At 35.1% G+C, this 72,089-nt stretch overlaps 1 long non-coding RNA gene across 1 annotated transcript; it reads left to right on the top strand.

Annotated features, from left to right (window-relative positions):
- The first annotated feature begins 21,360 nt into the window (after positions 1 to 21,360).
- LOC111569284 (uncharacterized) lies at positions 21,361 to 48,840 on the top strand. The gene is made up of 4 exons (XR_002746207.2): positions 21,361 to 21,461; positions 25,091 to 25,162; positions 46,555 to 46,651; positions 47,278 to 48,840. It is a non-coding gene; the product is annotated as an uncharacterized LOC111569284 (long non-coding RNA).
- The last annotated feature ends 23,249 nt before the right edge of the window (positions 48,841 to 72,089 follow it).

Raw genomic sequence — 72,089 nt, forward strand, 5'->3', positions numbered from 1 at the left:
ATTTAAATCAGCAGCACAAAGCTCTGGAAGACTATAGTACTAAATGCTAACGGCTAATGCTAATGGACGAGCCAAACCAAACTGTCAAACTAAACTGTTTAACTTGCACAAAAAAGCAGGAAAAAGGACAAACTGAGAAACTATGAGTAGATGCATAGATCTCTTTAAGGTAGAGAAGCTGCACAAATGCTAATGACAAAACTTGACATGCAACAAAAAGCAAACTTGCATGGTTCTAATCATTTAACTTGATTTAAGAGAGTTTGTTGACATGCAGGCTTCACATGTTCAAAGAAAAAATGAGCAAGAAACCAAAGAGAAACACTTAAAATGAAGGATTTGGTTGCATCAGTTTGAAAATATTTCCTCTGCTGACCTGTGGGTCACAGGTGTTTCTTCATTTCATTTAAAGGCCTCTAACCTGAAGACTATTAGAGCCAAATGCTAATGGCTAATGCTAATGGATGAGCCAAACCAAACTGTGTAACCTGCACATAATAGAAGAAAAAGAACAAACTGAGAAAGTATGAATAGATGCATCATTGTCTTTAGCAAGAAACTGGAGAGAAACACTCAAAAAGGAGGATTAGTTGCATCACTTTGGAGATATTTCTGCTTCAGAAAGGATCAGTTTGACCAAAATCTGGTTCTCTGTTTGTAGAGACATGAGGAAATACGACTAATTTAACTTAAATCAGCAGCTCTGGACGACGAGTGTAAAGTCAGATCTGGATGAAATCTGCAGCTAAACCAAACACTCCTCATCCTCGCTGCCTCTCCTGAATGCATTTATTGTGAAGGGCAGGTTGATAGAAATGATTTCCACGCTGTAGCAGGGTTAACACAACTCCTGATTTCTTCTTCTTTGCACTGGAGCACCGAGCTGAGGGAAAAATGTTGAGAACACTTCAGCATGACATCGCCTTTTTTCTTTTATCATCAAATTATCCTCGTACGATACCCTTCCCACTGCTTTTCTTCATTGTTGTGAGGCGACGTCACCTTGACACGAAGGTGGGAAACGTCTCGGGTTCCTGCCGTCGCTTCCATCCGCCGGCTGACCTGTGGGTCGCTGGAGATTCTCTGCAGGGACGGAGCATCTACCTTCATCTAATTATGTGACAGCTTCAAGGGAGGGAGAGCTGCAGCCTGCCGAGCCCCTCATGGTGCCTCATATCCCATTCCTTTTCATATCGAATCTTTTTGTTCAACGCAGCCCTTTAATGCTCGCTGCTCTCTCATCACCCAGTCAGAGGGGCAAGAGGCAGAAGAACCAACAGTTAGCTTCTCCAGTCGCACCTATCCGAGGATGTGTGGGAGAAATTGCGTCACTCAGTGTTTAGGTCCTTCCTGGAGCTTTTTATTCCTGCGTGAGGCCCTCTTAGATGCAACATGTGGACGTCTTTGATCTAAACGCCCAAATAGATTCACATCGAAACATGTGAATTTGCTTCATGCATGTTGTTACAGTCAATGCTACAGGTTGAAGAGCTTTTTGTTTTCCCTCTTTTGTGGATTCAGCTACCAGGAGTCGTGTTTACTTCACTGCATGTTAGAAAATCTATCAGGACTTTAGTTGTTCCAGTAATCTCCTGATAATTTTTTGTTCATATTGCAGAAAAAAAAAAGCTAGACATACACTCAGAGAGTGCAGTCCTCCTCCAAGGCCGCTCATTCCCCCATATGGCATTGTGTCAGAAATGCAGCAATTTTTATTAGTGATTGATGATCAGAAATCACAGCAACTTAGAATGTGTCCATTTAATATAGATGTACCCACAAACACAATGACGTTGCACTGAGCACAGATGTGTGTTCTGCATGTGTACATTATGTACAGATACCGAATCACGTGACCTAAATATGTAGCAGGCGGCAGGAATTGATGGGACTCAGAAACACCCCCACAATTTAATCAGTTGTTCCTTGGATCATTTCTGATGGATAAGTCCTGATAAGTCCTCAGTGGTGGATTTGTAGTAGGATCACAATCATGTGATCGTCAGCAGGTGTTTTTGTCTTATTTTTGTCATTTTGTGTTTTGCTTTATTCGATGTTTTATATCGTTTTGTATTGTTTTTGTCTCACTTGTGTTGTTAGTCTACTTTATGGTTGTTCTGTTTTTCGCCTTGTCATTTTTGGTCTTGTTTGTGTTATTTGCGTAATTTTTTTGTTGTTTGTCCATTTTTTGTCACTTTGTAATTTTTTTGTCTAATTTTTTTGTCTCTTTTTTGTTTGGTGTCATTTGTCTCGTTTTTTTGTCATTTTGTGTCTCTTTTTTGTCATTTTGTGTCTGATTTTTGTAATATTTTGTCTTTTTTGTTGTGTTTTTTGTCTGACTTTTGTCATTTTCATAAAATCATAAAGTAAAATCCTACATCATTCAGTTCCAGACAGCTGTGACTAAATGTTGTGTTCCTTTGTAGAAACACTGTGATCTGGGAGTTGTAATGTGATAAACTGAGGCTGAATGTTGCTGAAATTGAACTTATTTTTCTAAAGAAATTTCAGGTTGTTCATGATGTGTTGTAAAAAGATAATTCATTCAATGTGAATATTTTCAGAATGTACCTTTTGGCACTAAAACAAAGGAACCATTAGGAGTTGTGGTCATTTATAGGTTATTATGCTGTGATTTTACTGGTCACTGGAGATGAAACTGGGCTGAATGTGGAACCTGAACTAGAATGAGTTTGACACCTCTGATCTAGACACTTAAATAAAAATGAAATGTACCAAAATGAAAAGCTATTGTGTCAGACAGCAACGCGACGTTCACAGCTCCTGGATCTGTGTTTATAATCCTCTTCTAGAGCATTATATAAGGCAGCTCTACTTTACTCCACTGTTTTCACACACAAAATCCCACTATGCAGCTGAATAGAAGCTGGACACGCTGCACATATCTGCAGTCTGACCTGTAAACGTCGATCACAACAAGCGCTTAACCACATAATAGCTGGCTGGATCCTGCAGCTAGAGAGCCGGTGTAAAGCCGTGGATCGGTAAAGAACGTTCAGCCGCTGCGTGACTTTAAACACACCGACCGAAGCTCCACGGCGTCCTGCTTCCTCGGATACAACAGATGGAGTCGCCGTCAATCACAGGCCGAGGACGGAAGCCTGCAGGCCGAGCTCAGCGGAGGCCGCCGCAACTTTAACCCGACACCGGCGGTCTGTGAAACTCACGCTGTTTGACTTCAAAACAAACACCAATCTAAAAACAGAGCAACAAAAAGCAGACGCTAGTATCCAGATGGGTTCAGTTCAGCCACAAACACCCACAGCCACAAGCAGAAGCTTTCACAAAACATGACCTCCAGGATATTTACAGCATCAACATTTGTCTCCTTCAGTAAATACAACAACACAAGATGAAGGTTTTTAACTAACAAAGCATCCAAGGAGGGAACATTTCCACTTTTTCCTTCAGTACTGTGGTCAGTTTTAATGTGAAAACCATCAGTTAACAGGAATTACTGTAAAAACAGACTAATTCTAACAGTAGCGTACTTTTCTATTGCTACAATAAAACACAAAGAGACACAAAAATACCACAAATATATGAACCGAGAATGAAAGAATGCAAGACCACCACAAAGAGACACAAAATAGCCACAAAGTGACACAAAACAACCACAAAATGACTCAAAATAACCAGAAACACAAAACCACCAAAAACAGACACAAAACAACAACAAAGAGACACAAAATAGCCACAAAGTGAGACCAACAGCCGCAAAATGACACAAAATAACCACAGACACAAAATAACCAATGAGACACAAAATAACCACAGAGAGACACAAAACAGCCACAAAGTGGGACCAACAACAGGAAAATGACACAAAATAACCAGAGACACAAAATAACTACAAAGAGACACAAAATAACCACAAAATTACACAAAACAAAAAAAGAGACACAAAATAACCACAAAGAGACACAAAAACAATTCATGTTAATGAAAACTGCAGTTAATGTTGATTAAAGCTGTAAAACCACAGAAATCCAGATTATTATTGAAATGTCTGGTCACAGTATTAAACAGGAAACCTCATATTCTACTGTTTGAGTAAATTAATATTCTAACTCTGTATAATAGTGACCACAGCTGCCTGTATTTTGTTATTTTATTGTGTTTTTACAGGTAAATGTGTTGCGCTGTGCTGCTTCCTGCTGGTTTTAATCATGTGAAGTGAAATCAGCTGCAGAGGAACATAAATCTGGTTTATTATCAACACTTTTCCCGCACATAAATCCATCAAACCACGACTGGATGCAGCTTTTATGCACAAACGGAACCCTGCAAGTCTCATAATTAAACTTTACACTGAGTCCTACCTGCACCAGGTGCTTCCTCGGTGTGCGCAGACGCAGTAAACTCCACTAATCCACGTTTTCGTGCAAAAAAAAAATCAAAAAACAAGCAGTGAAAAAGTTCATTCTGCAGCATTTCTCCTCCGTGTTGCGTCTCCACTGCTCAGGCTTCACTTTCCCGCTGATTAACTTCCGTTATTGTCTTAATTACTCGACTTTATCACCTGTTTCCACCGTCTGACACGTAAAATTACATGCTGCGTTCATGGACACACTGTAATTACGAGCACTCTGACACTGAAGTGATTACCGTCGCTCTGCTGGGAGTAAATCTGGAGCTTATTAGATGTATTTTTACTGCTGGTTTTAATTGAATAATTACCGTCAACATGCAGCACAGACTGGGGTTGTGTTTTATTTACCTCACGGTTGAACGTGTGACTGATTCCCAGTAGGCATGAATGCATGTCTTTATGCTAATTAGTAGCAGCTGGTGATTGGTGGAGCAGCTTCTGGCTTGCACGTGATTGGCTGATGGCGAAATTCAAACTTGGAAGTCACTTTTTCATGCTTTTTTTAAGTAACTGGCCAAACGTTTTACTCTCTTTCAACCTCAGTTTTGCGTTTTCAGTCTGTAGTTTTATCAGAAGGTTGGATCTGTCGACCTGCAGGAGCTTTTAGGAGTGAAAAGCAGCTTCTTCTGACCTCTTCATGTCACACAGGTGGGTAAAATGTTGTCTTTTTTAGAGGGTTTAGCTTGTTTTTGTTCTCTTTTAATGGATCTGTTTGGTTGTTTGGTGTTGAAGATGAATGCAGCTCCTTAAAAATGCAGATATATTGTTCAATAAATACATTTAATATCAAATCTAAATAAAGTTTAAGGTCAAAGTTACTGGATGAAGAGGAGTTTAAAGCGCCATGTGCCCTGGTTTTAGTGTTTCCTCAAAAGCCTAAAGATTCCCAGACTTTACTGATGTCAAGTCTGTGAAAGTTTGAAATGGTGCTTTATTTAAAAAAAAAAAAGAGGAACTGGAGACACCTAAAAGTGACACAAACGGACAAAAGCAACACAGAGACTCAAAACAACCACACAGTGAAACAAAAACAACATTAAAGAGACACAAAACAACTACATTTACACATTACAACTAATAGTTCAGAGTCTGTACAGAGGAACAGAACATTTAGTCACAGGTATCTGGAACTGAACAATGCAGTATTTTACTTTAAAAAAGACAAAAACAACACAAACAAGACAAAATATGACAAAAATGAGACACAAAACAACAAAGATGAGAAACAAAATGACAAAAAAAATGATTAGACCAACGACACAAAACAAAACAAAAAAGAGACTAAAAATGGGACAAAAAAGTTACAAAGGGCCAAAAAAATGGACAGATAATGACAAAAGCAAGATGAAGAGGAAACACAAAACGACAAAAACAAGAAAAAAACAACTAAAACATGAGACAAACAACAATAATCAGACAAACAACAACAAAAAGCAACAAAAACAAGACAAAATATTACAAAAATGAGACACAAAAGAACAATGAATAATCTAATATTTTACCTTATGATCAAAACAACTTGTCATGGTCTAGAAATTATTTTAAATTTATAGTTTTACTAATTTACAATCTGCAGTTAATGTCTTCGCTGTAATTTTTACACTTTGAGGACCGGTTTTGACCCACAAGCCTCATGTTGGACACCCCAGCTTTAGAAGGTAACCTTGCTGTATCTTCCATGAGTTGCCAAAAAACTGCATAAAGCTGCCACCAGGAGGCGCTGTAATGAACTAAAAACCCATTTTTCCCTTATTTCTCGTCACTTTTAACCGAGTTTTCCAGCAGAGCCTCCTGCTTTTCTATTCATAAACCTACAGAGCAGAATATAATTCATATTTCCTCCCTCCGTCCGACATTCATGATGTGTAAATCAGCTTCACTCTGCTGAATCTTTCAGACCCTCAGTCGTACCTCATGCTTATGTATGCCTCCCTTTGTGGTTGCCATGGAGACCGGGTTTGTACCGTGAGCCGACGCGTGTCGACGTACACGTATGACCTGCAGAGGAAACGGCTTTTAGACGTGTGATTTTGTGTTTATGTGCTGATTTATTTTGAAAAATCTTGCACAGGATTTATCAAAATAAACTCTACTAGCAGTTCAGTGTTTTAACATTTACTGGCGGTACTCTCTTATCACTAAATTTTACTCAATAGGGCTTTTAAAACAACTTTTCTTTACTATTATTAGTGAAATCTTGAAGTCATCTTTACTTAACATTTCATCTACTTTAAATTCCTTCCTCTCTGGTTCACATTATGTTTTATGATCAACTTTCTCTTTCATAAAACCTCTAAATAAAATGAAACCAATAATAAAACAGCAAGTTTTCTGTGTTTTCTGCAACAAAATTTACTGAGAAATTTAATTTAGCTTCATAATACTCTGATTTTATGCGCCATGTTTGTGTTTTATGCAATTTCTAGTTGTTTTTATTGTAAATCTGCATCATTTTCTAGATTTTTTTTGTGTTTTGTTGTTTTTCCTGTATATTTCTGTATATAAGTCAAGAATTTAGAATTTTGAAAATACTTTGACTATCTTTGAATCTTCTAGGGTAGTTTTTCTTTTTTTTACTTTACGTACCATGTTTGTGTTTTATGCTACTTATCGTTGACTTTATTGCATGTTTATGTCATCAACTGGGTTTATTCCATGGTTTTATGTTTTGTTTTTTCTATATATTTAATCAGGATATTTAAAAGTAAATTCTACTTGAAGTCAAGAATTTAGAATTAGAATTCCTTTTTTAAAATTGTCTTTGCAAATTTGTGCTGAAATTAATAAAATGTAAATATAAATTATATATTTGAAATAATTTCTTCACACATTTTGCTCCATAATTCGACTTTTTATGGCTTTTTTAGTAGTTTTTCTCATTTATTTTCACTTTTACTAGAGAAGTATTTAAGTAATGTTTATCCAACATTTAATTTACTTTAAATACCAACACCCTTCTTTAAAATAAGCTTAATTTTATTAATTATACGTCTAAATAAAACTACTATAAAACATGAAACAGATGCTTTAAAACAGCAACTTTATTGTGTTTTCTGCGTAATTGTGCGCATTTTGTTGCATCAACAGACACAAATCTGAACCTAAATTAATACTACTAAATATTCTGCAACAAAATTTATTGAGAAACTTCATTTAGCTTCATAATATTTTGATTTTATTGCACCATGTTTGTGTCAAAATGCAATTTACAGTTGTTTTTATTAAAAGTCTGCATCATTTTCTGGACTTATTCTAGGTTTTGTTGCTTGTTTTTGGTATATTTGGACAAACGTGCTGCATTTAATGTCTTATTTTCTCTCCGGACACACTTCATCTTTTGGATTTTGCCATTCTCAGGCTGATATTTTCAGTTTTGGAGTATATTTTACGCAGGATATTTCCAAGTAGCGACTTGACGCTGTAGAATCGTCTGACGGAGGCTGCAGGGAGTCGTGACAGTCGCTTCTTTAGTGCGGAAAAAGCCACGATCTGTCAAGGACTCAGAAGCTGCAGCATGTTTTTAATGATCGGGAGGACCGAGCGCATGACTCAGGGGAGTTTCTGGTGCTTTTCTAAGTAGGACAGCTTGAGGATGAAATAAAAAAGGACTCATGTTGTGTTCCTCCAGTTTTTCTGCTAAACTTGCAGCTCGGCCGGATGAGCTCAGGTCAGTGCAGTCTGAGGAGAGCACAATCCTCCAGTGTTCCTCGCCTCCTTCGATGCTATTTTTAGCTCCTCCAGACGGATGGCAACAGGAATGAGGCCATCTGAATGCAGGGAACGAACCTGAGCCGACTGTCAGGACGCCCGGCCCTCCTCCGCTGCAGATCCGTCGTCCAAAACGCAACATCTGGGACGTTTCTGGAGGGATCTGCTCATCCCTCCGTCCACCGTGAACAGCCGTTTGAAAAGGCCAAGTGACAGATTAGGAGGATGGCCGTCAGGGTGCAATACGTGACAGAGGTTTGGCTGGACTTTGGAAGCTTGGATGGAGGAAGTTTGGATGGAGGAAGTTTGGATGGAGGAAGTTTGGATGGAGGAAGCTTGGATGGAGGAAGCTTGGATGGAGGAAGTTTGGATGGAGGAAGCTTGGATGGAGGAAGTTTGGATGGAGGAAGCTTGGATGGAGGAAGCTTGGATGGAGGACGCTTGGATGGAGGACGCTTGGATGGAGGAAGCTTGGATGGAGGAAGCTTGGATGGAGGAAGCAGGCCTGCAGCGCTGCTCGGTCCAGAGGGAACTGGACACCAGTTCGTCCTCTGCTTCCTGAGCTGCTGCTCTTCTGGATAAATCTGCAGCTCAGATCAGGTTCTCTGGTCAAACACGATGATTTACTATAAAAATAAACCCTATAACAGTGTTTGAGGAAAGAACAAGAACATCAAGAACAGTAACGACATTAATAACAAGTAAAACCAAGAATAACAACAACAAGAATGAGAATAATAATGAATAAAAACAAGAGGAACTAGAAAAATAAGAACCAGAAAAATAACAAGAACAAGAATGAGAACAAAGTTAACAAGAACGACAAGACAACAAGAATAACAAGAATACCAACAAAGACAACAATAATACCAACAAAGACAACATAAATACCTACAGACACCAAGAATAACAACAAAGAGAACAAGAATATCAACTAAAACAACAAGAATGCCAAGACAACAATAATACCAACCAAGACAACAAAAAAGACCAACAAAGACGAGAAGAACAAGAATAACACGAACAAAAAAGAAGAATTAAAACAATGAAGAACAAGAATAATAACATGAAGAACATGAATAATAATAAGAATAACAACAAGGAAACCAACAAGTCACCCGTTGATGTGCAGCTTCGTATTCATAATAATCCTTGTCATTTATTGTGAAAGTTTTCCAGGAAGAACTGTATCTACAGTTTAAAAAAAAGACATTTTTTGTCATTTCATGGTAAATCTATAATTTTCAAAAATTTTGTAAAAATATGTAGTAAAAAAAACAGGATTTGTGTGTGTGTGTGTGTGTGCGTGTGTGTGTGTGTGTGCGTTTTCTTTTTTTTAACCAGTAAATCTAAAATGTAAAAAAAAGCATATAAAAACTTTAAAAATACATATTCACTGTTATTTAATTGCGTGTCTACAGTAAAAAAACAATAAAATAAAAAGAACATTTTCTGTAATTTAATGCAAATTCTATATATTTTTTAAAAATGCAAATATACTCTCACTTATGTATCTATAGTATAAAAGATTTTTTTAAAAACCAGCCCATTTTCAGTTTCTCTACCAGTAAATCTAAAATGTTGAAAAAGAAAAATGCATATTTCTGTTATTTAAAAGTAAGTGTATATTTAAAAAAAAAAAAAAAAAAAAAAAAAAAAAAAAAAAAAAATATATATATATATATATATATATATATATATATATATATATATATATATATATATATATATATATATATATATATATATATATATATATATATATATATATATACATATATATATATATTTGGTATTATTTCATTGTGTATCTACTGTAAAAATAAAGCCCAGGACATTTAAGAATAAATTTAAAATAAAAACATTTTCCATTATTAAAGGTGTGTCTACAGTCAGAAACAGGATGTTTTTCTAATATTTAACAGTAAATTTTAAATGAAAACAAATGCATATTTCCTATTATTTAGTGGCGTATCTATAATAAAAAAAACAGATTCTGTTATTTGAAATCTAAAAATATGCATTCAATATTGGAATATTTATGGGGGAAAAAACTGGACATTTTCTGTTATTTAAAGGGAAATATGTAATAAAAAAAGGAAACTTACTCTTGTTAAATAGTGTATTTACAGTCAAAGAAAAACAGGACATTTTCTGTTTTTACCAGTAAATCTATCAATCTAAAAATGCATATTTACTATTATTTAATTGCATATCTACTGTGAAAAGAAAAAAATAACAAATAAACAGGACATTTGACAATAAATTTGATGGTCAAACACTGTTAAAGACCAAATTACCATTCGTAACCATACATAAATTTTAATGTTGATGCTTTTAAAAATAAATGTATTATTTATATATATTTAAATAAGTAAACAGGACCATTTCCATTATTTAACAGTTGATTTTAAATTAAAATCTGTCATTTGCTATTATTTAATTGTGCATCTATCTGGGAAAGACAGAACAATTTTTGTTATTTAATGGTAAACATATCATTTAAAAAATGCATGTTTTCTATGATTTAAAGGTATATTTATTATTAAAAACTACATGTAGTTCTCAGCATGGCTGAATGTGAGGAGAACAGACCGACACATTTTTATTCTTTTTTTTCACACACATGTTCCATAAAATATAAAGAGCTGTGATTATATATAATATATGAGCGATTATACATAATTACACACATTATTCTGTCCTGATAATGACATGCTTTCTATTCTCCAGCTGTGTTTCATCTCTTTATGTCCCGCAGATTTCTGGATTCTCAGTCCTGGGGATGCATTTAAGGACTTTTTTATTCTGTAGTTCTCATGCAAATGAAGTGCAAAGGGCTTCAGAAATGAAATAATACAACCCAAATATGCTATAAATGAAGAACTCTAAAAACACAGGATTGAGGAATCACCAGATGAGATAAAATGCAATAAAATAAGTTCAAGAAATAAATAAAATATGTAGATTAAATCAAACAGAAATGGGGGTCAAAAATTACAAAAAACAATAATAAAATGCTCAAAATGAAATAAAAATGAAGTGATAAACTGCACACAAGAGGATAAGAGGTTGAAATTAATCAAATAAATGAGTCTTATGCGTCTGAAAACTTTATTTTCTTTTTATTTTAAATAAATAATTAAATAATAATAATAATAATTAAATAATTTTCAATTTTTTTTAAAAGGAAACTTATTCTTATTAAATGATCTATAAAAGAAAAACAGCACATTTTTTTTACCAGTAAATCTAAAATGTTAAAAAAAAAGCATATTTCTATTATTTAATTGTCTATCTACAGAAAAAATAATTAATTAAATTTAAAAAACTGGTATTGTCTGTTATTTAATAGGAATAAAGCTAGAATTTATTTATTTTTTTAAATCCATTATTTAAAAGTGTATCTATAATGATAAACACATTTTCTTTAAAAACTATTTTTGGCATATCTATTATTAAAAATAATTGTAAAGTTTTCTAAAAATGTCAATAATGAGTTCCTCTGCCTGAATAAAGTCACTAATTGAAACATTTATCTTGTTTTTGTCTCCAAATAAACATCAGATTTTGCATTATTTAACTGTATTTTGGTGGAATAGCTTACTGTGTGACTGTATTTTACAGTATTCTGCTTTAGGCTTAGGTTCAGCAGCTCTAGATTTAGTGTTCTGAGTGACGGATGATGAAAGCAGCAGCAGAGTTCACTGAGAATCCACGGCGATCCTTCTGCGGAGGCTTTCAAACGTGTCCTGAAGGAACTTCCACGGAGCTTCTTATTTCATGAGGAACCCCTCGTTCTGTTTGTTCTGCTCTACACCTGCTCAGGTGATGCAGCTAAAGAAGTCACGAAGCTCCGCCAGGGATCGCAGAATAAAGAGGAAACGCATGCAGGTATAAATAATGACGTCTGCTGTGGAGACGTTTAGGGAGGAAGTTTGAAGGACGCCACAAAGTCGCTTTGTTTCTGTGGAAACTCCACCTTTAAACTGATTTCAACTAGAAAAACACACAGAAAATGGAGGTTTGTCGCCACTCCAGGCTGGAAATTAGTCAATATTCATGTGCAGAGTCAAGTTTTGCACATAAAAAGCAAAGAAATTAAAGGAAATCTTATGGAAAACACATCATTAAGCAGCTGCAGTTTGAGTTTTGTCCACTAGAGGTAGTCAAGGAACTCAGAATTACCACAAAAAGATGTAAAATTATCAAAAAAAAAATACACGAAATCAACACAAAAGAGGTAAAATTACCACAAAAAGAGCAAAACTACCACAAAAAGATACTAAATTACAACAAAAAATGCATAAAATGAACGCAAGAGTTAATTTCATTGTTTCTTTTAACTGTTGTGTTACTTTTGTCTGCTGTTTTGTTTTATTTATTTTATTGTGTTTTTATCCTCTGTAACGTGACCTTGGGTGTTATGAAAGGCGCTGCCAAATAAAATGTATTATTATTATTATTATTATTATTATTATTATTATTATTATTATTATTATTATTATTATTATTATTATAAAATTACCACAAGACACAAAATCAACACAAAAAGATGCAAAATTACCACATAACGATGCAAAATCGCCACAAAAAGACAAAATTACCAAAAAATGCTCAAAATTACCACAAAAGATGCAAAATTACTACAAAAAACATGAAATCAACACAAAATTATGCAAAATTATCATCAAAAGATGCAAAATTACCACAAAAAGATGCAAAATCAAAACAAAGACACAAAATCACTAGAAAAAGACACAAGATCACTACAAAAAGACACAAAATTACCAAAAAATGGCACAAAATTACCACAAAAAGACACAACATCATCACGAAAAGACACAAAATCATCACAAAAAGATGCAAAATCATCACAATATGGACACAAGAAGGGTTCATTTTCCATCCATCCAGTTGTCAGTATTATGGGATGTTTTGGTACCTTGGAGGTGTTTCTGTTTCAGTTTGTCGAAAGTTACTCAAAAATTGTTCAAAATGATTTGAATTTGTGAAATTTATGCACATTGCCTGGAAGCTTCAACTCCTCAGTAAGGAAAGTAGATATTGGCTGTCCTAAAAGTCGCTAAATGACATCATCACCTAATCTGCATAATTTTTCCATTTACATGTACAGAGGGTCCTCGGTTTACGACGTCCTCGACTTATGGCCTTTCGTTGTTACGGCTGAACTGGTTACGTAGAACTAGTTGATGAGTGGAGCGGATGAATACGTCGTCATGGCGCTATGAGACGGTTTTGTTTCCATTCTCTGGTTGGACGCCACCTTGGATTGTGCTGCATTCACTAACTTTTTGTCCTTCATTATGGCTCCCAAACGTCAGTCAGACTCTTCTGATGCCTCAAAGAAAAGGAAAGAAGATTTTTATTCATTTTTTGAAAATATTTACAATTTTTATTTTCTTTATTTTTTGCCAAATTTGGGGATTTTTAAAAAATAAACAAATAAAACTTTTAAAGGGAAACTTTTAAGGATTTTTTGGAATTTTATTCCCCAAGATTTTGCTAATTTTTATAAATTTGGGGAATTTTTTTGCTGAATTTTTGAATTTTCTCAGAGAAAGGAACAATATTTTTTGTTTCCCGTAAATGAGGACAACAGGAGGGCTAAAACAAGGACAGATTCAGCTGCTGCACAGCTTATTTCTGGCCTCAGATGCTTTCAGAAATACTTTTCGCTGAAGTGTTTTATAGTGCTCCATGATGACGTATTCATCCGCTCCGCTCATCAACCAGTTCCACATAATGACGAAACGCCGTAGGTCAAGGATGTCATAAACCGAGGACCTGCTGTACATGGTGGGCCATAAGTTTTTGTGTTGGACAACCGTTTTTATTTATATAATGTGTTCTATATGATTACCATTGTTTTGAAAACACATATTAATACGTGTTTTCCACTGTTGATGAACTTGCATTAGCACAGTTGAAGCTTGTAATGGCGATTGGTGATATGTTCCTGGAGACGATTTATGTCTCGTATCTTCACCTGATACACCATGGCCTTCAAGTGCCACCAAAGATGGCGTCAAACGCATCTTCTAGGATACCTGAAACATAAAATATAAAGATTATACATTTTCCTATGTATGAAAACTTATGGCCCACCCTGTACAAACATATCAGACAAAAATTTTAAAAGTAAAGCAGAAAATGTGCAAATATTTTAAAAATGCAGATTTTTGTTGCTTTGCTGCACTCGATACAATCAAGTTTGGTTTAATCCTCCTGTTGTCCTCATTTACGGGCTCCAAAAAATATTGTTTCCTTGTTGGAAAAAAATTCCCCAAATTTCCCAAAAATCTGCAAAACCTTCAGAAAGAAAATTCCTATAATTCCTTAAAAGTTTCCTTTAGTTTTATTTTTATAAAATTCCCCAAATTTGGCAAGAAAATTCTTGTAAATATTTTCAAAAACTGACTAAAAATCTTCCAAAAAAAATCCTAAAAATATCTAAAGTGATTCCATATATATCAGTAAAACTTCTAATATTTTCTTTAAGAACATTCACATAAATATCAACCAAAATCCAGCAAAATTCACTGGATTTTGGTTGATTTTTTTGTGAATGTTCTTAAGAAACTTTTTTTTTTTTTTTTTTTAGCATTTCTTTTTTTTCCACCAAAAAATGTTCAAAAACTTCCCAAAAATGTTGAAAACCGTTGTGTCGTCCTACTTGTCAAATTGATCCATTTCAAAGTTTGAAAATGTGGGAAAAAAATATTTTCACAGTGAAAACTACATTTTTGAGAAATTTTTGAACATTTTTTGGTGGAAAAAAGAAAAGAAAAAAATGTTTCTTTAAGAATATTCACAAAAAATCAACCAAAATCCAGTGAATTTTGCTGGAATTTGGTTGATTTTTTTCCAAAAATGTAGACTGTTTTTTTCCTCTCTAGCAGAATAATGACAAGGTGCAGTCAGATTATTCTCTGCTGTAGAACGGTCTGACTCTCCTTATTTACCCTCCTAACTCTGGATTTTAACTTATCCTCATGGAGCACTACTTTCTCTCACTAACTCCACTGGTTTCTGTTTATCTCAGGTTAAAAAACACCCTTTAACTGATGATGTGAGTCTGTTGTGGTCCTCAGTGTGCAGCGGGTCGTTTATTCAGTGTGTAATTGTCTCAGTGAGGTTTGGTCTAATGACTGTTGTGAATATTACCGCTAACAGCTGCTCAGAGAGCTCACAAACAACAACAACGCTAACAGCCTTGGAGAGCTGCATTCACAACCCGCTGGAGGAAATGTACAGATGATGGGGATTTTCAGGACTAGAAATATGATCACAAACAGTTTTATCTCCTCAGAATGACTCCTAATAACAAGATTACTGCTAATTAGCTTCACAGGACGCAGTTAGAACAAAGTGGACAAAGCAGATCTGTGGAAAATGTGATAATCAGTTCAGTTTAGCTTCATTTACATTTACATGTTTTTAATGTCAGAAGTCATGTTTAGGACAAAAAGGTTCTTCTACAACTTCTTCAACCTTGATTCTAATCTGTGGACACGTTAGACGTGCAGTTATCCTCATTCAGAACTAGACTTCTTCATCAATAACTGTGTAAAATATAAATATTAGTGATTAAATCAGAACACTCTCCTCTCTTTATGTGGGATCAACTGACAAAAATGTTTCCAAAAGGACTTCAAATTAAACAAATTTTCCATAGTGACTCCAAAAAGCCTCCAAAATCCAGTGAAATTCACTGGATTTTGGTTGATGTTTGGTGAATATTCTTATAGAAACTTTTATTTTTAACATTTCTTTTTTTCACCAAAAAATGCTCAAAAATTCCCCAAAAATGTTGAAAATGTGGACATCAGAAGTTTCATTGTGAAATTCCCCCCACATTTTCTAACTTTAGAACGGGTTAATTTGACCTGCAGGACGACACGAGGGTTAACAGAGGAAGGATGATGTAGAACAGCTGTTATTCAAGACGGAATCCAGCCTGAAATAGACAAACCCCTTATTAAATATGTCCAGTTTCATCCTGATGAATGGAGTTAAAGGGGTTTAAAAAGACACTTATTGTGTTGTGCAGATATCTTTAGATTCTCTCACTTTGAGCGATTATCTCCTGACACCATCCTTCTCCAGCTTTAACGCTGGCAGAGCAATTAAAGCCAACGCTGCTGACAAACACGACGAGCCAAAGGTTAAATAAAAGAGTTCTGGCCCCAGAAGGCAGCACCAAGACGCACAATCACCGACGGTTTCAGCCAAAGACGAGCCTAAATACCAGATTATTCCCAGTCTATCAGTTCCAACCCGTCATTAATCACGTCTGAGCGTTTATCTGGAGGTAATTAATGACCTGGAGGTGCTGCTTTCAGGGCTGTGGGGTTGAACAACAGGTCTAACCAGGCCTCGTTTACACGTCTGAGGAGATCTGGGACGATTGTGTTTATCTGAGGACAGATCTGATTGTTGTCTGTTTTCTCTGTGAAAGTTCCAGGGTTTGTTTACACAATAGAATTTCATTGTACAGGGTGAAAATGACATTAAGCATCAGGGCATTCATTTTTATTTAAAGCAGAGCAAGAAATGTGCAAATATACAGTATAAAACACTATAATGCACAAGTATAACCTGCACTGTAATAAATTAATGTAAAAATACAGCAACTTCTAAAAATATGCTTCTGTCAAATTTGATGCTTTTTTTAAGCCACAAAGTAATCTATAAGAACTTTGTGTGAAATAAACAAAAAAGTTGCACAACACTTTTTTTTACATTGTAAAAAAAATATTTAAAAAATATTTATTCATGTATGTGTTTATTTATTTGCTTGTATTTTGTTGTTTTTTTGCAAGAGGGTTTCATTTTTCTTGTACATGACTATTTATTTTATTATATATATAGATAGACAGATGGATGGATGGATGGATGGATGGATGGATGGATGGATGGATGGATGGATGGATGGATGGATGGATGGATGGATGGATGGATGGATGGATGGATGGATAGATAGATAGATAGATAGATAGATAGATAGCTAGATAGATAGATAGATAGATAGATAGATAGATAGATAGATAGATAGATAGATAGATAGATAGATAGATAGATAGATAGATAGATAGATAGATAGATAGATAGATAGATAGATATGCTAAAATTCTGGCAGCTGCAGTCTTCAAACACTGTCATAAAATTATTTTAAAACATTTTCTTCATTTACGGTAAAGAAATGTACTCTATGTACTGTTGATTTTATGGTTAGAAAATGCGCTTCTTTCCATATTTTACTGTAAAAAATAAAAAAAATTAACCTTTAAAAACATGAAAATTGACATGAAAATACCAGATAAAATAAAGTTTGTGTAACTTATTATATATATTACATAAATATTTCCATTATCAGCACAACAGTTCCTGTATTTAACATTTAATATGTCTTTTAATGTATATGAAATGTTGGTTATAGCCATTATAAATATTAAAACATATGTCCATTAAGTCTGAACATGTCAGGTTTTATCAGGTTTTTAATTTTATTCTACGTTAAACATGTAAATTATTGGTGTCATTTTAATTTTATTCATATTTTGTGAATTTAAAAATACAAAAGCACATGTGTATGACAAAAAAATTCATAAAATCACAGATTTTTCCCACTAAAGACAGGGTTTCTATTCCACTTTGATGTTTCTTCCATGCATTTATGCATTGTTTCTTTAAAGATGGATAAATAAGTGAAAATGTGGTTAAAGAATCTGAATATTTTCCATGAAACAGTTCATATCTGAGGTCTGATTCGGTGCATCTGCAGGAGGAAGTGTCTGAACAATAAGTCCTCCTGAGGGAATAATGAGATGATTGCAGTTTAAAATGTGAGTTAACAATCAGAGCAGCTGATCGATGGCGGAGACACAAATAATTCATTCAGGTCCAGATGATCGGAGGTAAAACCATTTAGAGGCTGAGGCTATTCACTGGGATGTTCATTAGAGATGGAATAAAAAGGAATGAAACAACAGCAGAGCAATGATCAACCAGACAAGCTCCACTGAGGAGTGTTTAGAACAGAGAAAACGGTTTCATTTAAACTCTGAGCTGAATGTAAATTAATTTAAAAACATGCAGTAAAATCAGACGTTTTCAGGGAATCTGGCAGTAAAGTGGTAGAAAGAGGAGCTGTTAGTTGATCTTTATTAACCCACAGCTATTAAACTGAGGCGACGCAAGGAGTGCTTTTTAAATTAACTAAAAAGAATAAAATCTTTCCTGTTACGGCTGCATTTTCAAAGTAAAATCCCAAAGAAGTCAGTGCTAAAAGGGAAAAAAAGAGACAAACATTTCATGTATGTTTGCTATAATGCCAAATGTTTAGACTCAACAACAATTAAAAAAATAACAAATGAGTAAATAAAACAACGCAACAGTCTGCATCAACATTTGAGAAACGACACCTTCTCGTTAAATTATTCTAAGTCAACAAGTTAAACTAATTTCTTCTGCAATTAAATTTATTTTTAAGTGTTCTAATGCAGCTTCTACCGGTTAATATGTCCTGCTATAATTATACATGAACTATAATTTACGATTTATTCTGTTATTTATAAAGTACTTTTTTATTTTGAAAAGCCGCAATTGATTCTGTTGAATGTCTGAGCTTTTACTTTGAAGTGGAGCGAACTTCATAATAATAATTATAATATAAATAGATGGTTTGCCCATTATTAATAAAGGTTTTGCTTTGACAGTCTAGCATTAAGAGGAAGCCACAAGGTGGTGTGTTTTTATTCTGAAAAGCCAACATATTCTAGAACCTCTGAGAAGCCTTAAAGTAATATTTTAGAGCTTTTATTTTGATAGTGTCGTGTAACCCAACGCATCCTGTTATTTTTCTTCAACTAACTAGAGTTTCTTTTTTAATGCCCACCTATGGGAACTTCCTTCCCTTGTTCTTGTTAGAACCTGATAGAACATATTAGAACCTGAATCTGTAGTTATTATTATTTGGTAAATTGCACGTTCTAACCTATTAGAACCTGATATTTTTATTATTCTGTTATTGAAACATGTCAAAACCTGATAGAACCCAATGGAACAAGTTAGAACACATTAGAACATATTGGTTAGAACCTGTTAGAACCTGATAGAACCTGATAGGACCTGGTAGAACATGTTAGAACTTGAGAGAACATGTTAGAACTTCATAGAAGCTGATAGAAGCTGATAGAACCTGGTAGAAGCTGATAGAACCTGGTAGAACCTGTTACAACCCAATAGAACCTGATATTACTATTATTATTATTATGCTATTCGAACATGTTCTAACATGGTAGAAACTGACTGAACATTTTAGAACCTGGTATGACCTGATAGAAAGAGCTAGAACCTTGTAGAACCTGATAGAACATATTATAACCTATTAGAACGTGTTAGAACCTGGTAGAACCTATTAGAACATGTTAAAACCTGATAGATGTTGCTATTATTCTGTTTTTGAAACGTGTTAAAACCTGATAGAAACTGGTTGAACAAGTTAGAACACATAAGAACATAATTAGTTAGAACCTGGTAGAACTTGATAGAACCTGATAGGACCTGGCAAAACATGCTAAAGCACATAAGAACATATTCGTTAGAACCTGTTAGAACATGCTAAAACCTGATAAAACCTGGTACATGTTAGACCACATTATAACATATTAGTTAGAACATGTTAGAACCTGATAGAACATGTTAGAACCTGTTACACCCCAATAGAACCTGAAATTATTATTATTATGTTATTTGAACATGTTTTAACATGGTAGGACCTGATAGAACATTTTAGAACCTGGTAGGACCTGATAGAATGTACTAAACCTATTAGAACATGTTTAAACCTGATAGAACCCGGTAGAACAAGTTAGAACATATTAGAACATATTAGTTAGAACTTGATAGAACCTGGTATAACATGTTAGAACACATAAGAACATATTAATTTGAACCTGTTAGAACATGCTAGAGCCTGATAGAACCTGGTAGAACATGTTAGAACACATTAGAACATATTAGTTAGAACATGTTAGAACCTGATAGAACCTCATAGGACCGATGATCTATTAAGTTTCCCTTGAAGGTTTTATTTTTAAAAAATCCCCGAAATTTGGCAAGAAAATTCTTGTAAATATTTTCAAAAAATGAGCAAAAATCTTCCAAAAAACTCCTAAAAATATCTAAAGTGATTCCATATATATCAGTAAAACTGCTAATATTTTCTTTAAGAACATTCACATAAAAATCAACCAAAATCCAGCAAAATTCACTGGATTTTGGTTGATTTTTATGTGAATGTTTTTAAAGAAACATTTTTAACATTTCTTTTTTTTCCACCAAAAAATGTTCAAAGATTTCCCAAAAATGTTGAAAATGTGGACATCAGAAGTTTCACTGTGAAAATATATATTTTTTTCACATTTTCAAACTTTAAAACGGGTCAATTTGACCTGCAGGACGACACGAGGGTTAAACTTATTTTGAGTTTTCTTGTAAAATTCAACTCAAAACAAGATAATTTCGAGATTGTTTGACTTTACAAGATATTTAAGATGCATTGTCTTAAAACAAGTCCCTCCATCTGCTGAAATGTCTCTTGTTAAGTGAATTTATATTAAATCAAGTAGGATGAGACATTTTGACTAAAAATAAGACAAACAGCCTTGGTGAGATGTAGAGTTTTTGCAGTGTAGTGCTGCGGCTACGTAGGAGCTAACTCATTATCTCCCTCCACCTGCATGCAGCTCCTCTGCAGCTGCTTTCACTGCGATGCCCCGAGGCGATGCTGATGTGTTGAAATGTGCTGTGAAAATGCTCCGGAGAATCCCCTCAACTCCTCCGATCAATAGGGTTTTATTTCCTCTCCCCGCCTTTAGAAGTCCACTCTGTGGGGACGTAACTTGGGTGGATTTCATTAGAACGTGGTTTTAAGAATCAGTAGCGGGGATAGTGTCTCTGACCTTTCCTTTTATCTACTGCTGCAGGAACTCTCCCCATCATCTACATCTGGAGGGTTCAGTGGGGAAAAGGTCGCGTTTTGTTGGGTTTTTCCCGTGTATATGTAACCCTCCTGTTGTCCTCATTTACGGGCACCAAAAATATTTGTTGAGCTCAATCTCAGGACATGGGACCTAAATACTACACTTCCCAGAATGCACTGGTAGCAGCAAAGAGGTACCTGACACGTGGTGCTTGACACCTAATCAGTCATCACTGATTGAGAGCACCTGGGAAGGACTGGGGGAAGCTCACTCTTTTAGCCAAACAATCTTCAGAGGAGAAAGACACAAGGAAAGAACAAAGGAGATCCAAGTCCACTCATGGATTCATGGTTGGTGAAAGGTTTATCTGCTTTCTTGGTGTTCTGAAATGTTTCTTAATATAGTCAAGTTTATGTTAACTGCTGTGTGATTGGTTAATGAAAGCTGCATTGCAGATCATGTCAGCAGAATTCCCCAGATTCTGTCAAATACAAATAGGAGTGATTAAATCAGGACTCAAAAAATGACCAAGAATGTTTCCAAACTGACTTAAAAGTCTTCTAAGTGACTCAAAATAATCTTTGAAATGTTTAAAGAATCATCCAGAATGACTCAAAATCTGTCAAAAAATGACAACAGTTTTCTTAAATTAATCAAAATATTTCCAGTGATTCAAAAAATCTTCAAAATGGTTAAAAAAATTATCCAAAATGACTTAAAATTTGACAAAAATCACTCAAAAATTTGTCCAAATTCTCTAAATTTTGCAAAATATAAATAGTAGTGATTAAATCAGGATGCTGTCCTCAGTTTGTGTGGATCTACTGACAAAAAATGTTTCCAAAAGGGTAGAATATGAAATTAAACTCGGTAACTAAAGGGTGGCTGTAACTAAATATGTTTGTCTTCTGTCAATTATTGTTTTCCAGACTCAGCTTTTGCTGTTTGAAAGACGTTTCTGAGAGAGGAGCTTAATTGATCAATAATTGGTCAATAAATACACAGAACTAGCCGAGCTTTAGCGTATTTGTTGCTATATTAACTATCAGCTGTGATATTTCTGATCAGTTAAAGCTGTTTTTCTCTCGTTTGGAGTTTTAAAATGTGCATCTGGACAGTTACATCTATTTTTTTTCCTTCATAAATTTGTGATTTTAACATTTCTTTTATTTCAGATTATTTTTGTCTCTTCTGTTTGGATTTTATGGCTTTGTGCAGTTATACATCCACACATGGGATATTTTCCATCCTACGTTGTTCTGTATTTTAGACATTTGCATGACATGCAGCCGGCAAATCTGCAGGAGCTGAAGAATGAAGGCAGCAAGGTGTAGCTTCGACACTCTCTGTCTTCTTATAACCTGGGAAAGAGAAAGTTTTTAATATTCCGGCACAGCTTGTGCACATTAATTGTGGTTGTTCGGGGTATTTTAAATGAGAGCCAGTAATCAAAGGTACAGGTGTTGAATTGTAATGTGTTTTACACACAGCTTGAGCGAATTTAACCTTTTTTTTTTTTTTTTTTACTCCTTTACTGCTACAGTAGAAGCTCTGCAGCAAACATATATGCTGTATACTATACACTGAATTAGTATTTTGAATTAGCACTGAATTAGCATTGAAATAGCACTGAATTAGCACCGAATTCACACTGAATTTCTACTGAATTAGCATTGAATTAGAGCTGAAATACCACTGGATTATCGCTGAATTAGCACTTAATTAGCATTGAAGTAGCATTGAATTAGCACTAATTACCATCGAAGTAGCACTGAATTAGCATTGGATTAACACTGAATTATCATTTGATTAGCGCTGAATTAGCACTAAATTAGCACTGAAGTAGTACTGTATTAGAACAGAATTAGCACTAAATTAGCATTGAAGTAGCACTGAATTAGTACTGTATTAGCACAGAATTAGCACTAAATTAGCATTGAAGTAGCACTGAATTAGTACTGTATTAGAACAGAATTAGCACTGGATTCCAGCACAGCTTATGCATATTAATTGTGTTTTTTGGGGGCATTTGAAATAAAGCCCAGTAATCAAAGGTACAGGCCTTGAATTGTAATGTGTTTTACACACAGCTTGAGTGAATTTAATTTTTTTTTTATTCCTTTGCTGCTACAGTAGAAGCTCTGCAGCAAACTTATATATCTATATATTATATATATGCTATATACTAATACAGTTGTCTTCTTTCCAGTCACTGTTATTTACTGCATATATCACATTTAATACAAGTGCTTTCCAACTGAGGAATAAAATAAGAGACATAAATAGTTTTCACTGCTTTAGAGTTATTTTATTCTGAACAAACTACCAAAATAAAACTTTTTCTCCTTTTTACTGGAAATACTTTAAGACTTTATGAGGAATAATCTGCCTACTTAACTGTTAATAATCTTCATTTAACTCATCTGTCCCCGTTGATTACAGTCTTCATTTATTCTCCAAACACATGGCGTAAGAGAAAGCAAAGAAAAACAGGTGTTATTGCTGAGTGCAGGTGTTGTGAGCCACATTATTGATGATTTTCAAGTGGCTGGTATGTTTCATTATTACAGTAAACTGAGATATTACAGCTTAATTGGAATCCATGTACAATGTTCTGCTGTCTGTTAACCTGCATCTGAAAATAGTCCCTAATAAATGCAGAATTTATTCCTGTGGGCTGAGAGTGCATCTGCTTTAAGAAATTAAAATGCATTTTCCCTGAGAAATCTATCAACTATTTGTAGATTATTGTTCAGACTTGTGTGTTCTGTTCATCATTATCCCAGAAAATATGTTTTTGTTGCAAGACCCTTTAAACAATTGATTGTCGATGAAAAATTCACAGTAAATGTCTTTATTTAGATGATTTATTATTATTATTATATTTATTATTTAGGTGAGCTGATTTCATTCTCATTTTTATTTCATTCTGCTATAAAACAGATTAGGGCAGATGGTGTCATTTTGGCACTGACTAAAGTATTTATTTCAATCAATGAAAACTGTTTACATAAATTAAGTTGTGTGTGTGATGGGCTGCTGCTAAGTGGAATTTAAAACTCTGGGCTAAACTGGTTGTTCTTTATTGGTTTGCTGGTAAAGTTAAGATAACGATGGCAAAACAAACAATGCAAGTTTGTGCAAAGAACAGTATTGGAGGAGTCACTAAACTAGCACTGAATTAGCACTGAAGTAGCACTGGATTAGCAGTGAATTAGCACTGGATTAGCACTGAATTAGCATTGAATTTGCACTGAATTATGAATGAATTAGTATTAAATTAGCACCAAATAAGCACTGAATTAACATTGAATTAGCACTGGATTAACACTGAATTGACATTGAATTAGCACTGGATTAGCACTGAATTGGCAATGAATTAGCATGGAATTTGCACTGGATTTGTACTTGATCAGCATTGAATTTGCACTTTATTAGTACTGAATTAACAACGTATTAGCATTAGATTAGCACCGGATTAGCAGTGAATATGCATAGAATTAGCACCAAATTAGCATTGAATTAGCACTGAATTAACATTGAATTAGTATCGGATTAGCATCGAATTAGAGCTGGATTAGCACTAGATTTGCACTAGATTAGCATTGAATCTGCATAGGATTAGTACTGAATTAGCATTGAAGTAGCCTCAGATTAGCACTGAATATGCACTGGATTAGCACTGAATTAGTGCTGAATTAGCACTGTTGCTGAGGGACCTGAGCTGACATTTAGCACAGCAGAAGCTCAATGCAGTTTTTTCATTCTTACAACAGAAAAGTTGCAAAAGGAACGTGGAACCAAACTATCAGCCTGCAGTAGAGCGTGATAACTGTACTGCAGAGATGTTAGCGCCATGCTAACGGTTATTACAGCCTGCTAATGAGACTTTTCTCAGTGGTAAATCTGATATGAACAAGACTAAAAGCCTCGATGTCAGGACATTGGACTGACGTGAAATCCTGTTTTTTTTCGACAGTGAACCCAGACGTCGGCTCCTCATCCTGTAAACCTAATTATGGATTAACGTGACCCCAAGAAGACGCTAAAGGTAGGACTGAAATGGTTCTGTTTTGTTCAGCAGTGGTCAGTTTGTTGGCTGTTGTTAGCTCTGTGGTGCTGATGTTGTGTCTGTAATGTTTATAGCTGATACTGCAGGAGGTGTTTCTTGGTTGTAATTTGATGAGAGTCCGATTGATTCTGGATTCAGGGTTTGGTGCCAACACTGATGTTTGTAGAAGTTGGAACTTTGGCATTCGTCCCTTTCAATCTTCACTGATAATGTAGGTGTTGCGAGGTTTGTTTGTTTTTTTTTGCTGCATTCATTCACTAGAGAACAAAAATGACATAAAAAATTGAGGCATTAAATTTGCTCTTGCAACACAGTTCCAAACATTATTTTATGATATATCAATATTTCATTTGATTTGAAGGGAGATTTAAAGGTTTACTGTGCAATCATATTTCTGTTTAGCTTTATATAAACATGGCAGATGTATCTGTAATTTAAAAAAAAAAGCTATTACATTTAACATCTGGATACAGGAACTATGTCCTGTTGGAGCTTGCCATAGTTATAAGTCATCAAGAATCACAGAAGACTTTATCATGGTGCCCCTTTACTAGCTAAACCCCCACAATGCTCTCTGTTTGCCAACATGAAGGCGTCCTCTGGTCTCTACAGTTTTAACCCTCATGCGAGTCAAAATTGACCCAATCTAAAGTTTGAAAATGTGAGGAAAAAAATATTTTCACAGTGAAACTTCTGATGTCCACGTTTTCAACATTTTTGGGAAATCTTTGAACATTTTTTTGGTGGAAAAAAAAATGTTAAAAATGTTTCTTAAGAACATTCACAAAAAAATCAACCAAAATCCAATGAGATTCGCTGGATTTTGGTTGATTTTTTTTTTTGTGAATGTTCTTTAAAAATGCTACAAGTTTTACTGATATATATGGAATCGCTTTAGATATTTTTAGGATTTTTTTTTTTTTTTTAAAGATTTTTGCTCATTTTTTGAAAACAATTACAAGAATTTTCTTGCCAAATTTGGGGGATTTTTTTTAAAAATACATTTTTTAAGGGAAACTTTTGAGGAATTACTGGAATTTTCTTCCTGTAGGTTTTGCAAATTTTCAGAAATTTGTGGAATTTTTTTTGCTGAATTTTTGGATTTTTTTCAGACAAGGATCAATATTTTTTGGTGCCATAAATGAGGACAACAGGAGGGTTAAACAGAATTGCTGTGCCACCTGGTGGCACAACCAGGTACTACAGCTGATCTGCAATACTTGAAATGTGTGTATTATGGAGGAAAACAGTATTTAATACAGTCATTTTTAGATCCATGCATTATCTGTGGAAAAAAGAAAAAACACAGGATAAGTCTAGATGCTAAAGATTGTAGTGTAATCAAGATTTTCCCAATTTCCGCTTGCAAAACCATAAAAACACCACTTGATTTTTCTATAAAAGCTGCTTTGTGTCGACCGGCCTGGTGGGATAAACAAACGCTGGATGTTACGGCATCCTTCATCGACACATCCGTCTGCTAATTTCAATTGTGTCAGACTCCCAATCAGAAAACACGGCGCTCGGCCGCCATAGAAGTGCTCTCCTGTAAGTAATTACAATGCATTAGAGCAGCTTAGCCCTGCAGAAACACTTCACTGAACTCCACGAACCGAAGCCCAAAACAAATCTGAATCATTTGAAAAGCCGTGCACCAGCCGACTCTGGCGTTCAAAGGGATCCCCACTCGGTAATTTCTGCTTTATTAAAGCGGGTTTTGTAATGAATGAGATCTGCCAGGTTAATCCTGGGAAACACATCAACTCCACACCTTTTCATCAGCCGGAGCTGCTGTGGTGCATCAACGGGATTTCTAGAGACGCCCTCACATTTTAATTTGGATCTGATCTCGACGGTACAATAAACATGTTTTATTAAAAAAAAAATAAAGCGAAACAACCATACCAATCTGGGAGTTTATGTGTTATAAAACTTGTGCTGTGGTTGCAGACAGCAGAGCGTTCAAGCTATTAGGATGGAGAAAATCAATAACAACAACAGCTAAAAGCACCAAGCAACACAAAGACGAGTCTGAGAGCTGACATAAATTTAAAGGAGGCAGAGTACATGTGTAATATATCTGTTTATAGTGCAATTAAACAGACTGTTTATAAAAGATATTTCACCAGTCTCTGCTAAATACCAATACAACTGGATCTGCACTCTATTAGCACTCAATTTCTACTGATTTTGTACTGAATTAGCATTGAATTAGCACTAAATTAGCGTTCAATTTACACAGATTTTGTACTGAATTAGCATTGAATTAGCACTAAATTAGCACTCAATTTCCACTGATTTTGTACTGAATTAGCACTAAATTAGCACTGAATTTCCACTGAGTTTGCACTGAATTAGCATTGAATTACTATTTAATGACCAATAAATTAGTGCTGAATTGGCACTGAATTTCCACTGAATTAGCACTGAGTTTGCACTGAATTAGCATTGAAGTAGCATTGAATTAGCATTGAATTAGCACTGACTTGGCATTGTGTAAGCACTGAATTACCATTGAATTAGCATTTGATTAGCACTTAATTAGCACTGGATTAGCACTGAATATGCACTGGATTTGAACTGAATTATCAATGCATTTGCACTGTGTAAGCACTGAATTAGCATTGAATTAGGCCTGGAGTAGCACTGGATTAGCACTGGAATGGCATTAAAGTAGCATTGAATTAGCACTTGTGTATGAACTGAATTAGCACTGAATTAACACTGAATGATCATTATATAAGCACTGAATTAGCATTGAGTTAGCACGGAATTAGCACAGTATGACCTACCCTTGAATATATTCGTTCAATAAAGCAAATACTAAAGAAATGCAGGACAACAATAGAACTGAATTAGCACTGAATTCACATTGAATTAGCATTGAGTTGGTACTGGATTAGCACTGAATATGCACAGGATTTGTACTGAATTATCATAGGATTTTCCCTGGATTAGCACTGAATTAGCACTGGATTAGCACTGAATTAGAATTGCGTTAGCACTGGATTAGCACTGAATATGCACAGGATTAGCACTGGATTAGCACCAAATTAACCCTGGATTAGCACTGGATTAGCACTGAATTAGCATTGCACAAGCACTGAATTTGCATTGAGTTAGCACTGGATTAGCACTGAATATTCACAGGATTTGTACTGAATTATCAATGAATTAGTATTGGATTAGCATGGAATTTCCTCAGGATTAGTACTGAATTTGCACAGGATTAGCACTGAATTAGCATTTAATTAGCCCTGGACTAGCAGTGGATTAACGCTGGATTAGCCCTGAATTAGCAATGGATAGGCACTGTTACTGAGCTGACCTGAGCTGGCATTTAGCATAGCAGAAGAGACAATCAATAACAACAACGATAACAGCTAAAAGCATCAAGAAACACAAAGAGGAGACTGAGGGCTGACAGAAATATAAAGAAGGAAGAGTACATGTGTAATGTATCTGTTTATTGTGCATTTAAACACACTGCTAGATAAGAAAATCCACCAGTTTCTGTGTACATAAGCACATAACGGTGTTGTCCAGTGTTGTAATAGTTGGCCGATGATTGCATGTCGTGTTGCACTGAAGATTAAACGTGCTTTGTTTTCTATGACCGTCCAACTCGTGCATGTATGACTTCCCTCGAGGATTAGGTTCGTTCAATAAAGCAAACACTAAAGAAATGCTGGAGGACAATAGAATCACGAGTGGATTTTCAATAAAGGACTTTAATCTCAGACGGTTCAACAACAAGTGCTTTTGTTATTAGCTTGAACTGCTAAAGATGAGCAGGATGATGCGGCAGTCTATGAAGAAAACATTTGTTTTTTAAGGGTTTAAAGGCAGAGAAGGAGGTCATTTTTTCACATTGTTGGCCTATGGTTCTACATTAACCTTTAAGTATGGTGTAATCTGAGTTGTTTGACGGGAAACTAGACTTTAAGACCTTCTACTGGCTCTGTTTTTAGGCTTTAGCCAACTTAGCCCATGATGGGAGATTTCATATACTGAAAGTTGCTGTTCAAATCCAGGGTAAAGCCACAAAAGCATGTTGACTTTTCGCATGAAGTGTATGCTTGAGCTACAGAAAGACGATAAAAAATGAAACAAATGACAAAAATGAGACACAAAATGACAAAAGCGAGAAACAAAACGACCAAAAAATCGACCAACAACACGAGCGAGACAAAAATGAAACACAAAATCACAAAAACGAGAAACAAAATGACAAAAGTCAAACAACAAAAACAAGACAAAATATTTAAAAAATGAGACGCAAAATGACACAAGAATAATTAGCAATGTAGTATCTTACTTTATGATCAAAACAACAAAAGTCAGACAAAAAAGACAAAACAACAACAAAAACAAGACAAAATATTGCAAAAACGAGACACAAAATGACAAAAAATGAGACAAACGACATGACACAAAACAAAAACAGAGACAAAAAGTTACAAAGCCACAAAAAATGGAAAAACGAAAAAAACAAGACAAAAAATTACAAAATCGAGGAACAAAATGACCAAAAAATAGACAAACAACACAAACGAGACACAAAAAACACAAAGCGACAAAAACGCTACACAAAATAATGAATAAAGCAAAACACAAAATGACAAAAATAGACCAAAAACACAAGCGAGAAACACAAAAAAAACAAAAATGAGAAACAAAATGACAAAAAAAAATGAGCAATATAGCATTTTGCTTTATGATCAAAACAAGTCAGACAAAAACCCAAAAAACAACAAAATTTACAAAAATGATATGTAAAATGACAAAAATGAAACAAACAACACAAAGCAAAACGAGACAAAAAAATAGACAAAAAAACTCACAAAATGACAAAAAGTGGACACAAACAAGACAAAAAAATACAAAAAAGGACAAAACGGCAAAAAACACAAGTGAGACAAAAAGGAAACACAAAACAACAAAAACACGAGACAGAAGTCTGACAAAAAAATGACAAAAAAACAACAAAAACAAGACTAAATATTACAAAAATGAGACAAAAAAGTCACAAACAAAAAAATGACAATAAAGAAACAAAACAATGGAAAAAATTGCCAAAAAACCCATGAGACAAAAATGAAACACAAAATGACAAAAACGAGAAACAAAACGGCAAAAAAAGATAAAAAAAACCCAACAAAAAGAAAACGTATTACAAAACCAAGACACAAAAGAACAATGAACAATCTAGTATTTTACTTTATGATCAAAGCAACTTGTCATGGTCTACAAATTATTTTAAATCTATAGTTTTACTAATTTGCAATCTGCAGTTAATGTCTTCTCTGGAATTTTTACACTGTACAAAGTCAGGTCGGATTGGACCCTCTGGAGGACCGGTTTTGGTCCACGGGCTGCATGTTGGACACCCCTGCCACAGAGGACAGACGTGTATCTGCAGTACCTTCTAGACATTGTTACTGTCCACATTCATAAATCCAGCACAACAACTTTCTAGTTTGAGTCATCGTTATGCTGTCATTGCGTCCTCCCACACGGGGCGCTGCAGTCCCCGAAGGTCCGAACACCTCGTAGAAATCGACGCTGTTCGCTCCTCTACAGTGGAAACCTGTTTTTCTTTGCAGCTGAATCCAGGATGAACTTGGATCAGTTTGTTTCCCAGAGCAGCTCGCTAATAACAGCCAGAGATGTGCATCATTAATTCATGCGTGGTGGGGGTGGCAGTTGAGATGCGTCGACGCCTCGGAGGAGGGTAATTAAACCAATGCAGCCGTTTCCAAGTGGTAAAGTACGGCTGGCGCTGAGGCGTCGCGGGAGTCCAGATGCATCTGTTGATGCTGGCGAGAGCCCCCCCGCAATTTAATCCAACCCTGAAACTGACACTCATGCCAACGCTGAGCTTCAAAGAGCTCTCCGGCTGCAGGAGGGGGTCAAACGTGGCTTCCTCCTGGGCGCTCCGCCAGAAGCAAACCTGCTCTCGGCTCGTCTTATCGCAGGCGATCCCCTCGACGATACTCGGCTCGCTCAACACCAAAGAGCATACTTATCCGACAGCTCATTACTCGTATACTTGTTTACATTGGAAGCATGTGGAGAAGCTGACAGACATGTAAAAAACATGTATTTGTCTGTTGCACCGTGTTACTATCATGACACTTTTCTGCAATGTTTGTCCTCGTTTCAGCTTCATACTAGTGAAGAAACTACAAGTATTTGATGCGTTTGAATCAGTAAGTGCAACATTTAGGCCCCGTTTACACAACAACATTTCACCCACTCAGTATTTCCTTTGCCTTGATGGGTTTACACAATAACGGAGTGAAAAAAATCTGCGTTTACATTAGAATGCTGTAGTATGCATGCCAGGCTGGTAGTCAGTGATGTAACTTTGTAGAGGAACGCTACTGATACCGGTTCCTCCACGGACCAGAAGAAGTACAGTCGCCGATGTAGAGGTGGGCTGATTATATGACGTGTACAGGGGGTCCTCGGGTTACGATGAATGGCGTTTCGTCATTACGTTGGAACTGGTTATGGGCAGGTCCTCGGTTTGTGACGTCCTCGACCTACGGCGTTACATCAAAACTGCTTATGGGTCCTCGGTGTACTATCTACGGTAATTCATCGTTACGTCAGAACTGGTTACGGGTGGGTCCTCCCTTTACACCGTCCTCAGCCTACAGCATTTCGTAGTTACGTTGGAACTGGTTTTGGGTGGGTCCTCGAATTATGTCGTACGACGTTCTATTGTTACGTTAGAACTGGTTATGGGTGGGTTCTCAGTTTGCGACATACACCATTTTGTCAGTACATTGGAACTGGTTACGGGCGGGTCCTCGGTTTACCATTTATGGCATTTCATCATTTTGTTGGAACTGGTCACTCGCAGGTCCTCGGTTTACAATATACGGCGTTATATTGGAACTGGTTATGGGAGAGTCCTTTGTTTACTGCCTGCGGTGTTTCATCGTTACATCGGAACTGGTTATGTGGATCTAGTTGGAGCGGATGAATACATCATCACACAGCACTATAAGGATATAAAATTTGATAAAAAAATTTATAAAATTTGACTCTGGAGGCCATGTCATGGTTATCTTTGTTTCTTTAGCCTTTTGAGTTCTGTAGTCTCAACTCTTAATTCTCTTGAGTTTCTTGTTGGCGTAACCACTTCATAAAGGCGGGACGGGAGATCATTGTAAGCGTTTTATTGACTAAGATCATCACAACGACGGTAAAACTACCGTATCGCTCCACTGCCCACTCGTTTATTTCGACAGAACATAACACTTGGCAACACTCTTCCTTGTGGCTGCGTTTGCAAGCCTACGAAAGCCTCACAGGATAACAATTAAGTCGAACAATTTAACCATTTCACTTTACTTTCACATATCAAATGTCTGTATTTCAACAACAAAAATGATTATTTCCTAAATTGTAACAACACTTCAAAATGCCGCTTACAGGCCATATTCAAAAGTTTCCATTTTAGGTCGTCTAAAACGCCAATTCTCTGTAAAAGGGGGGCCGAAACGCAACGAAACCTTTTCGTTTCATCCTGAAACCGTCGTAAACTAGCCCATAGACCAGCATGACTGCAGTTAGTCAATGTGTTCCATGATGCTGAAAATGTTTAGACATCAATGTTTTACTGTTTCTGTTCATTAGAGCAAATGTTTATGTTCAGTAAAACTAGTCAGTCCGGTAGAAGCGTCTGACCAACACTTTTAGCTAATTATTTTTCACTTAAAAGCTTTTTCTCTCTCTTAATATCATCTAACTCCATCTCCTCCTCAAAATGTGCCTCCAAACTCAGTAAATGAAGTCATTTATTACGTTTTTTAAACAATTTGCAGCTTTAACTGAACTGAACAGTAACTCAGACACTTTATTTTTCAGAACTTCTACCATTAAATCTGGGCTTTAAACCCACCCACACCTCTTCCATCCCTGCAAAACTAAACGCCGACACATCAAATGCACTCGACAGGTTGCAGATGAGACGCCGTTTTCTCGCATTAATGCATCTGCAGCCGCGTTGATCAGAACCACCTACTAAACTTCTCTTTTGCCAAATTTCCCGCTTTTAAAAGACTCTCTCGCTGACGTGAACTTGGCTTCGTCATGACAACGTCCCCCGGTCCTCAGCTGTCATTACTCGACAGCTTTGTACATTTTAGGAACAAAAAAATAAACTTTGCATTTGAGTTTCCACATTTTTTTATTTTGCATTTTGATGTTTCTGCACAAATTAGGATCATCTGACTGGAAAAAAGTGACTTTAGTGGTGGAACAAATACAAAGATTAACACAAAAAAAGCTGAAAATCTTCACAACTGAGTGAATTCTTAAAATAATCCGCTTAGTCTGAGTTTCTTTTATTATCACACAAGAATAAAACTTATTTAAAGCTGCGCAAAATGGAAACCTGTTTAGATTATTTTTTATTGACTTCTGCAGCTTAATATTAACTTTTGGCAATTCTCTATTGTCAGACAAGAGCTTAAATATTAAACATAAATTATGCAAAACCCTGGATTATGTTTTAATACTTGTGCCAAGGTTTTTAAATTTCTTCCTTTTTGCACATTGGTTTTATTTAGTCGTATTACTCTTAATTTGTTTGTGCACATAGAAGCCTCTAGAATCCCCAGTTTAGAAAACAAAGTAAAAGATGTTCTATCAGACAGACTTCTCTTGTAGATCAGTCACTGAAACTGGTTTTCTTTCTGTACTGAGCAACAAATAAGTCGTTTTGTGTCTTGTATTTGTCATATTCTGTCTTGTTTCTGTCATTCTGTGTCTCGTTTTAGTCATTTTGTGTCTTGTTTCTGTCATTTTCTGTCATTTTAAATTCATTTTGTCTTGTTTCTGTAATTTTCTGTCTTGTTTCTATCATTTTCTGTCTTGTTTTTGTCATTTTCTGTCTTATTTCTGCCATTTTCTGTCTTGTTTCTGTAATTTTTTGTCTTGTTTCTGTCATTTTAAATTCATTTTCTGTCTTGTTTCTATCATTTTCTGTCTTGTTTTTGTCATTTTCTATTTTGTTTTTGTCATTTTCCGTCTTGTTTCTGTCATTTTGTGTATTGTTTTTGTCATATTCTTTCTTATTTCTGCCATTTTTTGTCTTATTTCTGCCATTTTCTGTCTTGTTTCTGTCATTTTTTGTCTTGTTTCTGTCATTTTCTGTCTTTTTAAATTCATTTTCTGTCTTGTTTCTGTCATTTTCTTTCTTGTTTCTGTCATTTTCTTTCTTGTTTTTGTCATTTTCTGTCTCGTTTCTGTCTTTTGTGTCTTATTTTTGTCGTTTTATGTCTTGTTTTTGTCATTTTGTGTCTCATTTTTGTCATTTAATGTTTTGTTTCTGTCATTTTGTATGTTCTTTTTGTTGTTTTCTGTTACATTTCTGTCATTTTGTGCCTTCTTTTTTTGTCATTTTGTCTTGTTTTTGTCATTTTCAGATGCATTTGTCATTTTGTATGTTCTTATTGTCGTTTTCTGTTGCATTTCTGTCGTTCTGTGTACCTAATTATTTAAGATATTATGCTGATAAAAAAAAAATGTTCCCACAATTACAGAGACATCAATGAAAAAAATAATACCAAAAAAAAGGAGATTTAAATTTCATTTGAACTGTTTTATTTGAGGTCATTGGGGGGAGACACAAGAGAAAAATGTCATTTTAGGGGGAACTCCAGACTCATTTTGTGTTTTAAAAATATTTTCATTCAACATTCTTTTCTCCTAGTGTTTTTTTGATTTCGTCTCAAGACAAGAACATTTACACAGGAACTGCATGTTTTAGGATTTTGTACATGGATTATTTGAAGTTTGATAGGTGGGACGCTCCAACTTTCAGCTGCAGATTTCCCATTTTTCTCATAAAAACCTGCAGACTTTGCCAGGTTTGCGTTTGTGAAGCATCGTGAAGCTGATTGATGCAGGTTTAGAATCCATCTGCATGTCGAGTCGTCTTTAAAGCTGAATCACCTGAAGCTGGAATTCTGCTGAAAGACAATCGACCGGGTTCCAGAGCACGTCTGCTCTTCTGCAGATTGATTTGACCTGCAGGGGGAAAAAAAATAAAATAAATAAATAAACAAAGCCTGAGGGTTGAAGCTGGTAAAAAAAGCGTGTGGCGGCGCCTTGATGAATTAGATGTGCCACAGAGCATTATTTTTCTCTGATGTGTTTCAAAGCAATCGGTCCAGAGGCACTTTGTCATCACAGTCTCACTCCGGGAGGAGCTCATAGAAAAATATTTCCTCACAGCGACGACGAATCTGATGGAGAATGAAATCAAAGTGGGTCCAGACGTGCACTCGCTTTGTAGAAGTCACAACCATAGATACTAGTTTGATGTAGATTAAAAAAATATTTAAATCATCAATTAAAGGCAAATGAAATATGATAGTAAAATAAAATAGATAAAAAATAATAAAATCATCAATTCACCACAAAAGAAACATAGTGATAATTTCATTAAAACACATTATAAAAAAAATAATAAATAAATCATCAATTAAAAACAAAAGAAGTATGGTGATAAAATAGATTTAAAAATAATAAAATCATCAATTAAAGACAAAAGAAATACGGTGATAAAATAAAATGAAATAGATGAAAAATAAGATTATCATCAATTAAAGAGAAAAGAAATGATGATAAAATAAAGTGTAATAAGTTTTAAAAAAAAATAATAAACTCTCCAATTAAAGACAAAAGAAATACGATGATCAAATAAAATAGATTTAGAAGAAATATGATAAAATAAAATGAATGAAAAAAATAATAAAATCATCATGAATTAAAAACAAATAAAATATGATGAAATGAAATAAAGTAGATTAAGAAATACTAAAGTCATCATCTATTAAAAAAGAAAAGAAGTATGATGATAAAATACAATAAAATTGTTTTTTAAAAAAATCATCAATTAATGACAAAAGAAGTTTGACAATAAAATGAAATAAAATAGATTTTTTTAAATAATAAAATCATCAATTAAAGACAAGAGAAACATGATGATCAAACAAAATAGCTTTAGAAGAAATATGATGATAAACTAAAATACATTAAAAATACTAAAATCATCAATTAAAGAGAAAATAAATATGATAATAAAATACAATAAAATTGATTAAAATTATAAAGTTATCAGTCAATGACAGAAGAAATATGATGATAAAATAAAATAGATTAAAAATTATAAAAATTACGAATTTAAGACAAAGGAAATTTCACAATAAAATGAAATAAAACTGTTTTTCTTAAATGATAAAATCACCAATTAATAACAAAAGAAGCATGATGATAAAATACAATAAAATAGATTAAAAAGTTGAAAAAACTATCAATTACAGGCAAAAGAATTATGATAAAATGTAATAAAATACATTAAAAATAATAAAATCATCCATTATAGACAAAAGATATATGGTGATAAGAAATCATCAATTAAATGCAAAATAAATAGGATGATAAAATAAAACATATTTAGAAATAATAATAATAAAGTCAACAATTATAGAGAAAAGAAATATGATAAAATAAAATAAATTTAAAAATTATGAAATCATCGATTAAAGACAAAGGAAATATGATAAACTATTATATAAAATTGATAAATTTATTTCAGTTGTTTTTCTGTTTATTTTTTTTTAATTTAGTTGCATAAGAGCGTAATTTTTTTTGTTTTGTTTTGTTGGTTTTGTAATTTTATAAAGATCTCGTATCTTTTCTGGGAATTTCACATTTTATTTTGTCATTTTAATGACTGCCGAGTCCAATTCCTGCTAGAAGAAGAAGAAGAAGCTGGGAGCGCAGCGAAGCCCCGATTAAGGCGGTATTAGCGGGGCTTTTAATTTAAATCCGGGGCTTTTTGGGTGTCAAACACAAAAGCGGCCGTACGGATTTGTGGAGATGAGTGGAGTTACCCTGCCGTCGGGAAGCGTGACACCTGCTCTATGCTTTTTCTGCACATTCTATGAGAACATGCTCTCTGATCAAACAGAAAACACTGAAGGTCTCGGACACGACTCTCCGGCTGATCCGGCTCCATAAACGGCTCCCTGAGCGGCAGCTTTGAAGTCCTCGTTATCCGCTGGAGATGGAGGTCGCCGGTCACTTCCACGTTCTCTCCTCCAATCACAAACAGGCTTTGAACTCGACTCGTGGATGCATATTTAAAGGATCGACGTCGTGACGGCAGCCTGACAGCCAGAGAGGATAAAGGACAGTGGAGAAAGAGCATATCTGATGACAGCTGCAGCAGGACAGAGGTTTAGTTTGAAACGGAATGAGTGATGAACAGGTTCGAGCTGCTGCTGGCTTCAGGCCTCACTGGCATCTATCTACGCTGACGAGTAAATAAAATAATCATGTCTTTAAACAGTATAGTGTGTGTGTGTATATATATGTGTGTGTTTACAGTCAAGGAAAAAATGATTAGACCACCCTTGTTTTCTTCAGCTTCTTCATTTTAATGCCTGGTACCACTAAAGGTACATTTGTTTGGACAAATATAATGATAACAACAAAAATAGCTGATAAGAGTTTAATTTCAGAGCTGATATCAGACATTTTCCATGGTTTTCTAGATAATAACCAATCATCAATAGCTATGGGATTGTTCTGCCAGAAACAGCTTTTAGGATTCCATGTTTTCTTTTCTGTCTGTTTTAGTCCCATGATCCACACAGGAGTTAGTACTGATTCATAACCATTGTTTCTGATGACTGCAGCCATGCATCTTGGATGTTCTCCACCAGCTCTCTGATCACAGCAGCTCATTCCTGTTGCACTAATTCTAACTAATCTGCTTTGGTTTTGGGTTTGTGGTTCTCCGTTTAGCGTTTTATGATTTTCAACAGGTTTTCAGTTGGATTTAGATCTGGTGATTGAGCAGCCAAGGCATGGTTCCAATGTTCTGGTTCTCCATCCAGGCTTTAACTGACCTTGGTGGAAAATCCAGTCATTGGAGGCAGGAAAGAGTTTTCCAGCTGATGGAAGAAGACTGTTTTCTAGAGTAGCCCCAAACATGACCTGGTTCATTCACCCTGTTCCATCCAGACTGAAACTACCCCAGATGGTCACTGATCCACCCCCATGTTTTACTGTAGGGGCAGACAGTCTGGTTTGTAGCTTCTCCAGGCTTCCTCCTAACCAGTAAGTTGGCTGGATGGACATCAACTGAAAACTGGATTCATCCCTGAAGAGAACCTTAGTCCAATCATCAACAGTTCAATCCTTGTGATCCCAGCAAAGAGTAACCAGCTTTCCTCTGTCTTTCCTTGATGAAGGGCTTCTTCCTGTCCTGTGTGGCTTCAGACCAGCTTCAACAAGTCACTTTTCCGCTTTCCAACTGTCCTTGCTGAACAAGTTCCCATTTCTCCACAGTGCCCACTCATTTTTAAGGTCCCTGGAATCTGAGGATGATTCCTGACACAGGAACTGATGAGTGATGGTCATCTGGTGGATAGAAAGACGTTTCCTGACCAGCTAGCAGTTTGGTAGAACCATGTTGGGCTTGTTTTTTCTTGGTGGAATGAACGGCTGTCTGGGAGATCTTCAGTTTTTGCCAAGATGGCTGCCTTTGTGGCTTCATAACTCTTTAGTTTTAGGCGTTATGTGAGAGCAGACAACTTCTGAGTTGTGCTACGGCTTGAATGTCAGCAGGAAACCACTCTAGACCTTTGCATGTGCTGCTGATGACATGAAATGTCCTCTTATTTACTCTGGGAATACAATGAAGCTGAAGCAGGTCAGATAGGACATAAAGTATGATGGAATCAGCTGCATTTTTTGTCCTGTTCAATGTAGTCTTCAGGTAATATACATTTAGTGGTACTAGGTATTGGAATGAACAAGAAATTGAAGAAAACAGTGGTGGTCTAATAATAATCAGCATACTGCAGCATGTAAATACCTTTTTGTGACCATTTTCTTCCACATTATCATCATTTTAGCGGTTTGTTAGTGATAGAGTTTGGCCTCTATATATAATTACTATACATAATATCACATCTACAGCTAATCAGTGGGTTCAGACACAGTGTGGTGAATAAAGTGGAAAATCCTGCAGCTGAACCCAGCAGAGACCAAAGAGGCTTGTCGTCCTCGGCTGTTCTGTCAAAGAGACGCAGATGATCAGAAAGCTGAATAATCTCAGAATAACCAGATTCCTGCTCCTCATCTGAAGAGTTTCCTCACAGATGATCAAAACCAGAGCGTAGATCTGAAGCTCCTCCATCTGTTTAATGAACTTTTACCTGCTGCTCACCTTTAGCTGATCCGCTAATGAGGCCACCACAGGAACATGATTAATTTAACTGATTAGACCGAGGAAATATTTTGTTCCAATCATCCACATTAAACATCAGATAATTAAAGCATATAAAACCAGCACCCTGTACAGGATTGAAGCTGGACAGAATCAAATTTAACGCTCTTTGATGTCGAGTCGGTCGGGTTTTGTTGCTCAGGTGGAGGTATTAGAGGCAGCAGGGTCGTGTTTTTGAAAAATCAACAACATACCTACCAGCTGCAACCTCCACCAGGTGTAGAAACTACAGGTAGAAGGACTAAGGAGCTCCAGAATCAAGAGATACAGGGACAAACTTTGTTTTAAGATTGAAAATGAAATTAAAAAACTACAGCTATATAATTAAAAAAAAAAGCAAAATAAAAATACACAGCAAAATAAATTAAAATAAAAATATAGCAAAATAAAAAAATCAGCAAAATAAAATAAAAATATAGCAAAATAAAAAATACAGCAAAATAAAATAAAAATATGGTAAAATAAAATGAAAATAATACTGAATAGTAAAACAGCAAAATAAAATACAGCAAAATACAGCAAAATAAAAAAAATACAGCAAAATACAAATATGGTAAAATAAATGAAAATACAACAGAATAGTAAAACAGCTAAATAAAATACAGCAAAATAAAATAAAAATTATGGCAAAATACAACAGAACAATAAAAATCTTGAAAAAATAGAGTACAATAAAAAAAACATAGCAAAATAAAAATACAGCTCAAAATAAAATGAAAATACAGCAAAATAGCAATACATCAAAAATAAAAATGCAGCAAAACAAAGAAATACAACAAAATAAAAAACACTGCAAAATCTAAATAAACTAAGATTTAAATAGACCGAAATAGAAGAACAGAAAAAATAAAGCAAAATAAAATTAATTCCATTTTGAATTCTTTTGAACAAAATTTATAAAATAAAACAAACAAAAGGAAACACATACAAACTAATCAATATATACTAAAAAATAAAAACAAAGTTTGCTCATCAGGAATCCAGCGAATCTTTGGATTTATTTGATTTTAATTTTTGTAGGGCCATAAATTTAGTTCAAGATGAATCCATTTAATCCTCATAATTAATAATACAGAAGGGTTTTATCTTTCATATTTAATTAACCGTTTAAATGTACAGTTTATTGCTGTAAATATTCTTGTTGGATGTGACTGTGATGTACAGATTTTATTGATACATCATCTAGATGAGTACAAATCAGAATCCTGGCAGACTGATCAATAATTAAACTCATCACATTCAGTTTTCATCCAGGAGTTCATTTATAAACACGTTGTTTTGTCTCTTTGTGGCTGATTATTACAGAGAGCTCAGTGGGAACATTGATTCTAATCAAACTACATCCTCATCTGCAGAATAAAAGCGTTCATCTACTGCCATGTTTCATAAATACCTCCCACTTCAGATGTTTTTTTTTTGTTGTTGATGTTTGTTTTTTCCACATCTAAAAGCTTTGGGTTTCTGTAAACTGCTGCAAATTGCAGTTTCAGAGAGCAGCAGCTCTGATAAAAGCCTGTGGTCGGCTGCAGCGTCAGGCCTAAACGGAGTGGACAGGAAAATGTGTGGATTTATTGATCCTCTGCTCTCTACAGTAATGAACCAGCTCCATGTTCCACCAGGAGTGGGCCGAGAGAGCCACGCTTCGGATGGAATAATCAGCTGCAGTCGGCCTCTGATGTGAATTATGCAACAAATAAAGAGAAAAAACAATAAAACACTCAGAGGTTCTCTCATATTTCAAGGATTTCAACACATTTCTTCCTTTTTATGGATCTTTAAGGTGTGAAAGTCAGTGTTTTCAGGAGTTCAGTGGTTGGTTAGCCCCATTTTGGCCTAAATATTTTAGAATATAATGCACATATTAATATATTTATGTTATCTGAATAAAATGCAAAGTCTGATGAATAAAATGAAACATATTGTGTGAAATCCAAACTGAAACTAGCATTTTTGACAATAATGTATGTATTAATGCACATTATTTTTCTTTCACGTAATCACAAATATCTGTTTGAAAAAACATATTGCATATAATATAAAACAATGTAATATAATTCAATATAATTGTACTGTTTATAACAGCAAATATTTGTATTTTCTTATTTTATTCTATAATCGCAGTTAACATTTATTTTTTCCTATGATTTTACCAAATATCTGCAATTTTCTAAAACAGGAAAAATATGTAAAAAATGTTTTAAAATTTTAAAAAATAAAATAATTTCAATAATGTATATAAATACACATAATTTTTCTTTCAAATTATGGCAAATATTTGTTTAATTTTTAAAAAAATTTACACACACATTGTAAAATTTGCCATTTCAAATCCCTAATATGCACATTTTTCTTTCAAATTACTGCAAATATCTGTAAAATAACAATATATTTGCAGATTTAAACAGTAATAATTGTAATAAAAAAAGTCCAAATTTACAGTCAAATGTAAAAAACTGAATTATATGTGTTATAAAGATACAGATTTTGATAATGGAGTAAATCTGTGTCATTTTATGCACCTCAACTCTCAGATTTTCTGCATATTTATCATTCTTCATCCACTAACGGAGGATTATTTCACCTCATCACAGATTTCTTTAAAGTCCGTTTAACGGCTGTGTGTGAAAAGCAGTTTCTACATGGCTGAATATTACTGTCTGTATTTAATTAAGTTCCAGCAGTAGCGCGTTAAACTACGCCTGGAGAAGAATTAAAGTTAGCCAGGATGCCAACCGACGGGCTCGGAAGAGTCTTTACTTTCTGCTAAAGGTCAAACTGAGGTTGGTTTCTACGTTTACTGCAGGATGTATTTAAACCCAACGGAGGCTTCAGAAAACACCTAAATGTGGATCGTGATGAGGGAGAGCAGCACTTTAAGATCTTTTTGATGTTACCTTACCTTCAAAGCACATCTTCCTGATGGACTCAGCAGAAAACATCAGCTCTGGGGTTTTTAACGTCTTAATTGGCTCAATAAAAACACCTCAGGACCAATTTCTGACACGTCGAGACACATTTTATTTTCCTCAGCAGACTGACGTTGCCATGATTCACCCAGTAACGAAGGTAAAGCACAAAGGAAATCCCTGAAATGAAACTTTAGCCGTTATTTAGCAGTAAAATGTCTATTTTTAACAGGTTCAGGGAGTTTAATTATGAAGATTTGTAGATTAAAAGCTTGTTTCTTAATTAGTTATTAAACAAGCTTTTGGACACTACAGATTTACAACATTTTCAGCTGTTATAAAAAATAAAAATAATTTACACTTTAAAACTAAATCCCAATTAAAAAAAGGGAAAATCTGGCTTCAAAGGTACCAGAAAAAATACTTTAAAATGGTAAAATATTGTAATGCTCAAAAACCATGAAAACTGTGAAAAAAAATGGGAAAATATCTGTGAAATGGTGACATTTTTAGGTGTTTTCAATTAAGCAAAACTGACTGAAAACTAGGGGTGTATGTGGAGAGATGGTGTTTTAAGTAAAATAAATATAGAGGGCCAAATACTGAACCCTGAGGGATGCCTTAGAATGAAAAATGCAATAGAGGAGGTATAATTAATGTTGCTATCAGTTTATTGGTGATGTAGAGCAGAATATCATTGGCATAGTGGTGTATATGGAGAGACGATGTTTTAAGTAGGAAAATAAATAGTAAAGGACCAAATATTGAACCCTGAGGGATGCCTTAGAAGAGATAATATGCAATAAAAGAGGTACAATTAGTGTTGATTTACCCAGTAAAGTAGTTCAACCACAAAGGAAATCCCCGAAATGAAACTTTAATCATTATTTAGCAGTAAAATGTCTGCTTTTTTAACAGGTTCAGGGAGTTTTATTGTGAAGATTTGGAGAATAAAAGCTTGTTTCTTGATTAGCACCACATCGTCTCTTTAAGTTTCGAACAATGCAGATTTATTTTATTTTGTAAAATATTGTAATCCTCAAAAACCAAGAAAATTATGAAAATATTAGAAAATATCTGTAAAATAACAAAATTTTTGAGCTGATTTCAATTAAGCAAAACTGGCCGCAAACTATTTTTACTATTTTTAACAGGTTGTAGGTGATTTTACCAGAGGTGGTCAGCATCATGAGGAGATAATTCAGGCAAAAAAATAACTTTTGTCAAAAAATGACTTAAGCTATTATTTTAGGAAGGTAACAATATTCATAATAAAAACTAAATAGTACAAGTTACATTATTTCATTATTTTTTAAAAGTATTTTCACAGTTCGTTGTTTCTTTTAGTGTAGGCATTAGGAACAGAATTAGATTTTTTTTATTTCTTTAGATGAATTCCATTTTTACTACCTTTACTAAGTTCTTTTCACATATTACAGTTTTACAAAATTGCATAATTGGAATCCATTTTCATTTTCTCCCAGCTCCTTCTCCACCATCAATGAAAATAATGATGCAATAATATATTTTGTAACCATAGAGCTCTTCACAGTATACTCAGAAGTGCTTCACACAAGTAACAAACACTCTAAAAGCAGAGAACACACTGAAAGTACATTAACAAGCAGCTGTAAAGTCGCGAGTTCTGAGTAGCTTTTTGAGTGTCGACAGATTAGTGTAATCAGGAAAGTGCTTTCAAAGAGAAATCCAACAGCTGGAGAAAGTAAAGCTGGAGAAGAGGTTGGTGAGGATGTTGGTAAACAGGAAGCAGCCCAACCATGCAGGAGGCGTTGTGAGTGAAGAGAATGAGCTTGAATTGCATGTGTTGCGAGACGAAGAGGCAGCGAAGGTTCCTGAGGCCAGCTGAGTGTGGAGGCGAGCTGCAGACTTCTGGAGTTTTATTGAATTATTAAGGACCAAGTGATGTAGCTGTCATTGGAGTCGAGTGTGGATGAAATGGAAGCATGGCAGGGAGGCAGTTTGTGATGACAGGAAGTTGTTGTTGCCAAGAATTACTGTCATTGACGATGCATCAAGGAAACAGAATGGAGATGTGAATGCTGGTGCAAGGATATATTATGTACAGTCTAAATTAGTGAGTTAAATTTGCTGCAAAGCGTGGAAGAAGTTTCAGTGACAATCAATTTGTTGGTGATGTAGAGTAGAATATCATCGGCATAGCGGTGTATGTGGAGAGATGATGTTTTAAGTAGGAAATAAACAGTAGAGGACCAAGTATTGAACTCTGAGGGATGAATAGGAAAGAAAAAAATATTCAACAGAAAAGGTACAATTAGTGCTGGGATCAGTTAAGTGGTGGTATAAAGCAGAATATCAGCAGCATAGCGGTGTATGTGGAGAGATGATGTTTCAAATGGAAAATAAACAGTAGAGGACCAAGCATTTAACTGTGAGGGACACCTTAGAAGGAAAATGCAATAAAAGAGGTACAATTAGTGATGTAAATCAACTGTTTGTCATGGAATTTAAACCAGTTGTGAGGTTCTGATGCGGGAGTAAAGAATGTTGTTTATGTTGTCAAAGGCATCAAGGAGGATGGTGAAACAGACTTTGATGATGCCGGTTTCTGTATAAAATCCTGCTTTATGAAGTTAAAGCACAGTGCTGAAAATTAAGTTAAAGTCTGAGTTGTGAATTATATCCATGACATTGCACAGCTGTTTAATTTCTGCCTCAGATACAATAAAATTATGTGTAATTAAAAGCTGAATATGTAATTTTGACAAAATAGCAGCTTTAGTTTTCTCAAAGCATTAATTTTGACACTCGTACAAAGATAAACAAACTGATACAGACTAAAACCCAAGACAGGAAGGTAGCTAGAAAGGTTTTACTGGCATTTGATATTACAAAACAAACAAGCAGTGTTACCACAGTGAATCAAGGTGAATTTAATGTGCATTTTGGATTAATAACAGAAAGACTATTTATTGTTGAACTGAAAACAGATCTCAGATCTGAAACACAACAACAGTAGCAGTTAGAAAAGACTAAATTCCAGATATAGTTTAGTCTGGTGACATGTCATGTTGAACTTTAATGTTAGTATTATTGTACACATTTTCACTCAGCAATTTCTTCCTGTGTTTTTATGCTACAAATATATATAGAAATATATGTATATATTGGTCCAAATTTGCCAAACATTTTCATTTGTCACCCCGGTGCTTCTGACCTTTAACAAATCTGTCTTTGCATCTCTTGGTGGCCCAGCCAGGTAGATAAAAGAGGTAAATTTGACATTAGAACACTTTAGTTTACCCTTTTCAATCTCATTTTGGGCCATGAGCTGTGCTGCTGTACCTAGATAAGGACTAGAGGCTTCTCTGTGCAAGAGTGGATTTAGGGAACGTCCGTAAACTTTTGCTTGTATTGATGTTTGTAATGCATTTAAGGGACATCTGTAAATTGCAGCTTTCTAAAATAATAGCGGTTATTCAAACATGAGCCTCTTTATGCACCTCCATGGAAAGTAAATTATCAACCTGTAGGAAACAATTATATTTATATATATTGTATGCATTTTGCGATGGATTTGTTGCAGAGAAAGCATTTCCGTTTTAAAAAAATCACTTCTGTACATAGAAACTGGCAAAAAAAAAGAGATTATTTTGGTGCTAAAAGGTGCATTAGGTGCAACAGGTTTGCAAACACAACCTGTAGCGTTGCATGTAGGAGAAGGAAAAAGGGTGAAGGTGAGCTGATGATAGTGAAAATGTGTTAATAAAACTATTTCAGAGGCTGTTACTGAATCCGAACACATCATCTGTTGATCCACTGAGTGATGTGGGGTCTTGATCTGCTCTTTTTCCTCAACACACTTGAAGTACTAAAACACAATGCTTTCAAATCCTTTTAGCCCTAAAAAAATAAGAATATCTTGCAGCATTTCAGTCTTTTTAGCAGCTCTCCAAACTTTATTAACTAAATCTCATCAGAGTGAGATCAGGAACAGCTCCGAGTTTCTTCAAAGGATTAAAAAAAAACACCAAAAGTTCTTCCCCTCGATGCCTGGCGTTGTGGAAAGAAGTCGCTTTGACTTGTTGCTAGGTTACAGGTGTCTAATATCTCCCACAATATACACAAAGCAGGCTTACTTTTTTTTTCTCTTTTTGTTGCAGCAAGGTGTTGCTGGGTTACCATTGTCAGAGCTTCTGTCACTCAGATGAGAAAAAAAGCTTGGAGTCGGTCGCGTTGCTCGGATGGATCAGCCATCAGGTGGTTTTAAACACGAGTTCATGACCTGCAGGTTGATTAGAATCAGATGAAACAGGAAATCTGACGTCACGTATGAATAATAACCATCATCTTCTGTTGATGTGAGGTTAGATGTAGGAGCAGTTATTATTCATCACTCATCTGTTTTATTATTAGACTCCAGTTGTTTGAATTGATGCAAAGCCTTTCATAGAAATAGTACAAAAATAAAAGAAGCAAAATAATAATTTGAATATTACAATATCAAATCTTTTACAAATTTACTTAGCTAATTGACATATTTTGACAATTTCTTTTAAATAGTAATTATATATAAGTTACTTACTATTATTAAATCCAAAATTAAAATTATATTAAAATATTCAGCTGAAGTATATTAAATATTTATAAGTTCAGGAAATTAATCAATCAGTTAATCAATATAGATTATTTAAATTTGTCTGATTCATTGAAATATTAATTTTTAATGTTTTTAATGTTAAAAATCTAATTATCTCAGTAAGTCAGGGGCTGTTTATATAAAAATTGTCTTTCAGATTTAGTTTATCATCACATTTTCCACCCACGACTGCTCTTCTAATTTATTTATTTTGATCTATTTTTATTCCTCTCGTCTCTTCTTCCAGATGGTCTGATTCTCACCAGCATTATTTTTATTTAACATCTGAACTCAGTTATTTATTGGAGCATAAGACGATGTTTCTGACTTCTGCTGCTGGTAAATGAGGATCATTTTACACGTTGGTTTGATGTGTGGAGCCACGAACAGATGAAAGGAACATGGAGCGTTTATTGGTGTGAAGAAGTGTCTTTATGCAGCTCAAAGAAGAAGAATCTGCAGGAGAATAAGTGGGTTTGTGTTCTGGAAGTGCAGGTGGAGGGCTAAAGACGACTGGATGTTGGTGATCTGATGCTGAGTTTGAAAAGATGCAGCTGAAGACATTTTTACGCTTCGTTCAAACACAGGAGCTGATTCACTTTATTAAAGGAGATTCACAGATAATCAGCAGGAAGTTACGTCTTATTCTGGATCCAGACGACAGATTTAGGACTCAGAATGTTTAAAAACCGCAGCTGTTATTTACTCTTTTACTACCTGGTAAATTAAACTAAATTAAATTAAATTAATCAAACTAAATTAAAATAAATTAAATCAAACTAAATGGAATTAAATACAAAAACATCCGCAATTTTCTGGATTTTTTCTTGTTTATTTTACATTTTTTTTGTATTTCTAAAATGCACAAACGCAAAAATAAAAGTACAAAAACAGACAGAATAAAAATAAATTTCTATGTGTAATGTGATATAATATCAAAAAGGTGTAACTTTAAATGACCATAATGACATTTTTTGACTGGAATAACATAATTTTAATATATATATTTTAATTTTTTAATTTTTAATTTATATATTAATTTATGATATCTATAAGGATTAGCAGTTTTTCAAACTAATATTTATTCTTTATATTATGGATATGTGAAATTTATCTCTCATTTAACCACTAATAGTTTTATATGTATAGAAAAAAAGAAGAATTTTACAGTGTTGTTAAAAAAAGAAAAGAATACAATAAATTGTTAAAATAAACAAAAAACTACAAAAGAAAACTGTTTTCTTTTTAAAAACACTTATTGGCTATTCAGTAATGTAGGTTTTTATTTTTATTTTCAGTCACAATTTAAATTTATTATTTATTTTTGTAATTTTATTGATATATTTGTATATTTAAAACATAACACAAAAATGTACAACTGTAATTATTATTTGCATTTTTTAAAACAACTTTATTGACCAAATTTTCAATGGATTTATGCAACTTAAACATGAGAATTAAATATTTTCATATTTGAATTTGGTGCGTTTTCAGATTTTATTATTGCTAATGAAAATCTGATGTTTTGTTTTGTAATAATGGCAGTATTCTTGGAGATATTTCTCATAAAATCTGTCAGTCATCCATCAAATTGCTTTAAATCTTCACTTCCAGTTTGTTTTTAGCAGTACTTTAGATTTATGTGTCTTTGTGTATGATCTTATTTAGTAACTAAAACAAACATTTCTATTTGATTAAACGACTCAGTTTTAATTGTGGCACATGCAGACTTCCGTACACCGTCTCAGACAGTTTGCATTCAGACCGTTTTCATCATAAATCAGTTTTTATTGCAGCTTTTTCCAGTTTCTCAGCTGTCAGATGAGATGTGACGTGTTGTCAGCTGTAGGTGGACGTTCTGTTCACTCTGCTGTGGGTTTGAAGGTCGAGACGAGAGAAAAAGAGCATAAAAACCTCCAGCAGCAGCAGCGAGGAAGTGCTCGTTTGACTGGTGTATAATTTAAACGTTTCACAGCTGACAAGTCGCCCGATTTGTCAGTGATGCAAAAAAAATAAAAAATGAAAGTTTCCTCGCTGGCGGCCGTGAAAAGAGATTGCTGCAATTATTTCATCCACCTCTGCTGACACGTGAGGAACATTCATCCTCATGAAATCAGCTCGCCGTCAGTTCGGCTGAATCAGCAGCGAGAATCTGTCTTTCTTTTTGCTCCTCGGCTGTGGAAGTTTCAAACTATTCAGCTGAAAACGACATCATTTATGGGAATTTATCAGACAGGTTTAACTCTGATTAAATCAGGCCAGTTTGGAGGTAATGGATCTTTAAAATTCCACAAGCTCGCCAGGCGATCTCTTCCCACTCTGGACATCATATTTGTTACAGGATGACGGAAGGAGAGGGTTCGTTAATTATTCTGACAAAAATTAGTCAATTTGTGAAGGTTTTAAGTCATTTCAGGGAATTGAGTCATTTTTGTCAAATATTAAGTCATTTTGGACGATTCTTTCGTTTTGAGTCGTTCTTGTCAGATTTTAAGGCATTCATTTCCAACATTTTGAAGAAAAATAATTGTTTTGGAAAAGTTTGGAGTCAATTCAGAGGATTTTAAGTCTTTTCGTCCAATTTAAGTCACTTTTGACCATTTTAAAACCAATTTCACCCTCCTGTTGTCTTCATTTACAGGCACCAAAAATATAGTTTCCTTGTCTGAAAAAAATCCAAAAATTCAGCAAAAAAAATTCCCCAAATTTCTGAAAATTTGCAAAATCTTCAATAAGAAAATTCCAATAATTTCTTAAAAGTTTCTCTAAAAAGGTTTATTTTTTAAAAAAAATCCCCCAAATTTGGCAAGAAAATTCTGGTAAATATTTTCAAAAAATGGGTAAAAATCTTCCAAAAAAAAATCCTAAAAATATCTAAAGTGATTCCATATATATCATTAAAACTTCTAATATTTTCTTTAAGAACATTCACAAAAAAATCTACCAAAATCCATTTCATTTTGGAAAATTTTGAATACCTTTGGAAATGTTTTGAGTCGTTCTTGTCAGATTTTAATTCATTTATTTCAACCACTTTGAAGAAAGAGTCATTTTTGTCAGATTTTAAGTCATTTTGGACGATTCTTTCATCATTATGGAAAAGATTTGAGTCATTTTAGAGAATTTTAAGTCCTTTTGGAAACATTTTTGTCAGTTGAACCACATAAACAGAGGAACAGAAGTGACGACGAGGAGCGGCTAATGCAACGGACAGCGAGCGGGTGATGTTTTGCCCGTTTTGTGGGGAACATATGAACCGATTGACGCGGTTTTGTTTTTCGTGTGGTCGGTCTTTAGAGTGTTTAAATGGCGCAGATCAGACCGACAGAGTGCATTAGCCGCTCCTCGTCGTCACTTCCGGTTCAACCCCGGAGTTGGGACATTCCCTTTCCGGTTACATTTGGATTTGTAAAAGTGTTTTCGGACTTGTAAAAGTGTTTTCGGACTTGTAAAAGTGTTTTTGGACTTGTAAAAGTGTTTTGTCGCTTGTAAATTTGTCTTGGAGGTTGTAAAAGTGTTTTGCATTATGCATCTTTTTCTATTTTCATGCATTTTTGAAGAGGCTCCAGGGAGCCACTAGTGGGGCGCTAAAGAGCCGCATGCGGCTCTGGAACCGCGGGTTGTCGACCCCTGTTCTAAAGGATAAATCAGCCCAGTTTGAAGATAATGGATCTTTAAAATTCTACAAACTTCCTCTGGTAATCTCTGCCCACTCATATTTACTCCAGGTTTGGGTGAGAGCAGAGCGTGTGAAAGAGATTTCCGACTGATAACACGTCGAGCAGAAAAAAGGGGAAAAGCTGCGGGTAAAATTAGGAGAAGAAGCCTCTGGACTTTACTGGGATCAGGAGGGAAGTGAACTTTCTTGTGGTGAATCTGTAGCTGACACGTTTGATGTCGGTATCGATCCGTGAGAAGAGACTGGCAGCTTCAAAGCATCTCTGCGTTTAGCCATGCAAAGCCGGCTTTTTAATCCCGCAGCAGGGTTTGGTGTGCAGTCAGAATAACGTCGAATGATCGGAGTGTTGAACTACCGGAAATAACCGGAAAGTTTCTCCCTCGGCGGGAAGCCTCTCCTGGGTTTGAGCTGGGAATGAAAAATGTTTGTTGTTGAGTTCTTGTCCTGCAGCTAAATGAAAAATAAATAAAGGTGGAAGCTGCTGGCCAAAGATAATGTGTTCTTTAGGGGGAAGAAATAGTTTCACGGCTCCTTATCATCACTAACTAACTGCTCCCTGTTTTATTCCTCACTAGGTCTTGTGCTGCAATATTTTAGTATTTTTATGAATCGTGTGATTATTTTATCAGTTTGGTATAAATAAGCAGGTTCAAAAGGTTAAATGTGCTTCTTTTTATCTTTATTTGTGATTTATTTATGCTAATGAAGCCAGCAAATGGTTCATTTATTTATTTTTACAGAAAACAGGTCGATTTTTGGGACCAATTAACTGATTGAGCAGCGGATTTTACCACAGGAACTTACTCTGAACTACAAATTACACTTTAAATAATGTATTTTTTGTCAGGAAAATTTTAAATTTGCAGGTTTTTAATTTTATTTTAAGTTGGACAATTTTATTGATATTTTTTGTGTATTACAAAAAATCAATAAAATCAGTAAAATAAAATATAAAATTTCCTTTTACACTTTATGTAATTAATTTTTTAATGAAAATTTTATGTTTGCAGTTATTTTATGTTCAATGCTGAAATTTACTGTCTATTTTTGTCATTTTATTGATATTTTTGTGTCTGAAATATGGACAAATCTAATAATAATAATAATAATAATAATAATAATAACAATAAAAACTTCGTTTGTTTTTATTTCTTTTATTTTTGCGTGGTGATATCAGTGCCACTTGTTGTATTAAATATGAATTAATTAATTTTATCTATGGAAATATTTTTGAAATTACAACTTTTAAGGGAAAATGTTACATTTATTATATATTATCATTGATATTTGTATATTTCAAAAATATGGAAAAACCTATTAAATACAATTAAAAACTTTTCCCCCTTCCTAATTTTTTTTGATTTAGTTTTTTAAATTACAGTAGTTTTACCAATGATTCTTAACATTTTTTTTTAATTTGCAGGTTTTTGAAGTTATTTGATATTATTATATTATTGATATATTTGTGCATTTTAGAAACATGGAAAAATCTTTATAATATTTATTTATTTATTGTGTGGTTTGATTGCTACTAATTGTATTTACAGTCCTAAATATGAACCAATACATTTTTATCTATGAAAATCCTATTAAAATGACAATAAATGTACCAGTGTATCCTAACAGTTGTTGTAATATGCAGGTTTGAGAGGTCATTTATATTATATTATTATATTATAGGATTATATTATTGATATATTTGTGCATTTTAGAAATATGGAAAAATCTATATAATATTTAATTTGATTTGATTTGATTTTTGTATGGTGACTTCAGGATTTGATTGCCACTATCTATATTGAATTTACAGTCCTAAATATGATAATTTAACAATGGAAATAAATTTTAAAATGTAAAAAATATATAAATTTGCAGGATTTTAAAGTAATGTCTTTATGTTATAGTATATTAACTTAAACCTCTTTTCTTGCATGTTAAAAAGAGGATCTTAATGCCACCAATACATTTAGGAGAAAAAACAAGACTTTTGCAGCTCCGTATAACGATAAATAAGAACAAATAATTGGTGCAAAGTTGACTTTCAGCTGTTTCAAGGTTATTTGTTCCAAACTGACACCAGCATCAAACGCCTCCTGTTATTATCTGAAGCGTCCGCGATCGTCTGCAGTCTGTTTTTGCTTTTTGCTGTCATTCCAAAGCGAACTGAAGAAGCTGCAGGCTGACATTATGTGCAGCAGTCTGCGATAAACACCCACTTCTAGCCGGCAGCATGATTCCACCTTCAGAAACGGAAAAATCAGGGCGTCTTCTTGTCACTTTCTCCAGACGAGGCCTCCACGTTTTCCTTTTGTCTCCTGACAGCTTTGTTTGCTCAGACGGACACGTTGGCACCGTGATGGTTACCCTGCTGGGTTCATTATGACTTTCTGTACTTTTCCCTACGTTCTCTCCACATTTCAGAGACACTTTAATCTGTTTGAGCTGCCGCAGATCCCGCTTATTCTCAGTTTTTTTCACCCAAGAATTCACTGTGTGGGAGTCCGAAGTCAGTCAGAGTTAGAAAATCCAGTTCCACATTAAAATGAAGCCAGATCGGAGCTTCAAACTCACTCTGTGGACCTTCAGGTTGAGTTTAGAAGGTAGAAATGGTGTGTACACTGTCAGCTGTTGGTTTATTAGATGCATGGGGCTACAATTACAGTTTTTCCTCAACTGATACAACACTGTTCCTGAAAAATAGCACACATTTCCCAACACACTGCACGCTATTTTTTTTGTTTGAACACAATTCACAAAGCACTGCACACGTGTCAAAAGCGCACTTTATTGTCAAAATTTGAACTTTGTTTTTAAAATTAAGATACACGAAGCTAAAGTAGGACACTGTACTGCTGAGTACAAAACACTCTTCTCTCACTGTGTTTTCACATGAAGTATAAAAAAATGATACAGTCCTCAAAAATGACAACTTCAACACAAATGCATCCTATAAATGAATCAGAGGGGCCCTTACAGTGCTTGACTGTACATTATAAAATAAAAATAATGTTAGACAAAAAAAATACAGCACTGTATTGTACACAGTACAGAATGCAGATATTTACACCACGTCTGCATCAATTCTTTCAGCCTGGTCAGACCTCAGGACCTCATCAACATCACTAGCTGTGTTTTCTATGGAAAGAAAGACCTAGTGTGTCTGATCCAGCCCTGACATGCATCAACAGAAACATCACCACATGCCAAGACCACTGATTGATAGAGATTTTCCCAAAGTATGGCTGCTGCTCATATACCTTCCACCTCCATGTAGAGAAGAATTCTTCTATAGGATTCAGAAAGGGACAATATGGTGGCAGAAAAACCACAATAACTTGGGGGTTCATATTGAATCATTCCTGAATCAATAGTCCTCTGTAAAAACTAACATTGTCCCAGACAACAACAAAAACTGCATCTTCTTGTCAAACGTCCTGCTGCATCCATGTCAGTAGATCCTCTAAGTCCATCTAGGAAAGTCAACAAATGCTGGATGTTCTATGGGCCCAGAACTGCATGACGGTCAGTTACTCCCAGACTACTTATTGCAGCACAGAGGGTTACGTTGCTCCACGCTGACCTGGATGTTGACTATAGCCTGTTGTCCAATGATGTTCCTCCCTCTTCTCCTCCTCTTGGCCTCATCCACATAGATGTATTCATGTGTATCATCAGAATCCAACTGAAAGACTCTCTGGAACAAACGCACACAAAACAGAGAAAAAGTCAGTCGTACACTTTCTGTAATTTTACCAGCACTTGTGAACCAGAATTATACATTAGATTTTTTACAGTATTCTCAGAACATTTCTGACTGCTTGTATTGTTCCAGTATAGACATGTCACTGAAGTGACAAACAACATTTACATACATGTAAAGTGGTCCAGGACCAGGTGCAGGGGCAGGTCCAGGTTCTGGTTCTGGCAGTGGTCTGGGTCGTCCACATCCTCTTCTTCCAACATGACCTCTTGCTCCTCTGACATCCAGCAGGTTTTATAGTGTGCAGTTCATTGGTAAAAGTGTTTTCAGTTTTGACCTGTTGTGTCTTAATTGTGACACCAGTGTTGGAACAGTGTCCCAGTTCTGCTTCCTAGTGTTCACTGTTTGAAAAATGTGTGCTATGAGTGGAAAAAGTGTGTTCAAATGAGCAAAAAACTTATTCGGTCTTTTGTAAAAAGAGTGCAAGAGTTTTGGAAACTGTGTGCAAACCATGAATAGTGTCCAAAATTTGGACAGCAGTGTCCTGTCATTGTCCTAAATCCATTTTATGACCATTTTGGAGGACTTTATTGTGGTACACTCATGTTCGCTTCCATTATTTAGTGTATTCTTGCCGAAATAAACAATTATGGACCAAATATTGGAGACATTTTGTAGGTTAATGCAATACAACGGCTACAAAATCCAATCAATACCTTCTCAAATCCAGGAATTTTGAAATTATAAAAATGTAAAATACGTATTTAGGATGTGCAAGAATCTGCAAATTAATCACAGGTGTATGTTTATGCAGAGTTTAGAAGGTAGAAAATGATAAATATACTCTCAGCTGGTGGTTTATTAGATGCATTGAGCTACAATTAATGCTGCAACATGGATATTTTGATGCTTTGTGTTTGATAAAACTGTCCTAAATCCATTTTATGACCATTTTTGGAGGATGTTATTGTGTTTTACTGACATTAGCTTCCATTATTTAGTGTATTCTTGCTGATATAAACAATTATGGACCAAATATTGGGCACATTTTGTGTCGCTCTGATTCAAACTGAATATCTGGCATGAAGCCTGTCTCGTCGTCGCTCACCTTAAAGTGTTTTTGTCTTAATTTTAACTGCCAAGGTGAACCGAAGCGTGACGTTCGCTGCTAATGAGAGGAAGGTCGAGGCTCTGCATTTTAAAAGAATAAATGAAGCACAACCCTCCATTCATAAAGCAAATATTAGAACACCAGAACTGTGAACGGAATACTTAAGGCACAAAATGCACTGAAGAAACAACCTCAAACTTTACTTTTTTACATCTCTCAACATGTTTTCCACCCCTATAACTGTTTATTCTCCTCTACAAAGAGCATTTCTGAGGAGTTTCCCATCAGAAGCACCGACTGCAGGATCATCAAACAGACCAAAGTCTTTACCAACAAGATAAATGCCATCGACGGATCGTTAAGTTCAACACCTCATTTGTTGTTTAGGACTTGAAAAGCCCCCACGGATGTTTTTATGTCGCTGCCACTAATTAGAAACTTTCAGGAGGGAACTGAAGAACCTAGAGGTTTGACTTCACAGCTGGAGAGGAGAAACGTTTAACCAGGAGGCATTTAAAACCACATATGGTTGTTTTTCTTTTACGACAGTTTGATTATTTGTCAGTGTTTCAAACTCAGAACTTACCTGTCATGTCTTTTCTTAGCTGATGTGGTTTGTTCCATGGAGGGGGAAACTATATGTTAAATGGTGTATCTGGAACACACCTTTAGCAGTAAAAATCTAACTGGTAGAACTTTTTTTTTTTTTTAAGTTGTACTATTATTTAACCCTGTTTTAAAATTTGAAAATGTGGGAAAAAATATATATTTTCACAGTGAAACTTCTGATGTTCACATTTTCAACATTTTTGGGAAATCTTTGAACATTTTTTGGTGGAAAAAAAGAAATGTTAAAAATGTTTATGTTTCTATTTATGTGAATGTTCTTAAAGAAAATATTACAAGTTTTACTGATATAATCACTTTAGATATCTTTAGGATTTTTTTGGCAGATTTTTACTCATTTTTTGAAAATATTTACAACAATTTTCTTTGCAAATGTAGGGAATTTTTTTAACATAAAATTTTATGGGAAACTTTTAAGGAATTATTGGAATTTTCTTCCTGAAGGTTTTGCAAATTTTCAGAAATTTAAAGAATTTTTTGGCTGATTTTTTTGGGATTTTTTTCAGACAAGAAAACAATATGTTTTGGTGTCTGTAAATGAGGACAACAGGAGGGTTAATAGTGGAAAAAATGGAACCATTCCTGATATTTAATGGTGAATCTACTGAACATAAAAACAATAATATAAAAAAACTAACAAAGAAAGAGCATTTCATGTTTAGCAATTTTGTAGCTCATTTTATTAATTATTTAATTAAATTAATGTATTTAAATTATTAATTAAATAAATTCATACAAAATTAAATTAAAATTCAAAAACAGGAAATAATGAATTTATAGAAAATGTCCTGTTATTTAAATTGCTACAAATCCACTATTATATATATTATATTAAATATTTTTTTCTATAAATTAATTGTTCACTGAGAGAAAAAATATTTTAATTGTATATCTATAATAAAAAGTATTAGAGCATATCTATCTATCTATCTATCTATCTATCTATATACATTATAGACTGACAGACAGACAGATATAGATATATAGATATACCATTAAAAACTTTTTTCTATATAGATTTTTTTCAATAAATTAAATTAAACTAAATTAGTTAACAAGAAAAAATATTATGCATTATATAATAAATAAACATTTACCATAAAAATCAATTTTTTTCTTTATATATAGTTTATTATTCTATAAATTAATTGTTTACCTAGAGAAAAAAAATTTAATGGTATACCTATAATAGAAAATCTTATATATTATAACACACACACACATATATATATATATGCCATTAAAATCATTTTTCTCTCTCTCTCTCTCTATTTATTTTATTGTACAAATTGCATTTTTAACCAAAAGAAAAACTTGATTTTAAAGGTCAGTCTACCATTTTTATGCCTTTTCCTGCATCACCAACTGAATGCATGTTGGTTTCCATGGCAACCTAACGCACAACAACATATTTACTGAGGTGAAAATATGTAAGGCTCAGAGACAAACTCATCAGAGGGAGAATTATTAAAACTGATTTGAGACCCATATTTTGAACAGAAACCTCCTCCAGGGCTGCATCCGTTACCGTGGCAACCCAGCAGCTGTAGCCTACATTGGTGATAAATCTTTGTGTCTGCAGGAAACTGCAAGCTTGCAAACACGGATGTAAACTATGGGATGTTTGCAGCATGAAAAACTATCTGAATCAGAGTTTTATAGATCACAGTTCAATCAGAGCTCCACGATACAAACTGATTTAGAAAAACATTTATTCCTGGATGGCTTTGATTCACTGACTTAACAATAAAACAAAAACTGGATCTGAGTTGCTGATGTTTTCTGATGACATTAAACACTCAACACTGTTCCAGGCTCATATTTAAGACTAAAATGCTTTTAGACATGATTATTATTAAAATTACATTATAAATATTATTATAAATAAGTCATCTTCAGTTAATCCGTCCGTCTACAGGTGGTTCCTAAATGATCTGAAATAAAGGCCGTGAGGCAGCTGCAGCAACACGGAGGATTTAATCTTCCCGCTTCACCTATGTTGTGTTTGTGTTTTGATGCCCTGGTTGCCGTGGAGACGGAGAGTCTTGAAGGAAAGTGTGCAGGGACCTAGCAGGATGTCGGGATGCAGATTTAGAGTCAACAAGCTGCTGTTTCTGTTGTCAGGGCGCCGAGACAGATGTGTGTGTAAAGTTTAATCTGAAATATGTGGAAGATGTGCAGCTCTGGCATCTCGGTGATGCTGTCATGAACGCTGTGTATCAGTTAAATCATTAGCTGGTTTAATTGTGGGGTTAAATGTTGACATTTCTAGTTTTTATTCTTAACCCTCCTGTCTTCATTTACGGGCACCAAAAAATATTGTTTCCTTGTCTGAAAAAATCCAAAAATTCAGCAAAAAAATTCCCCAAGTTTCTGAAAATATGCAAAACCTTCAGGAAGAAAATTCCAACAATTCCTCAAAAGTTTCCCTTAAAAGTTTTATTTAAAAAAAAAAAATAAAAAATCCCCCAAATTTGGCAAGAAAATTCTTGTAAATATTTTCTCAGCTAAATCTCAACACCTTGACATTTCTGTCACATCTCAACATGCGTCAGAGTGGGAGGATCCCTTCAATGCTGCTCTCAGCTTTAATTGGTCCTAGATGTGAGACTGGACTCCAGTGAACTCTGTCCAGTTCTAGAACCCAGTTTGAGATACTTTGAGCTTTGTGACATGGAGTCTTAATTACCCTGCTGGAAGCAGCCGTGTACATGGTCATCAACAACTCAGCGATGCTCAGTAGGCAGGATGAATGGATCCATGGATTCATGTGGTTTCTGCCAAATTCTGACCAGAAATGGAGACTCATCAGACCAGGAAATGTTTTTCCATTCTACTATTGTCCAGTTCTGGTGAGCTTGTGTGAACTGTAGCCTCAGTTTCCTGTTCTTAGCTGACAGGAGTGTGGTTTTCTTCTGCTGTAGCCCATCTTCTTCAAGGTTGGACATGTTATCCCTTCATAGATTACTTCCTGCACACCTTATATGTAGTTATTTGAGTTACCGTTGCCTTTCTATTATCCCAAACCAGCCTGATTCTCCTCTGATTCTGGTCACTCACCGGATATTTTCTCATTTTTGGATTGTTGTGTGTGAAAATTCCACTGGATCAGCAGTTTCTGAAACAATCTGGCACCAACAACCATCAAAGGCACTAAAACCACCTTTCTTCCTCACTGTGATGCTCGGGTTGAGCTTCTGCAGCTCATCTTCGCCACGTCTACATGCCCAAATGCACTGAGTAGCTGCCATGTAATTGGCTGATAAGCTATTTGTGCTAACGAGCAGCTAAACACGTGTAATAAAGTAGTCAGTGAGTGTAGATTTATACAACACTTTATATACACAGGAATTACAACACAAACAGTTAACAGATAAAAAGGAATACAAATTCAGTAAAACAAAACAAACTACGCCAAATGTAATAGAAACATTATCCTAAAATAACCAAAAACACCAGATGATATAACATGAAATAAAATAAGCTAAATAAAACAAATAGCATTTAATTAAATTAAATAACATTAAACTAAAATTAAATAACATTGAATTAAATTTAATTTAATTTAATTTTTATTTTAAATTAAATTTAATGTAATGTTATTAAATTAAATTAAATTTAAATAAAAAATATTAAATTTAATGTAATATTATTTAATTTAACTTGATGTTATTTTATTTAATTTAATTAAAAAACATAAATTAAATTAAATAAAATAACATTACATTTAAAAATATATAAAATTAAATATTAAATGAAAAAATAAATAACATTAAATTAAATAGAATAAAACAATTAAATTAAATAGCATTAAATTAAATTAAATAACATACAATTAAATTAAATAAAAAAGGAAACAATAAACAGTACATAGAACAGACTAAAATATAGAAATATTATAGTAATAAAATTAGTTTTAAGAAGAGTAATAAATCAATTAACTTCTCAAATTAATCAAAAATCTGACTGAAAAGGTGGATTATGTTCTATTTCCTTTACAAACTTACTTCTATTCTGAGTGTCTCCGAGAAACTGTAAATTTTCGTTTCTTTTTTGATTTTCAGTGCTTTTGCTTTTGTTTGTGTGATTATACGCTGCTTTAAATAAACACAACACCAGTATGTTGGTATTTCAGAGCCTCTGCTTCCCTGAAAGAAACTATTTTGGCCTTTTTATTTTTGCTTTTCACTGTAATCTACCCCTGTGTGCAATAAAGATGTTAGTTTTCCTCATGGATTTTCCAGAGAGCATTAATGCAGAAGCTACACGCTGCAGAAAAACAGTTTATTTGTTAGTCTTAGTCTCTACATCTGAGTTTGGATCCACCGCTGGGACAGAACCGCATTAAACTCTTTAGGTTCTTTTCATTTATTCTGCTACATTACAGCCTCTTGTTTTCTGCTTTAAAGCTCTTATAAATCCACCAAACTGGAGCCTGAACAGCAGATAAACAATAAAACCACAGAGGAACCACACATTAGCATTAGCTCCTGCTGTGCTACGGATATTTACATCCCTGTGATTTATTTATGGTAAAAATACCACAAAGAAATTCATGCTAGGAAGAAAAATTAACATAAATAAAGCATCTGGGAATTCAGTGTTCTTCCTCCAACTGTGAAAAATGACTGGATGTTATAAAGTATAGATAGTATTTATTATAGATGTGGAACCTTATAGTCCAATGTGATTAATTTATTCAGAAAATTCATATTCTGAATAGAAAATGTGACAAAATTCTAATTGTTGAAGCTGAATTCTTGATAGTTTCATAATTTAAAAAAAAATTCTTTGTTCTAAATTTGCCTTAAAGCTGCCTTAAGCTTCATGTTTATGTAAAACACTAGATAAATGAGTGATTCAGACTTTATTTATGCAGCAATTTTCATGTTTTTTATTATGTTTTTGAATCAAACTCAATAAAAATCAATAAAAATAACAACATAATTCATACAAGAAACATAAAATAGACTAAAATGTGTAAATAAATACAAAAATATATGAAAACAAGCGTAATTAAAACACTGTAATAATATAATATTCATAAATTAATTGATTAATTAAAATAAAACTGTTATAGCAATAATATATATTATACACATTTAATATTATGCAGTCTAATGTGCTTAATTTATTCAGAAAATTCATATTTTGAATAGAGAATATGACAAACTTACAATTTTTGCAACTGGATTATAATTGAAATTCTTTATAGTTTCATTCCAGTTTGTCTATTGTTTTGTACTTTTCCTATTTTCCATAAATTTGCCTGTAAATAATTGATCAAATAATTCAATCAGTCCATCAGATTTTATTTGGACGGAGCTTTTTATACAAAATAAAATGAAACATGAAGCGTTTTGCAGAAGACAAAGGAATAAAAACAACAATTAAAGATATATAAAGATGGATAAAATAGAGTAAAATCTGTAAATAAATAGGGAAATGCATCTATTAAATTCATAAAATGTCATCATTAAAAAATAAATACATTATTTATCTCTGTAGCATCCGTTACCATGGTGATCCAGCAGGTTAAAATGGTGACTCTAGGGGTCGGCATTTAGTTTTTATCTCATATTATGTCAGAATAAATCTTCATGTCAGAGTTTTTCATGCTAGAAATGAACCAGAAGAGGTGAAGAGGAAGAAAAATGCAAGCTTGCAGACACGGATGTAAACTATGGGATGTTTACAGCATCAAGCAGCGGCTGAATCAGAGTTTTATCGATCACAGTTCAGTCAGAGCTCCAGGATACGAACAGTTTATTTAGAAAAACGGTTTATTTCTGGAAACCTCCACAGGGCGACTTTAATACAACAAATAACAATTAAACAACAACTGGAGTGGAGGGATTGATGTTTTCTGATGTTTTCTGAGGCTCCACACTGTTAAAGCCTCATATTTCTGATGGTGAAATGTTTTTATACGTGATTATTATAAATTACAGACTGAGAATTTTTATGAATAATAAACAGAATAAAAGGAATAAACATTTTTTGGTGGAGAAAAAAATAAATGTTAAAAATGTTTCTTAAGAACATTCACACAAAAAATCAACCAAAATCCAACAAATTTTACTGGATTTGGTTGATTTTTTTGTGAATGTTCTTAAAGAAAATATTTGAAGTTTTACTGATATATATGGAATCACTTTAGATATTTTTAGGATTTTTTTAGTAAGATTTTTACTCATTTTTTGAAAATATATACAAGAATTTTCTTGCCAAATTTGGGGGATTTATTTAAAATAAAACTTTTAAGGGAAAGTTATTGGAATTTTCTTACAAATTTTCAGAAATTTTGGGAATATTTTTGCTGAATTTTTGGATTTTTTTTCAGAGAACGAAATAATATTTTTTGGTGCCCATAAATGAGGACAACAGGAGGGTTAAAGAGTTTATAAACCATTAAAAGGATCTTATATTTGACTCTAAAATGATCATTTTGCAGCTAAAAATAGAGGGAAAAAAATCACTCTGGCTTTCATTTCTTTGAGCTAATTACAGTATTCTCTGGTGGAGCTTAGCCCAGGATGCAGCAATGGTGCCCCCTCAGAATAGTGAACATTAAGGGAACTTTTCTGGTGGAACATTTGCAATAACTAACATAATAACAATTTAATGAAATATCTAAAAGGGCTGCTTCACTGCAGAATGTAAATCATCTGTAAAACTTGAACTTTTCAGTGTTAGTGGACGCCAGCTTGGAAGTTTGACAACCCAACGACAACATTTTATTGTCTTTCAGCTCATTTTCAGCCGAGCACTTAGCAGCTAAAGCTACATCCACAGTAGCAGAGAGTCAACCTGAGCTGGAAGCAGAATAAAAACTGAAGTTCTGCTAATCGTCTGTTCAGAAACGTGGCTCCAGATGAATGCTAATGCTGCTGCTGTCAGTGTTCGGAGGCCGCTAGCTGCTCCCGAGTCGCTAGAAATCAACGAACGGCGCTTTAAGCAAAACTGAAAATGAGAAGCTGGAGGTTTAGGGAAAGAGCCAGAGAAGCTCTCAGATGTTATTAGAGTTTCATTTTTGGCAGCAGCTTTTTTAAAAACACAACAAATAAATAAAAAATAAGAAACAAATGCACTTTTTGTCTGTGACTAATTCCTGCCGCGGCTTTTTTTCCGCGAGGCTTTAGTGTTTTTCTGCACAGCGAATCATCAAATGCGGCCTCGTTCATCAGTCTTTCTGCTGAGTATCACAACCAAGCAGGTTTTAATTTAGTCCAGCTGAGAGGCATGTAATTAATTCGCCATAAGCAGTAATGAGTCGCACTGTAATGTAGCATGTAATCACATCCTGTCTGGAGGAAAACGGCTCTGCTGTTTGTCTGAGTTTCCACTTATATATACCTGTCTCCAGCCTCTCCGGCTCCATTCCTTCCTCCTTTATTGTATTTCTGATACAGTCGGGAAGAGAGAGCAGCGAACGAGCTGCGATTGGTTTGGAGAGAAAGTGGAAGCATCATCCTCTGCATTGCGGGGCCCCAAATAAGTGAAGCGTCGTCGGTGCATCGAGCTGTGGAGGTTTTTAATCAGCTCCTCACCTCGGCCGCAGCAGGATACGCACCACGACGCCCAGCAGCCTCTAATGACGCTGAGAGGGGCTAATAACGCAGGACATCAATTATCAGTGGAGGCGTGACGAGAACGCTGATCATCACAGTGTGTTTTTATGTCTGCTCAGGCAGGACAGCGGGTTAGAAAGAAACAACAACCCACTGCAGAGGCTAAGTCATGTTTATAGCACGCTTTAAGATACGATAAGGAAACTTAAAATAAGATAAGATAAAAATGAGATAAGAAAACTTATGATAAACTACGCTACGATAAAACTATTGCTCAGAAAAAAATAAATCACATAATGTACAAAAATGCTGAAAAAAGTATACAAGCAATCATATAAAAGCTAAGCTAAGATTAATCTCGAAGGAAATTCTTGTGCCCGATATTACTGAGAAAAAAAGAAAACATTACACAAAATATTCAGTGCAGATACGACAAGCTAAGTTAAGCTTAGCTAAAATAAGACAAAAATAAGATAATTTAAGGTAAGATAAGCTAAACTACACTAAGATAAGCTAAAGTAAGACAAACTTAAGATAGTTTAGGTTAAGATAAGCAGCAGCTTTAAGTTCTAATATTAAACAATCAGACAGTAATTACCTGAAACCTGCTGGAGTAAGTCTGAACTGAGGTTTCTCAGAGTTTCTTTCTGCTGCCGTCTCTGCTTTACACTCAGCTCAGCATCGTCTTTTTCCCCTCAACGTTCAGTGTTCTCATGATTAATGGGTTCTCCTGCTGCCAGTCTGACCTGCTGGAGAGCATCAGCAGAGGAATCAGTAAATATCTGGAAAAGTCTGGTAAATATCTGGTAAATATCTGAGCAAAACACTGCAAAGAGCAGCGTTCAGAGATGACGGCTCAGGAAAACACTCAAAAATAGCTGTAAAATCACCATTACTTCACTGCAATTTTACATTTTTACCATAATAATGTACTTAAACAGTTAATTATAACTGATTCTAACATCATACAGCAGAATATGAACTTTTCTCTTCGTTACTGCAATCAAATTTCCCAATAATACATTGTATTTATATAGAGTTGTCTCTAAAATAAACATTAGATTCTCTTAAAAAAATAATTTTTGCATCGATATTTATTGAAGTTTAATGAAATTACGTTCAACCAACAAACTACACTAAGTTCAGGGAATTCTACAATCAAAGGTATTTTTAGTTTTAAAGTTGTTTTTTCGGCCTTTATTCGATAGGTGCAGTGGAGACAGACAGGAAAGGAGGGAGAAGAGTAGGAGGAAGACATGCAGCAAAGGGCCGCCAGCAGGAATCGAACCCGGGCCGCTGCGTCGGGGAAGTCCCTGTACATGGGTCACCCGCTTAACTCGCAGAGCTATCCAGACGCCTATTTTTAAATTTTTTAATGATTCTATCCATCCATCCATTTTCTTCCACTTGTCTGAGGTCAGGTCGTGGAGGCTGCAGACGAAGCAGGTCATTCCAGACTTTCCTCCTCTCAGCGATGCTTTCCAGTTCTTGAAGAGATGAGATATATAATCCCTCCAGTGAGTTCTGGTTCTGCCCCGGGTCTCCTCCCAGACGGACGTGTTCGGAAAACCTCCAAAGGAAGTCTCCCTGGAGGCATCCAAATCAGATGTCCAAAACGCATCAGCAGGCTCCTTTCGACGTGAAGGAGCAACAGCTCTACTCTGAGATCCCTCCAGATGTCTGAGCTTCTCCCCCTATCTCTAAGGCTGAGCCTAGCCACCCTATGGAGGAAGCTCATTTCAGCCGCTTGTATCCATGATCTTGCTCTTTCAGTCATTACCCAGAGCTCATGACCATAGGTGAGGGTTGGAGCGTAGATGGATGGTAAATTGAGAGCTTCACCTTACGGCTCAGCTCCCTCTTCACCACGACGGTTTGTACAACGTCTTCATTACTGCTGACGCTGCACCAATCCTCCTGTCCATCTCACACTCTATTTTCCCATTACTCCTGAACAAGATCCAGAGATACTTGAAGTCCTTCGCTTGAGGAAGCAACTTCCCCCCAACCCAGAGGGAGCAATCCACCAGTTTCTCGCAGAGAACCATGACCTCGGACTTGGAGGTGCTGATCCACATCCCCGCCACTTCACACTCAGATGCAAACCGCTCCAGTGCTGCTGAAGGTCATGATGTGAGGAAGCCAACAGAACCACATCATCTGCAAAAAGCAGAGATGCAATCCTGAGGTCCCCAAACCAGACAACCTCCTCACCCCGACTGCGCCTTGAGATCCTGTCCATGAAGACCACAAACAGGATCAGAGACAAGGGACAGCCTTGGCGGAGTCCAACACCCACTGGAAACGAGTTTGACTTTGTGCTGAGTATGTGGACACAGCTCTCACTTTGGCTGTACAGGGACTGAATGGCTCGTATCAGTGAGCCTGGTACCCCATACTCCCTCAGTACCCCATACTTCCTCAGTACCCCATACTCCCTCAGTACCCCATACTTCCTCAGTGCCCCATACTCCCTCAGTGTCCCATACTCCCTCAGGACCCCATACTTCCTCAGTACCCCATACTCCCTCAGTACCCCATACTCCCTCAGTGCCCCATACTCCCTCAGTGCCCCATACTCCCTCAGTGCCCCATACTCCCTCAGTGCCCCATACTCCCTCAGTACCCCATACTCCCTCAATGCCCCATACTCCCTCAGTACCCCATACTCCCTCAGTGCCCCATACTCCCTCAGTTCCCCATACTCCCTCAATGCCCCATACTCCCTCAGTTCCCCATACTCCCTCAGTACCCCATACTCCCTCAGTACCCCATACTTCCTCAGTACCCCATACTCCCTCAGTGCCCCATACTCCCTCAGTGCCCCATACTCCCTCAGTTCCCCATACTCCCTCAGTGCCCCATACTCCCTCAGTACCCCATACTCCCTCAGTGCCCCATACTCCCTCAGTTCCTCATACTCCCTCAGTACCCCATACTCCCTCAGTGCCCCATACTCCCTCAGTGTCCCATACTCCCTCAGTACCCCATACTCCCTCAGTTCCTCATACTCCCTCAGTACCCCATACTCCCTCAGTGCCCCATACTCCCTCAGTACCCCATACTCCCTCAGTGCCCCATACTCCCTCAGTGCCCCATACTCCCTCAGTGTCCCATACTCCCTCAGTACCCCATACTCCCTCAGTACCCCCCACAGAGCCCCTCGGGGGACACGTTCGTAGGCCTTCTCCACAAAGCACATGTAGACTGGCAGGGAACCACCACACCGATCTGCCTCTCCACAGGCACTTTACCCAATGCCCATGCGATATTGAAGAGACATGTCAACCAAGACATGTCTCCAAAAATATGGAAGCCAATGTGTAAAAACTAAATTTGCAAGTAATATGCATATTTTATAAAGACATAAGGTGCAAAAATTGCTGGTATTTGCCATTAAAAAAGTATAAATAAGTATATAATAATAGTAATAATCCCAGTAGATTCCCAGCAGCAGCAGCAGCTTGTCTGTTATCTTCTGAGGGTTTTTTGCAAGTTCTTTAAAAACACCTCAAGTCTTCTCTTTGAGTCTGTAAAGCGTGCGGTCGCTGCTCTGCCTCCAGCTGATAATGAAGCTGATAATGAATCTGGAGCTCTGCTGCAGCTCCAACAGATGGTCTGAGATTTCAAGGCCTCCTCCACATTTGCTGCCCTTGATTTGTGGCCTCTTGCCTCCCGTACGTCGTTAGCAGCCGTTAATTCCTGCATCGCTCCCCAGCCGGGCAGGAAGTGGCGGCTAGCTGAGCGGCTAGCTGAGCGGCTAGCTGGCTGCTTCCTGTCCCGCTGACTCACTCAGCTGATGGATAGCTAATTCTCTTAAATAATCAGGGAGGGGAGGAGGTGTGATAATTGATTACTTTTGCTACACATTTTCCCCAGTGAGTTCCAGAGTCCTAGTGACTAGAGGTGCTGAGCTGTGCTGCTTCCATGCATCACGTTGGATCATCAGAGCAGAGAGAAAATATAATTCTGCCTCACTTTGGTTCTAAAACACAGAAATGCAGATCAGGTTGAAGTCATGACACTCATGAATCTGTGTTTCTGCTTCAGTTTGGTCGACTAAATTCATATTTTTAGGAGGAATCAGTAAATTATTGGAGTTTAAGGTTGACAAAGGATGCTATAAGGAGGCTAATGTTGTTAGCTAACTCTGCTAAGTTGCTGCTACTTGTTGCTCTGGTGTTTAAAAGACGTCTGGATTTCCTCATTTCACTTCATGTTTTTACTGTAGTAGATTTCAGCATTTGACACTTTAAGGTGCATTTTTACCCTTTAGTACATTTTTAGTCATAGAATATTTTACACTTTATTGTGCATTTTACACTTAAGTACATTTTGAATCATAAAATATTTTATATTTTATTGTGTATTGTAATTTTTTGTAAATATTTTTAATTGTAAAATATTTAACAATTTATTGCATATTTTACCCTTTTGTATGTTTTTAATGATAAAATATTTTCATTTTATTGCGTTTTTTACACTTTAGTACATTTTTAGTTATGAAATATTTTAGATTTCATTGTTTTTTAATGTTTTTTATCATAAAATATTTTTCACTGATATTTTTTTGTCATAGAATATTTTACAATTTAATATCTTTTTAATTATAAAGTATTTTACATTTTATTGTGTATTTTACAATTTTTTATATTTTTAATTAATATTTTTAATTCTAAAATATTTTACACTTTATTGTGCATTTATATTCAGTAAACTTTTTCAACGTGAAATATTTGAAATTTTTTATAAATATTTCACATTTTACAGTGTATTTTACAATTTTGTATATTTTAATCACGAAATATTTAAATATTAATGTCTTTTTCACACTTTAGTATATATATATATATATATATATTTATGTATGTGTGTGTAGCAGTCTGTTTACTCTTTTTGCTTGCTACTGTAACAACAGAATTTCACCTATTTCTATTCTATTCTATACTAATTTATACATTCAAGTCAGACTTATTTTGAGCCTAACAGGATTCACTAAGATGGATTTCCATGAATGTTGGTGATGTTTTCATGTTTACCTGCAGCATGATTACATTTCCACTCATTTCTGTTGTACGTTGAGTTTAATTGCTGCTAATTAGCACTAAATTAGCACCAAACCTCCTAACTCATTTGTTTTTCTATACATGGACGAATCTGTGCAACATAAATACTCCTCTATCAGTATTTCTGCACAATCTGTGCAACAACATAAATATGTGAATTATAAGCAGTTTTTGCATTCCTGATATTTCCTCTTTGCTCCTGTAACAATGCAATGACACAGATTTCCTTGGAAAACATAAAAATCCAAACTGTTGAGGTGAAAAACTGAACAAACCTGCCCCGTGACCCCGTTTAACCCAAACCGAAGCGTGACTCTGCCTGTATTTTCCTCCCTGAGCTGCTTGTTAATCTTAATCATGTTTTGAAGTTGCAGAGCAGTGATGCAAACTGCACTTAAAGTTTCCCAGAGATGTAAAAACACTGTGGTGCAGCAGCTCAGTCGTGGGATTGAGGCCTCCGCTGCGCTGCCAAGGAGACGAGCGAAGATGAAGAGGACTGGAGGCGAGTTTTTTCTGCCAGCATTGCAGTTCTGCAGCCTCAGATCTGGCTGTTTGTGTTTACGACTGTGTGGGTGTTTGCATCTGCATCCAGAGAAACAACATTTTACTGCTGAGGAGCTGCTCCGAGTGCCACCAACCATCTGTTGTTTCATTTATCTGGAAAAAAGAAGAAAATAAAAAAGAAGAAGAGCAGCAAATCGACCGGTCAGAGTCTCAGCGATGAACGGATTCATTTCAAGGTGTAAATGAGTCACTTCAACACGTCTAAAGTAGCCCCAGGTCTCTGGAGAGCTGCATTTATCTGCTGCTTCTCTCTCAGATATTAAACTCATTTTTATCTTAATCAGAGACACCGACAGACAAAAATATCAAAACAATGAAGAAACCATCAGACTTCAGGCTGCTTTTAGTGACAGATCTGGTGACTTTAATCATCTATGATCAAGTTTTTACTCTTTTTTCATCCATAAATTGCAAATCCTGCAGTATCAGTTTTTCTACATATAATGAAATCTGTGCAGTATTATTTTTCTACATGCAAATGTATCTGTGCAGTATTAATACTCCTCTATCAGTATTTCTACTATTCTTCTATTGATGTGCAATATTATTATTTCCACATCCAGAGGAATTTGGACAATCTAAACTAGTGCTTATGTATATTTTTGGTTCATTTTTTACATTTCTGGTTGCCTTTTGAAGATATTTTTCTTCCATAAATTGCAACTTTTGCAGTATCTGTTTATCTACATATTCAAGAATCTGTGCAGTATTTATACTCCCCTATTAGTATTTCTGTAGTCTATAATCCAAAGTAGTGCTCATGTATATATTGTAGATATACACACACACACACACGTGTGTGTGTGTGTGTGTGTGTGTGTGTGTGTGTGTGTGTGTGTGTGTGTGTGTGTGTGTGTGTGTGTGTGTGTGTGTGTGTGTGTGTGTATACACACACACATATAGACACAGACAGATAGATAGATAGATAGATAGCACACACACACACACACACACACACACACACACACACACATATATATGTATATATATATATATATATATATATATATATATATATAAAGTTTCCAGTCTTTATGCTAAACTAAGTTAAGCTAAGTTAACCATCTCCAGACATTCAAAGGACATTTAATCTCCCAAAATCTCAAAAGATTCCTTAAAGAATGGCATCTGTGTGGATTTTAATAGTTCATGGAACTAAATTTAAGATAAAAGTGCAGCTAAATTAGCTTTTGGTTGATATTGTTTTTGTTATCTGCTGCTGCTGAGGTTAATAATTCAGTTTAAATCTCAATATTCTGAGTATTTCAGAGCATAAAGAGGAGGATATGAAGGTAGAATAATCAGTAATTGCTTTTCTTCTTTGCATATGAGCTGAAATTTTAGTAAATAAGTGATAAAGACGTGTTTTCTACCTCAGGAGACGGACTGAATATCTGCTCAGACTGAATATCTGCTCAGACTGAATATCTGCTCAGGTTATCTGTGGTCGTCTCCTCCCTGAGGGCTGCATGCATTCAGAATGGAACCAACCCAGAATGCACTGAAAGATAATTATCTATTTGTTTATTGTGATCTTGCAGAAGGAGACGTAATTCATTTGTCTCGCTGCAGACCGGCAGCGTTTTACATCAGATCAACTGGACAAGAATGGCTGCTGATTGGAACTACTTACTTCTTCTAATCAGGCCGTTTTGCAGCGTTTCAGCAGCTGGACTTCCTCCAAAGCAGCCGGTTTGGCCTCATTTAAATACTCTGTCGACCTGTAAGCACTGCGCTCTGAGTGCCCGGCCTTTAAATACGTTCAATTTAATCCTGAGTTATCGCATTTGGCTGCCTTCGCTGATTAGGATTTCATTTGTGGACTTCCTGACTCTGCAAATCGCAGCATTCTTTGACATTACGCCCTTTTGTTTCTGCTGCAAAGTCAATAGACAGTAAATAGAGATGTCCTGAACCCAGCTGGGCCCTCCGTTTAGGTCCAAATTGGAATAATTGTCTTAATAAATGCAGTATTATCAATCAATACAACAAATTAATCAGTTATTTGGTGCCAATAATGCTGTTTAAAGCCATGGACACATAATTTGGACCAAAAAAAGTAACTGTTACACATGCTACTACTATCCTAGTTGATTTCAGCTTGGTGGAGGTCATTAAGCAACATAGAAGTCTTTGTCATGGTGTCCCTTTACCAGCTAAAACTCCACAACGCTCTGTGACTCTGCAGATCACAGCATTCTTTAACATTAGACTCATTTGTCTTTGCTGCAAAGTCAATAGACAGTAAATAGAGATGCCTTGAACCCAGCTTGGACCTCCACTTACGTCCATATTTGATTAATTTTGCTATTTTCTTAACAAATACAGTATTACCAATCAATAATGACTTCATTGCTACAACAAATTGAGCATTTTTATAGTGCTAATGATGCCGTTTAAAGCCATGGATGCATAATTTGGGCCTAAAAAAGCAACTGTTACACATGCCTCTGCTGTCCTAGTTGATTTTAGCTTGGTGAAGGTCATTAAGCAGCACAGAAGTCTTTGTCATGGAGCCCAATCCAAGGCAATTTTTGACTCAAAAATTGAACAAATTTGGTACAGAAAATGGTGCAAAATTTTAAAAACTTCAAAAAATAGTGTCGTTTTGAAACATTTGACCATAAAATTACACCTTTTTTTTTTTTTACTGTATTTCAATCTGCAAATAATATATAAAAAAATTATTATTTACAGATTTAAAAAAAATCTGTACTACTATATTGGGTATTGAAAAATGG

This window comes from Amphiprion ocellaris, chromosome 1, assembly GCF_022539595.1.
Source record: "Amphiprion ocellaris isolate individual 3 ecotype Okinawa chromosome 1, ASM2253959v1, whole genome shotgun sequence".
Taxonomy (NCBI): Eukaryota; Metazoa; Chordata; class Actinopteri; family Pomacentridae; genus Amphiprion; species Amphiprion ocellaris.